Source organism: Typha angustifolia, chromosome 9 (assembly GCF_048772165.1).
Source record: "Typha angustifolia cultivar Huaian chromosome 9, ASM4877216v1, whole genome shotgun sequence".
Lineage (NCBI taxonomy): Eukaryota > Viridiplantae > Streptophyta > Magnoliopsida > Poales > Typhaceae > Typha > Typha angustifolia.
The window spans coordinates 8,594,598-8,666,686 of record NC_133247.1 but is presented as its reverse complement, the minus strand read 5'-3'; the positions used below and the strand labels follow the sequence as shown (position 1 = coordinate 8,666,686).

General features: G+C 40.4%; 2 protein-coding genes across 2 annotated transcripts; one reads left to right on the top strand and one right to left on the bottom strand.

The window, feature by feature from the left end:
* Positions 1-35,952: 35,952 nt before the first annotated feature.
* LOC140766887 (uncharacterized mitochondrial protein AtMg00860-like) lies at positions 35,953-36,453 on the top strand. The gene has a single exon (XM_073106558.1). The coding sequence runs from the start codon at positions 35,953-35,955 to the stop codon at positions 36,451-36,453; it is 501 nt and encodes a 166-aa protein (XP_072962659.1).
* A 23,848-nt stretch (positions 36,454-60,301) lies between these two features.
* On the bottom strand, positions 60,302-61,558 carry LOC140766923 (DNA damage-repair/toleration protein DRT102). The gene has a single exon (XM_073106614.1). The coding sequence runs from the start codon at positions 61,485-61,487 to the stop codon at positions 60,525-60,527; it is 963 nt and encodes a 320-aa protein (XP_072962715.1). The 5' UTR covers positions 61,488-61,558; the 3' UTR covers positions 60,302-60,524.
* Between the last annotated feature and the right edge of the window lie 10,531 nt (positions 61,559-72,089).

The following is a 72,089-nucleotide window of genomic DNA, read 5'->3' as shown; positions in this document are numbered from 1 at the left end:
AGAAACCGGAGTGCTGCCGAAATCGCCGACCCCGTGGATCGAAGGGCCGAAGCTGCCTCACCCTCCTAGTAAGTTAGATATATAATTAATAAATTATTTTGGGGTTTTTCTTCTCCAAAACTTCCTCTCTCGGTCTCACCATGATTCGACCGGTTGGCGGCTTTGTGCCTTGCCGCGCCGGTCAGTTAAGCTCCTCCTCTTCGCGAGGATGCCCCTAGTGGCTCCCTTCGGTGCCCTCATGGCCTGTGCCGTCAGGTGGCCTCTTGCCTTGGCTGGTGGCCAAGGCGAGGTGGGTGCTTGCCATCGGCCACCTCTGGCGGCTCGGCTTCCCCTCGGCTGTCTTCTACTTGCCGAGGGGAGCGTGTTGGTGCATTCTACTGGGTTGCCGGGGGCCAAGTTAGCCGGCAGCTTGCCTTCCTCCCTCTTTTCGGTCGAGGTGAGGAAGGAGGGGCCGTCAGGCTAGGTGCAGCTAGCCTGAGCGCTAGGTCAGGCTGGGTGTAGCCTAGCCCGAGCGTCGGGTTTGGTCGGGCCGAGTGCGGCCTAGCCTGAGTGTTAGGTCTAGCTGGGCTGAGTGTGGCCCAGCCTGGGACCTGCATGTCAGGCCGGGGCCGGGTGCAACCCAGCCTGGGGCCCACATTCCTGGCCAGGCAGGGTGCGGCCTTGCCCGAGGCCCACGTGCCCTAGCTCATGTGTCGGGCTGGGCTGGGTGCAGCCCAACCCGAGCTTGGGGTGGGTTGGGCTGCCTGCAATCCAGCCCAAGTGAGTGGTGGGTTTGGGGCTGCAGGCAGCTAATACACTTAGTTATGATCTTTTCTTATTGTATTAGGTGTTTATTTTTATTAAAATAAAATTCCTGTAGGTCGCGTTCGAACGCAGGTGGAATTGCGTTCGAACGCCCTTGTGAATACTTGTGAACGTCTTATGAATGCTTCTGAATGCCTTGTGAACGCCCGCATTTATGAACACCTTGTGAATGCCCACGTTCGAACGCTTTGTGAACGCCTGTGTCGCGTTCGCAAATCCAGAGAAGGGGCTTTTTGAGTGCGTTCGAATGCGATCGACGGGAATCCTCTAGAATTAGGATTTCATATTGTTTTAGGACTTGTTGGCAACTAACTTCATTATGCTATTGGATTCTTAATTTCTTACCTCCTATCTTCTCTCTAGACTCCTCCCTCCTCCCTCTTCATCATCCTTCCACCTCTACCGTTGGTAAGGTTTCTCCTCGCTTCTAGTCTCCCTCGACTGTCGAGCCACCCCTCTTCTTTGGGATCTCAACGACTTCATTCCCTTTGTCTACTTCCCTTAATCACTTTCATAATCCACCTTCATCTCCGTACCCATCCATAACTCTAACATCCACTCCACCCGTCACCACCACCATCACCCACATTATTCTGTATTTTTTTTCCCTAGTACAGTTATAATATGCGAAGGGAGTATATAAAAAAGTTATAAATTAGGAAGTTATGGATCCAACCCAATTAATTTCGTAATTTTCTAACTATCAAAGAATATCTAATAAATATTTTCCTACAATTGCGCGGACCGCTTTCTACAATAAATTCAGATCTTAAAGAATTGTTCCGTAGCCGATCTTTTGGTTCCAGATTCTATCAATTTGGTATCATTTGGTATGAGAGCCTAACAATTGATATTAGAACCCCTCAATTGGTATTAGAGCCTATCAAATTGGTATCAGAGCCTATCAGTAGCGTAACCCTAAATTGTGGGTGTAGCTTGGCCCATGTGGCTTTAGTGGATAGTGTAGGCTTCGGGTCCATATCTTATGGGTTAAGTTGGTGGTCTTTAGGTTGGTTGCAGCCCAGCCCCTTTCTTTAGGTCTGATCTAAATATGTCAATTGCTTTTCGTTTATTTTAATATAATCTCAAATCCTTAGTCTAATTATCGATGTCAACGGAAAATGTATTTAATTATTTTAGAGGGTCGCTTGCTAGACATATCATGGATGTAAATCAATATTATTGAATTAGACCATGAGATTTAATTAATCAATATTTTTAACTGATAGTAGTGTTCTCTACATTAATTGTTCTATAAAATAATCTTAATGAGCTAGACCATGGCTAAAGAGTGCCGTTACAAATAACACATATTAGGAACTAGCTCCAAGTGGATATTAACTTTTGCTTATTATAATTTTAGGCTTATTCAATCTTATCAAAGGAGTCGGTGGTTTAGGTGTATCTATATTAATTGCTCCTATCAAAGAATTAATACAGATAAATATAGGAAAATAATATCAAGCAAGTTGCATTATTTGACGAAGCTTATTAATTAAATATTGTCTATGCGATCTTCCATAAATTTAATAATAGTGATTTGGGCGATAATTTGAGGAGAATATTTTTATTACGTTTAATAACGCGTCAGGCCTTGGTACAGCTATGCTGGCTCTACCTGATTAATAAATGTAGGAATTACAAGATAGACCTACCCAAGCCTGTAGTGAACGTCAATAAGATTATTTAACTAATTAGTGATAGAATTGTTGTGCTAATGCTTTTTATTTACTTTTCTTATCGAGGTGGACTCCAGACCCTATGAGGATGATCTCATGGTGTAGTTACAGCTAGTATTAGGAAAGCGGTTCAAGCAAGTGAAACTTCTATAATCTAGAGTAGTATAGAGAATGAAATATTGTACTTTATGAAATCATCACATCCATATAATGCATGTGCATATGTTTTTCTTACCGTTATTATTGCATGTCATGCATGGTAATTATATTTTATGGTTTAGTAAGATTTCACATATTATGATGTTTTCGTATACTTATTGGGCATGATCATATGTTTCGCATACAAAATATGATAATGATAGGTGTTATATTATGCTTGCTGTGTTAGATAGTATCATGCCATTTGCACATGTGCACGACCAAAAAGGGGGTGACTGCTACGTCTTGACAATACCTGACACTTCCCCAGCCAAGGCTATAGGTGGGGGATATTCTTATTCTTATATATATTAGGGCCCACGCCTGAAGTCTTAGTTTGTTGATCTCAGACAATCAAGTAGTCGTTTCGTCAGGCAATGGGTGTTTTATTGTCGATCGATAAGAGTCATACTCTTTAAGGTATTTAAGATAGAGAGAGAGAAGGGTAGGATGACGTAGACCTAGCGATACCCAATGACGTAGGATGAGAGCGTCCGTGAGCGACAACTCATGATTTCCATACGGTGGTGCGATGATGTGGAATTGAGGGCTCGAATAGTAGTATTGATGTGCGATACTAACCTTTGTGATGGGCTTACGACTAGGGTCCATAGTCTACGGTGGCGGACAATAGGTCATGCTGTTCGCCGGGTGATGGGCTGGTGATTCTACTATTAGGGTCTACCCTTCCTTGGGGGTATGTGTGTAGTCGTGTTTGAGGATTGATGTGACATTCGGGCGTAGCCCTACGTGAGCCTATGTTGCAGATTTGGTAGTCTGAGATGATGCATATTATATGGTGTGGTGTTGACATGGCCTATAGACAGAGCTCAGTGTGAGCTCGAGTTTGAGAACTTGATAGTCCGGATTGATTGCATGATAGGTTATTGATTACTAATGCATTGATTTGATTATGATACACATATTCATATTTACTTATTGTTGCATCATTCATCGCATTACTTTTAGACTATAAAAGTAGAAACTTGTTGGGCTTTATGCTCACCACCTTCTAATGGAAATATTTTCAGATTAGTAGATGAGCCAGAGTTCATGGCGGATCTAGTGAAGACTGGCTTGAGTCTTCTTTTTCTAATTCTTATTCTTATTCTTAGTTTATTCATGTAAATTAAGCTAAATGGTTTGTAACTCCTATATGGGTTTTATCATATTTTCGGTTATGGATATGTATTTTGAGCTTGTTGTGGTCTTGGTGTTATGAGCTTCTTGTCTGTATTTTTTGTGAAAATATGGGTTTTTTGTTTGTATATTGTGTTAAGCTATCGACCAGCAGATCACGTGGGTTCTACCCACGTGAGGGGCACGTGTTTGGTGGTGGGTGTTACACTAACACCCGAAAGGGTCCAAATAATAGATGCACTAAATAAACAATTGTAAGTCATGCGATAGGACGGACGGGAGCGTCACGCACTAGATACTCCTGTGCTCGCAGAATCCATCTCAAATATAAATCATACTATTAACCAAATAAACATATTAACAGATTAATATCCAAATCCATAAAAGTCATCCTAAACTACTACATAATCCGATCTGTATTACACAAAGCATCGTCTGATACATAAGAGTACAAAAATATCCACTAACTGTATAATTCAATTCTATATAAACTACCATGCCGACTATGACCATACTATAATATCAAATACAACCACATATGATGTATAATGACTACTCAATAATCAGATATATCATATGATAATGAACTCATATGCATTTTTGAATATCTCAGTCATTAATATCGACTTTGAATAATATCATCCTAGACCACTGTGCATAGTCAATATTCGGTACCCGGTCTTATAATTTAGCATGAAGGATCAAAGCATACCCTACCAATTATTTAGGATATCTCAATCATATAATCATACCCTATCAACCGTTAATGATATTATCATTATTCAGACTTGGGTACCCAATTACTAGTAGAAATCATATGAAGATAACTCACCACATATGCCTTGGTAAATGGCATGTGTCCAAATATCTACTGTGCACACAGACTATTGACCTCGGATGTAAAGCCATAGAATCACGAATATATTAAGCGATCAATCAACTCCAAACACGTCCTAACCATTGTGCCTACTTGGGTATCCTTACACTTTCTATCAACTATCCTATCATTCAGATTTCATACTTTTCTTCTAAATGTCAGATCATATGCATATTATTTAGTACAATAACAAGTAATATTAATAAAAAATTTAGGTGGTAAGGAAGTCAAAAGAATATGATGTGATACACTCTCCAATCATACATGCATCTATCACATACATATTCATACTAGTCTATCCCATGCATACTTATGCTAGAGATTATCTCGACATAAAGTCATAATAAATAGTTATCTCTATTCATCTCTATATATCATCAGCATACTCATATCCAAGATCAGTGTAATCAAATAAATGATAACATATGCTCGACGGAAATCATCTATCTCCTCCATTATCAATCTCATCTCTTCTCCTTCGTTGTTGATAAGAAAAATAGGTTCTAGAAAAATATATTAGTTTATAAGTTATTATCACTATGTAGGTCGATAAAAAGCCAAAAGCATGTCTTTCTTACATTTTTGAGGTATAATTCATGTGGATGACTTCTCTGTTTATATGAAAACAATTTTTAGTAATTTACAATGATAATCAATGATAATGGTCAGAATAATTTTTTAAATGTTTTCTTGTATTTGTTCTTTATTATTCTTTTATGGTGATAATTTATGTGAGAATATTTTGTTTTTGTACATAATTAATTCTAAATCTTTTGAACTTGTGGTAAAATAACTACTAATCTATAATGTGGTTGTAAAACTACCTTTTAATATAATGCTTAATAATAATATAACTACTAATTTTTATTTGATATGGATGCACTGCAGCTCATTAAATGGTGTCAAATATAAAAAAGATGCAAAACTTTTGGTACATACTTTCAGCATATATTTAACTTGGGAATTCATATATACTATTTTTATAATCCATAGATATATTGATAGAATTCGTAAATACATATTCATAATTTATAATTACTCACAAATATTTTATAGGCATAATAGGTAAGCTATTGGATGCTAATAATTGTACCAGCAAAAATGATGATGAAAATAATAATTGATGTAGTCAAAAGATGAAGGGAGCATCATAAGAGGTTAGGGGAGAGAATCTAAGTAAATTCATAATTGCGGTAGCTATAGCTAACATGCTAAGATAACCTATGCATCACTTGACATCTCTTCAATAAAAGAAGAGTACTAGAGAAATTTAGCCCACATATTAACTTGTTACAATTAAATTGTATTTAGAATAATAAAATATTTGTTTTGATACATAACACTAAAATATTTGAAATGTAGATCAATATTTTTTTGTGTATAGCAACGAAGTAATTTGACATACGACATATATAATTCTAAAATACTTGTGTATAACAGTAAAATATCTTGATATACAATCTATATAATCCTATAGTTAGTATATTTGGATTCCATATGTTTGCATATGTTTTGATTCTAGATTCCATAGATACTAACTTCGGCCCTAGTTATTAACTATGGATCCCATACTAGAGCAATGGGATGCATACCCTGCCATGAGTTTAATATATAAGCTCGTATGTTAGCAAGTCATGTGTATACCTAAGCGACAGAACAACAAAAGAAAAATAATAAACATTTTCAGACGTGGAGTTTTTTAGTGGATTCTCATAGTACAAAGTAAAAATATTTCTTACTTTTATTTTAACTAGCATTAGAGCGAATCTTGGATTCAAATTTTTTCGGTTAATATTTTCATATTTCATATATGCTGATTATAGATTCTATAGATACTAATTTCAAATTCCATTATTACAACTATGAATTCCATAATTAATAACTATGGATTCCTGATACGATAATTCTAAATACACTCTGTTATAGATAGACTGACTTATTTTATTAAACTCAATTGTATATATATAGTGACAATAACAGATTTCATAAATATTAACTCCTGATCCATAGTTTGTATCTTCAAATTCTATATACTAACTTTGGATTTTATAGTTATTAATTATGAACCGAATAATTTAGTACAAATTTCATAATTACTAACTACGATTTTCTAAAATATATCAATGGAATCCATAAATATATCTATAGAATCAACAAATATATCTATAGAATGCAAATGTTTACATAACCTAAAGATGAATATTTAAAAAGTATATAATTTTATATATAGAATTTACAAATATTACCTTAGTCCATCTCTATGATTATACATTTTACTACCAACTAAATATATAGTTTGTTTGATACATTGGGCATATTTCAAACATCAACAAGAGTTCTTAATCCTTAATAATGCCAATCAAATAATTAACTTATTTTGATCAAAAAAGTACTTAATAGTAATATCATATTCATTTAGATGCTCTTTTATTAATTTATAATTTTTGCCTTCACTTTTACATAGTGAATTATTTTTATGTGCACAAGAAGAGTATTTTCACATTCATAATAGACCAATATTTTATGTTTATCCAATCTTGTAACACTTTCTATTTGGAAAACAACTATAACCGAGTGTACAGAGGTAAAAGTTTTAGCTAAAATTTTCGTTAAAGAGGAGAGAGAGAGAGATTAGTGAAGAAATATTTGTTACAATTGAAAAAAAAAGTATGGTTACATCGTTGCCGGAGAAGAATAGATAATTAATATACATTCTCTAGGCATTCTTGCCTTTGTTCCTTTTAAAAATGATAGTGATTTTGTCCACTAAAATAAGTTTAAGAGTTTTACAATCATTTTACCGAAAAATGAGTGAAACCGTAAAAGTAAGAATAGAATGGATAAGAGGGCAAAAATATAAATATATTAGTTTATGGTGCAAATGGCAAAAAAAATTGAAGATAATATAATTTTTCTTCACTTTCCCAATATTGGCTGGCTAATTAAAAACTAATATATGATGTTAAAAGATAATTAATATGTGGGACCTATAATTATGTTTTGGTGGACACTCAAAATTTTGTAAGAGAAAGAACGTGACCTATAGTTTAAAAGAGAGAGAAAATAATATTAATTAATAATTAATTACCATCAAATACACTCTTAATATAGATACTTAATAAAAAATATAAAAAATTAAAAGCAACCCGCTCCACCTTTGTGTATTATATATACCAAATCAAACAATTTTTTGCATCAAGATCAATGTGGTTATCTTTTTAAATTATTTTAACTTGATTGAGACCCATTAAATTATTAAGTGGAGATTAATTAGTAGGCCAACCACCTCTATATATAATTTTACCGTGGAGTTCAAAATACCATAAAATCAGTTAAATACCACGTTATTATAAGTTTCCAAACAGGCTCTTAACGATAATATCTTATTTATCCATATGCTCTTTTATTAATTTATAACTTTTGCTTTCACTTTTAGCATGGTGAAATTATTTTTAGTATGTATAAGATGAGCATTTTCACATTCATAATAAAAAAATATTTTGTGCTCATCCACTTTTATAACACTTTCTATGGATTAACAACCATAGCATAGTTTATTCAGGTAAAAATTTTTGCAAAGGTTTTCATTACAAAGGTGAAAGAATAAGAGAGTTTGGTGAACAATTTTTTGTTACAACTGAAATAAAGTTAAAAGTATAGTTACATTATTATAAGAGAAGAATAAATAAATAATATATATTATGTTTCTATACTTGCATATAATTCTTCTAAAAGTACATGTTCTCTTTCCCAACGAACGTAAAATTATAAAAAGATAAAAGCAACATTTACAAATATGACTTTGCCCACTACAATATGTTCACGAGTATTCCAACGTTTAACAAAAAAAAAAAGCGAAACTGTAAGTAAAAATAGAATGGATAAGAGTGTAAGAATATAAATATATTGGTTTATGATAAAATTCACAAAAAAAACACTAAAGATAATATAAGTTTTCTTCACTTTTTAAATATCGGCAGGGTAATTAAAACCTAATATACGATGTTAAAGGATAATTAATACGTGGGACCTATAACACTCAAAATTTGAAAAAGAAAGAACGTTGACCTATAGTTTAAAAGAGAGTTAAATTAATATTAATTACCATCAAATACACTCTTAACATAGATACTTATTACAAAATATAAAAACTCAAAAGCGACCCAAATCAAACCGTGTTTTCAGTCTAAATGTTGTATTATAGATGCAGTATTTTTAGATATATAAAACCAGAAAGGCTCCAAAGAATTCTTCCATTTTTTGCATCAAGTGACCTCTCAATATAGGTCAATGTGGTTGTCTTTTTAAATTATTTTAACCTTGATCGAGACCCATTCAATTATTAAGGCAAGACTTAATTATTAGGTCTTCATATATATATATATATACACACACACGCACATGCTAGCCAGGTGGTCAACATAAAACACATCAAGAAAGTTAACGGGTGTCGGAGAGACCGAGAAAAAATGATTGACACTGCCGTTACCTTTGTGGTGAGCAAGCTCAGTGAGCTCGCTTCGAGGGAAGCCGCGGTGCTCCTCTAGGTGGGCAAAAAGGTGGTGCTTCTCCAAGACATGCTTGAGTGGCTCCAAACTTTCCTCAAGGATGCGGACCAGAAGAGGAGGCATTAGGATGACCAGTACTTGGGGGTCTGGGTGAGACAGACCCGCGACGTGGCTTTCGAAGTGGAGGATGCCCTAGACGAGTTCTTCTTCAAGGTTTGAGAATATTAATTTGGAAAATTAATTATAAACACCCTTACTTTTATTTTTTTATTATTTTACCATATTGATAGTTATTTTTCTGACTCCTATATTTTACTTGTATGACTCAAAAATATTCCGTCTAGTTTTAGTTTTTTTAACAGATAGTTATTATAGATGAGTTAAATTAAATATAAATATAAATATACCTTAATAATGAGTTAAATTAACTATAAATATAATTTTACCTTAATACTCTTGAGTAAGATGTGTAATATTAATGTAAAAGTAATGTCAAATAAGGGGTATTTTAGGTACCTTAATTTTTTTTTAAAATTTTAAACTTAATAGAATTTTCTCTATTCTATTAGCGGCTATTATCTAATAATTAACTCAAAGTATTTTTGAGACAATAAAAGAAAAATACAAGGACCCAAACATCAATATGGTAGAGTATATATATGATAATATAACAAATACAAGAATGTTTTTAATAAATTTTTGAGTTAATTATACTTAGACTCCGATGCTATTACTGTTTCTCACATATACCGTCGGAATATTTTTTTTACCACCTAGACTCTGAACTAAGAAAATTCTTAGTTAAGATAATTCATATAGTTACTTTTTTCCTTAGTTAAAAGGTCTATGTTGATATTTTTCTTAATTTAAAAGTTCGTGGATACTAAAGAAGTTTATGTAGTATATATAGAAAATTGTAATAGTTCATGGAACTAAGTGTAATTTATATGAAGATTTTCAAATAAAACCCTATATTTTTATCAATTTTTTATTAGCACTCCATTTTTGATAATTTTATAATCAGTCATCTCCGTTTTCCCTATATTTTATATGACACCTGAATTAACTAAATCCAATCATTTTCAAATGAAAGGATACCAACTAAAGAGTGCAAGGATTCTAGTTCCCCTCTTTCCGAGAGGCCAATTAGAATAGTAAAGAATTTTAAAACACCAACATTGGTAGAGTGATTAGATTTAGGATGATGTTTTTAATTTAATAAAATGGATTAGGGAGGGATATGGCTTAAAAGAAGGTATGTTAAGGATATAAATTTTTCAAAGGGTAGTCGAGTTAGATAAATCAAATCAAAGACAAAAAATAATGATTGTAATTAAAATAATAGCATGTTGTTATATGAAAACTATAGAGAAAAATAGGGTTCGTTCCAATATCCTCAAAAATACTAAAATGTTAAGGTGTTATTTGAAAATTTATCTAATTAATATTAACAATATTATTATCTGTTTAAATTGATCTATTGACTACTTGGTCATACTGGAGGGATTAAACCTGTTGAATAGACCAACCCTTCCATCTCCTATATGCATGAGACAACATGACTTACATACATGAACAAACGCAGAAACACAAACACCATTTAGAATTAAGAGATAAGCATCTTGTTCTTTTTTATAGATAATTAGAAATTCAATAAAGGAAGGTAAGGTGCCCCAAAAATTACAGTCCGCTGCCCCTTCGATGAGGGGAGCCAGCAGCATTGAGACATAAAATAAAGGAGAGCTCAGGCATTCTTGAGCCAATCCACAAAAGGAGAAGTTATCTTAGCCTGCTTTGCTAACCAATTATATGAGGAATAGTATATCTTTAATAAAAAAATTCGTAGAATATCAACATCAGCATCTCGAAAAAGCTAGCTTCCTCCACCTTTATTGATTGTCGGGTCAGAAGAACTGTCGCAATTAAGTTTTACCCAAAGATGCGAGCAGGGGACCATCTGATAAGAGGTGGAGGAGGTTACTTTTCCAGATAATTAAAGTTCATATTGAGGTTAAAATAATCCATCGTCATAATACTAATAAATCACTAACAATTATAAGTGGAGAATTGCTATGCCTTGTAATTGACGGAATTTCTAGACTTCCACAATTGCCATAAGGAATTTGCAACAAGTGTCGGAATGAATCTTTGTTTATCTTTCAGTAAATTTTCTCCTTCATTTAACTGACTAACCAGTCATCATTGAAAGGGAGATGGATACTAAGAATAGTCATGTTAAGGTCCTAAATTTGCTTAGCATTAATACAATCTTTAAATGAAATATGATTCGTAGAAAAATTATTTTCTCTACACCAAATTTTGTTTTTGTTTTCTATTTTTATTTTTTGATACCAGGTGGACCAGCAAAGCTTGGGGTACTAGAGCTACAGTAACGCTCTTTTCAAATGTTGGAAGATAGGGGTGGCAAAAATTGACCCGACCCGATAACCCGGCACGATAACCCGGCTATTAATTGAGTTTGAGTTTAGTCTAATCGGGTTCAGGTCATAAACGGGTCAACCCGCCGAACCCGATTATTAATTGGGTCATGTTCGGGTTTATACCATGGACCCACTTGACCCGTTTAACCCGTTTAAGTAAACGGGTCGGGTCGACCCTCGAATCTGCTAACCCGCCATATATATGTATATATATATATATATACATATTTCTAAGTTTTTAACCCTAACCCTAATATCCAACACTACTTGAGTGAATCCCCAAATCGTCCAAACCCAATCCCGTAGTCGTCGTCCCTTGGCCTTTACCTATGCCCGTAGCCATCGCCCTTTGGCCTTTACCCATGCCCGCAGTCGTTGCCCCTTGGCCCTTACCTATGCTCGCAGCCATCGCCCCTTGGCCTTTACCTATGCTCGCAACCGTCACCCCTTGGCCTTTACCCATGCCCGCAGCCGTCTCCTCGTCGTCTTCTTCCATTAGATCGGCTTAATGGTGCGGCGACCGAGAGGGCAACGATGGCCGCGGTGGTAGTGGAGACAGCGGTAAGCTCTTGCTTCCATTAGATTGGCTTAATGGTCTTCTTCCATTAGATCCTTCATTCTTTGAAATCCCATCATCTCTTCCCCTCCTCCCTCTCGCCTCCACCGCCGCCATTGGTAAGCTCTCGTCGCCACTGTAGCCTTCTCTCCTCATCTCCGACCGGCCTCCCACCCTCTTGCAGCCTTGCCTCTCCTTAGACTTCTGACGAAAATCCCAAGGCTCGATCTTCTCCGGTCCTCCCTCTCGAGGCCTTGTCTCCACCCTCGCCCTTCTCTCGTTAGATCTCCGACGGACACCATCCTTCTTGCACGTCTGCCTGCCCGCCCGCCCCATCATCGTCGCTGTCAATCAATCGATTTACCGCACCATCGCTGTTAGTCTCTGATCTCTGTTGTCGAGGAGTTGGATTTGTTACTGACTTACAGTTGTAATTAAGGATTTGTGTTAGGATTTGCGGGTTAATAGCTTATATAACTGAGAGTTTATTGTATAATAGATTCTATTTGTGTTAGCTCAGTTAGTTGTATAATAGATTCTATTTGTGTTAGGATTGAATGCAGGGTTAATGGCTTAATACTTAGAATTATTATTTTTATGTTGTATAAATTTTGAGTTGAAAAGATATTATTGTATAATGTATTATTTATATAATGTTAATTAGTAAATATTAATTTTTATATGGGGTTAAAGTAGTAAATAATTAAATATTATTGTATTATTCAGGTCGGGTTAATACGACTCGTTTATTAAACGGGTCGTGTTGTTTTAACTCGACCCATTTAATAAACAGGTTCCACGGGTTGTGTCATGTTATCCATTTAATAAACGGGTCGTCTTCGTGTTTACTAAATGCAATCCGTTTAATAATCGGGTGGTGTTCGTGTTAGGGTGATATTGACCTGACCCAAATCTGACCTGACCTGACCCGAACTCGCTTAACCCGACCTAGCTACCCCTGCTCAAAGTGTTGCACCAAGGAGTTATCGGTACGGCACAATCTTTCCAACCAGATAGACAACATCCAGGAAAGGCTTGAGAAAATAGACTCCCACAGGACCAAACACAATCTCGAAAGTATTCCGTCGTCGTGTACTGTTTCTAGCACTAGCGAAATTGCACCATGGTAAGTATATACGTTTGTCCTTTACTGTTTTCGAGAAACATGATGCTATGCTATTACCAAAGAATTGTTGACCACAATAGATTTATTTTTAATTTATTTATCAGAATAGGTCATCTATAAATTTAAATACTAAAATTGATTTATTGTACTATAGCCCTAAATAAAATATTTACTGTTAAATATTTTATTGAAAACGTTGATAAAATCAGTTTTTTTTTCAGTAAAATGCTAATCTTATTAGCATTTTTTATTATAACTCTTTAGATAATACTTCGTATCCCTTAGCCTAGGAAAGCAGAAAAATACTTAACAGTTAAGCATTTTAGTAAAATATTTTATTTATAGCTATAGTAAAATAGACCAATTTTAGTATTTAAATTGAGATGTTAACTATTTTGGTAATTATTCTCCTGCTGGAAGTGTTGCGTCAAGCCCCCGTAGTTGCTCCAAAGAAATCGGCCTCATGGTTAGGGTTATCGTGGATTGAGTCTTCTCTTGTCCGTGTGTTCTCCATTAATCTCCTTGTTGATTCCATCTTCCTTATTTCTACTATTAATGGAGATCTGAGGTTCATCTGGCTCTGATACCAATGATAGGCTACGGAACGATCCCTTCAAGATCTGGATTGATTATAGGAAGCATTCTACGCAACCGAGAAAAACATATTCACTAAATATTCTCCCATAGTCAGAAAATTATGAAACCAAGTTGGATCGATCGGTGACTTCCTGATCTACGTTTTTTATATTTACGCCCTTCACAGATTCGAACTGTAACTGGGACGAAAGTACGATAGAGTGCGGATGATAGTGGTGGTGACGGGTGGAGTGGATGTTAGTGTTATGGATGATAATGGAGATGAGGGTGGATGGGTGATGTTGTTTAAGGGATAAAGACGAAGGGAAAGAAGTGTCGAGATCCCAAAAAGGGGGAGGACTCGACAAACGAGAGAGATGAGATGTTAGGAGAGATCTTGCCAATGGTAGAGGTGGTAGGTTGGTGAAGAGGGAGGAGGGAGATTATGGTAGAGAGAAGATAGAGAGGCAAGAAACAAATATTCCAATAGCATATTGATTTTGGTTGCCATCCACACCTTTATAAAGGCTAGCCAATAAGCCAAAATAACAATAATTAACCCTAAGTCTAGTGGACTATTGCCGATCGCGTTCGAACGCACAAAAGACGTCCTCTGTTAATGCAAACCTAATGCAGATGTTCGGACGCGACATTTGAATGCGCCTAATCGCGTTTGAACACGCATTTCGTGTTCTCTATTTTTGCGAACCTAATGCAGGCGTTCGCAAAAGCATTCGAACGCAACCCTTTCTATGTTCGAACGCGACCTATAGGAAATTTGTTTAAATAAAAATAAATAACTAATGTAATAAGAAAAGACTTTAACAAGATGTATCAGACAACATATCCAAATTTCAGAAAGATCCAATAGCTAGATCATCTACAGCTTCCTTTGAAAGTCACGTCCTCAATCTAGTTCAAAACCGTTACAGATTGGATCAAGCCAGTTCGTAGCAACTGATATCAAAGTTAATGTTCCTCAGACCGTCATGACTACCACAAGACCGAAGGCAGCTAAGAAAATAAGCAACCAAGGCATGGGGACGGACCACATGGCTCCGTCAAGATCGCCATCCCCACAGAGCTCACGAGGACGGATGGAAGGCCTTTCCGATCTCGCGCAAACCCTGACGCTCATGGCACAAACGATATTGAAGATCAAGACAACCCTTGCTGACATGAACCAAAATCCTCCAAGGCGTATAATACACTTAGGATTTTTTTTCTTATTGCATTGGGTGTTTATTTTCATTAAAATAAATTTCTGTAAGTCACGTTCGAAAGTAGGAGGGGACGCATTCGAACGCCTGCATCAGGTTCGCAAATACAGAGAACGCATATTGTGTGTTAAAACGCGGTTGGGCGAGTTCGAACACTCGCATTCGAATGCTTGCATCGCGTTCGCACATCTAGAGATGGAGCTTTTTGAGTGCGTCCGAATGCGATTGACGGGAAAGTTCTAAAATTAGGGTTTCATATTGTTTTATGACTTGTTGGCTAGCCTCTATAAATATATGGATGGCACCCAACTTCATTATGCTATTGGATTATTGATTTCTTGCTTCCTATCTTCTCTAAACTCTTTCTCCCTCCCTCTTCACGATCCTTCCACCTCTACAATTGGCAAGGTTTCTCCTAATTTCTAATCTCCCTCGACTATCGAGCCACCCCTCTTCTTTGGAATCTCGACCACTTCGTTCTCTTCATTTACTTCCCTTAATCACATCCACAATCCACTTTCATCCCCATAACCATCCATAACCCTAACATCCACTCTACCTGTCATCACCACCATCACCCACGTTATTCCGTATTTTCGTCCCTGCTATAGTTCGAATCTTGGAAGAGTGTAAATATGAAAGTTGTAAATCAGGAAGTTATGGATCTAACCTAATTAGTTTCGTAATTTTATGATTATCAGAGAATATCTGACGAATATTTTCCCATGGTTGCGTGGACTGATTCCTGTAATACATTCAGATCTTGAAGGAATCATTGTATAGCCTATCTTGGTTCCAGATCTCATTGGTATCAGAGTTTATCAGCGTACCCTTGAGCATAACAATCATGGGAAGTTAATCAAGACGACATCCTGCCTAGAAACAAAGAGGAAGATCTAGCCAGGGTTGTAGCATTTGTGCCTCCACCATCGGTTGCTGCCCAACCAGATCATTGACCTCTACCTCGTGAGCATTTTGGAAGAAAGATGATCATCCCCTACTATGAGATAGGACTCGGCGAGGACGATCCTAGAGGCACCATGGCACCAACGCGACGAATTGCAAGGGTGCCGCACAGATTTACCACGCTCGCACCTGAGGGCTTCTATGGCCCCAGACCTAGAGGAGGAACCTTGGGAGGAGTGAGAGGAGAGCCCATATCAACCAAGGGTCCAGCAACATGAGCCACTTCACCGAGGACGCGAGAACGGACGTGATCAAATGCTACAACCTCGAATCGTTTGAGTCGATTTTCCTAAATTCAGCGGGGCTGACTCGTTGGATTGGTTTTATAGGGCGAAGCAATTCTTCACGTATCAAGGGACACCTGACCACCAAAAGGTGCTTTTGACCTCATTCCACCTTGAAGACGTAGTGGTGAGGTGGTTTCGAGCAGCACATCGCGCGCGTGTCTTAATCAATTGGGAGGAGTTCGCTGATGCACTTTGTGTGCATTTTAGACCCTTCGACTATGAAGACTTCTAAGCCACCCTAACGAACCTAACTCAAAAGATCTCTGTAAGAGCCAACCAAGAGAAGTTCAAAAGAATTAGCAATCGAGTCCATGGGTGGTCGGACTCAGCTCTTAAAAGCACTTTCGCCTCTTGGCTTCATCGTGATATCCAAGCAGAAGTCAAGGCGACTCATCCTACTACTTTTTTGGAAGCGTTCTCAGCGGCTCAAATGATGGAAGAGAAGATAAGAGAGTTAAAGGCAACAAACCGTCTAACATGGAGGACTAGCAACTCGTGCTCTAACCCTAGATCGTCGGTCTCGGGTGTGACACGTTCGGGGTGGGTTCGGCCAAACCCCAATTGGCCACCCCCACCACGGACAGCCCTTGACCCTAGGGGATAGCCATGGATGATGGGTCGACGCCTCACACCAGCGGAGATTGAAGAGCGGCGCTCGAAGGGCCTATGCTTTTATTGTAATAAGTGCTTGGAATTGGGCCACAAATGCTCCAAACAGCCTGTTGCCATCTTGCTCATGGAGGAGATGATCGAGGATGATTCCATTGAAGATCTTGAGGAGCAGTAAGAGGAGGAAGGTGGCCAGACTGAAGAGGACAACTCGCTTGATGTCCAAGCCGAGCTCTCCCTTCACTCTTTCGCCGACGAGTCAACTCTGAAAACTCTTCGGGTCGAAGGTATGATCAAGAAGAATAAAGTCCTAATTCTTATTGATTCAGGAAGCTGATACAACTAGAGCCAGATCAAGTTGTATCGGAAGAAATAAAGCTTTCTATCGGGGGGCGTTTGAACACCAGGGACTGCGTTCAAACGCACTATGCGAACGCCTACAGGGTAGCCTCTAAGTATTGTGGAGTGCATCCTAGTTGGGTTATGTTATGAAATCATATTTTATTCTTCTATCTCTCTCTATATCTCTCTTTCTCTTCTTCTTCCTTCTTGCCCTAACTTCTTATCGTCCCCTAACCTTCATTGGTTAGATTCTTCTCCTCGTCTGTTGCGGCCCTAATTTTTCTAGGAGCGACCTCTTCCTTCCCTTCATCCTATTCCCCTCTCAATTGAAAATATCCATATCCACATATCATCTTCATTCTCCCTTCAATCCTAATAACCAACCCCATCCCTCATCGGTCCGATTCATAACAGTGGTATCAGAGCCACTGGTTCTCGGACTATGACTAACATCAGATCGACGGTGAAGCATGGGACGACGGATGCCAACTTGGAATCAGACCCAAACGCTCCAGCCATCGTGGGCGGCAATAGCAAAGCTAGCACCAGCGCCATGCCGAGTGCACCTCTTTCCACGCCGTTCAATCCTAATGTAGCAGCATTCATTTAGCAAATGATGGATCAACAACAAAGGATGATGGACCACTAACAACGAATGCAAGAAGCCCTTGTGCAATCCCTACGTGAGGAGATTTGTATGATATCGCGTGGAGGGCTGACATGGGAAGAACCTGTCATAACTACACTAGCAGCCATCAAACTCCGCCAACGATGAGAGTTTTCCTAGGGCAGATGGACACATTACTTCCCAACCCTCCTAGACCAAGGATACCTTATCCGACCCCCCTAGGAGTGAACCATGGCGTAGATGGAGGAAGAAATGAACACCATCATGGCAGGGGCAAATCGGGAGCAGCGTGGCCATATGAAGATGAACTTGTGATTGCTCATGAGGAAGAAGAAAGGAGACGTTGAGAACCAGAGATTCACATCCTTCATCCCCTAGTAGTGAGGATGATCCTCTAATGGACAATGGATGCGATTATGGCCTCTGTGGACGATCCACTTGGCTAGAATTTTCAAAGTTTAACGGAGGTAATCCTATTGATTGGATTTTTTTTATGTTGAACATTACTTTTCATGCCATGGCACGTCGGAAAAGGCTAAGGTACCTATTGCGAGCTTTCATTTGGTAGATGCGGCTTACATTGGTACCAATCAATACATGCCCACCAACCGTCCAACAATTGGATGGCATTCACAATTGCATTAGCTCGACGATTTGGGACTGTTGGATATGAAGATTATGAGGCTACACTCTCCAAACTGACATAAAAGACTACTATGGCAGCATATCAAGATGACTTTGAGTGTCTTAGTAGCCATTGTTTTCCAAGGTGGCCATAAGAAGTATTGAAGAGCACAGTTTTGGCGGGGTTACGCTAAGAGATAAAAGTCGACATCTATTCAATGCAACTGCGAACTTTGATGGAGGCTTTTAAGATTGCCACAAGGATGGAATAGAAGTATAATGCTTTGAAAGGAGTTATGAGGATGAATTGGATGTTGAAGGACAGCCAGTATACGCCACGAATGACGTCCGTAATCGGCAGTTCCAATTCCATGACGAAACCATCGACGTCCCCTTTTGGACAACGAGGTACCCTAAGACCAACGACCGGATTCAGAGGAGGAGACATGCAACCCAAGGGCCGGTCCTTGTCCCAAGCGTGGGTGGATGAAAAACGAGCCAAGGGCTTGTGTTTCTAGTGTCACGAGCGCTACACTCCAGGACATCGATGCGCCAAGGCTATGGGTAGTGTCATGTTGATCTATGGCTATGACGAAGAGGCAGAGGGAGACATCATGAAGGAGATAGTCAGAGAGGAGCTTGAGGAGATAGCGAAAGAGGATATGCCGGCCGAGATCTCGATGCATGTGTACTCTGGTACTAGCACCCCAAAGACCCTACGGGTGGATGGGCTTGTCCAAAAGCAATGTGTACATATCCTCATTGGCACGGGGAGCACACATAACTTTTTGGACGAGAGATTGGTACGAAGTATAGGACTTGAGGCTGAGCCTACTATTGGATTTGATGTGACCATTGGTGATGGCACTTGCCTTAGAGCTGATAACGTCTATCAAGGAGTAGTGGTACGAGTGCATGGACATAGCTTCACCTTGGACTTGTACCCGCTAGCACTTCAAGGAACTGACATTGTGCTAGGCACCTAGTGTCTACAGAGTCTTCGTCCTGTCACATTTGATTTTTCACAGATGAAGCTCACATTTAAGAGAGATGGACGTGTAGTATGCCTCGAGGGAGTTTGCACGCAGACGAGCCCCTCTTTGTGGCCGTTGGTTGGCGCTCCATGGATAGGCAAAGTTACCTACTTCTTATAGCTGGCGCCCACAGAACTCAGAGTTGTCTTTAACTTATGTACTCATCATGATTTGGATTGCTTATTAGCTAACTTTTCTGGACTCTTTGAGGCTCCACGAGGGCTGCAACCTGCTAGGCACGCTGATCACAGGATTAAGATTGTACCAAGGGCCGAACCTGCAAATGTACGACCCTACAGCTATCCACTCATCCAGAAGGAAGAAATATCGAGGCTGGTTGCAGAGATGTTGGAGCAGGACATTATTCAACCAAGCCGAAGTTCCTATTCATCACCAATTCTGTTGGTGAGAAAGAAAGATGGCAGCTGGCGTTTCTGCATGGATTACCCCACGCTGAAAGCCATAACCATCAAGGATAGGTACCCAATACTAGTGATCGAAGAGTTATTGGACAAGCTAACGGGAGCATCATAGTTTAGCAAGCTAGACTTTCGTGCAAGGTACCACCAGATCTGAGTGCGTACTGAGGACATCCACAAAATGATGTTTCGAACTCATGATGGGCACTATAAGTTTCGGGTGATGCCGTTTGGGTTGACGAATGCTCCGATGACCTTCCAAGGGCTGATGAATGACATATTCCGTCCACTCTTACGATGGTATATTTTAGTATTTTTTGATGATATTTTCATGTACAGCAAGACTTGGAAGGAGCACTTGAATAATCTACGGTTTGTGTTGGCACTCTTGAGGGACCATTCCCTCAAGGTGAAGTAAAGTAAATGCCTATGGGGCGAACAGCGAGTGGAGTACTTGGGCACATCATTTCAACCGACGGAGTTGTGCCCGACCAAAGCAAGGTGGTGTGCATGCTCAGCTGGACAGAATCAAGGATGATACGGGAGCTACGCGGTTTCCTTGGTTTAAAAATCTACTATCGCAGGTTCGTGGCCAACTATGAAAAGATTGCACCACCATTGATAGCCTTGCTGAAAAAGGATGCCTTTGAATGGATTGATGCAGCAACAAAAGCATTCGAGAAGCTGAAGATAGCAATGGCATCCGCACCGGTATTGGCACTACCCAACTTCACCATGCAATTTGTGATTGAGTGCGACACGTCGGGCGCAGGTATCGGAGCTGTATTGTTGTAGACTAGGAGGCCCATCGCTTACCTTAGCAAGGCCTTGACCTAGAGGTCATAGTAGATATCCACTTATGAGTGGGAGATGCTTGCTATCTTGCATGCTGTGACGAGGTGGAGACCCTATTTGATTTCGAAACAATTTGTGATCCGAACAGAACAGAGGAGCTTACCTTATTTTATGGGGCAGCGAATTCACATGCCCGCACAGCAGAGGTGGGTCACCAAGCTACTGGGGTATGACTATGAGCTACAATACAAGAAAGGAGCAGAGAACAAGGCGGCAGACGTGCTATCCTGACAACCCAAACCGGCCGAACTGGCGACCCTTTTCATGCCTGTCTTTCCTTTCTTAGATGACATACAAGTAGCAGGAGCTACTGATCCAGATATCTGGAGAATCTTGTAGGAGAAGGAGGACGACCCCACTAGTCATCCTGGGATGGTGGGCCGAGGCGGATTGCTCTTGGACCATGGGCGCATTTGGATACCTACGGACATAGGCCTGCGACAAAGAGTGATTGAACATTTTCATTCCATCCCTGAGGCAGGACACGAGGAACTCCTACGGACTCACAAGAGACTACTACAAAGTTGTACGTGGACTGGAGTATGATAGGAGCTAGTGGCATTCGTATGTTCTTCCGAGCAAAGTCTAACTCACTGAGGCCAGCCAGACTACTTCAGTCATTGCCCGTACTAGAGAGGATTTGGGAGGACATCTCCATGGAGTTTATTGAGGGCTTACCTTCTTTGAGAGGTACTCGGTCATATTCGTGGTGTTAGACAGACTGAGTAAGTATGCTCACTTCTCAGCCCTAGCGCACCCATATTCATCAAGAACGGTAGTAGAGGTGTTCATGCGCAACATTACCAAGCCTCATGGCATGCTGTGTTCGATTGTATCCGATCGAGATCGAGTCTTCGTTAGTGACTTTTGGACTGAGTACTTCGCACTCCAGGGTACTCACTTGAACCTCAGTTCAGCCTATCACTCACAAACAAATGACCAAACTGAGGTGGTGAACCAGGGCATAGAGCAGTATTTGCGATGCTTTGTAGGCAAGAGACTGAGGAGATGGCTCAACTACTTACCGTGGGCAGAGTGGTCCTATAATACTGCATTTCACAGCACCATTGAGTTGATACCATTCGAGGCAGTGTATGGTAGGTTGCCACTTACCTTGAGGACATATGACCCCGAGGCATCAATAGTGAGAACAGAGATAGAGATGAAGCTCGCAAATCGGGATGTGATTCTATGAAGGTTACGGGAGCACATGACAACGGCCTAGAACCGCATGAAGCAAGTGTATGATCGCCGGCATCGGGAGTTGGAGTTTGAGGTTAGGGACCTTGTATTTGTACGAGTCCAACCATATCGGCAAGTTACGCTACGTCTAGTAAGCAATCCCAAGATAGCGCATCAGTATTTTGGACTGTTTCGTATATTGGAGCGAGTGGGACCTATTGCGTATAGATTGGAGTTGCCGGAGGGATTGCGGGTTCATCTCTGTTTCATGTATCGCAATTGTGGGCAAGAGTAGGGGCAAATTAGGCGGTGAGCACATAGTTACCAAATTCAGTGGAGGAGATACAAGCATATGAGCCAGTGCGTGTGTTGGCGAGACGAAGGCATCATCGAGAAGGTTGACTAGAGACTAAGATCTTGGTGGAGTGGCTTGGACGACATTCTGACGAGGCGACATGGGAGTCTAAGGAGGACATCATGGAATGCTTTCCGGACTTCTCACCTTGAGGTCAAGGTGACGGAAGTGTGGTGAATTGATACAACTAGAGCTGAATCAAGTTGTATCGGAAGAAATAAATTTATTTTGGAAGAAAATAAAGCTTTTTGTCGAGGGGCATTCGAACATCGGGGACCGCGTTCGAACGCACTATGCGAACGCTTGCAAGCGTTCACAAATACAAAGAATGGGATTTATGTGTTCAAACAGCCTCAAGCCTATTCGAACGCGTCCGTTCGATCGCCTGCACACATTCGCAAAGACAGAGGACGAAAAATTTGCGTTCAAACACCTCGGGTGCGTTTGAACGAAATGCGACGAGAACACTTTATTTTAGGGCTTTATTTATGTTGTTTGAGTCCAAAGGGTAGCCTCTAAGTATTGTGGAGTGCATCCTAGTTGGGTTATGTTATGAAATCACATTTTATTCTTCTATCTCTCTCTATCTTTCTCTATCTCTCTATCTCATTCTCTTCTTCTTCCTTCTTGCCCTAACTTCTTATCATCCCCTAGCCTTCATTGGTTAGATCCTTCTCCTCGTCTATCACGACCCTACTTCTTCTAAGAGCGACCTCTTCCTTCCCTTCATCCTATTCCCCTCTCAATCGCAAATATCCATATCCACATATCATCTTCATCCTCCCCTTCCATCACCATCAACATCTCCTTTCAATCCAAATAACCAACCCCATCCTTTATTGGTCCAGTTCGTAACAGAAGCACCCACAATTTTGTGGATTCTTGGATGGTGAGGCATTTGGGTTGGAGTCGGAGCCTTTCAACGGCTTCAATGTGACCATCGATGATAGCCATGTTGAGAACAGAGGACATATGTTGCAAGGTCCAACTACAAATTCAGAGCCATGTCTTTCTAATTGATCTATACCCGTTGGCAGTATGAGGAGCCAACTTGGTGCTTGGGGTGCAATGGCTTTGCGATCTTAGGCCGATCACCTTCAACTTGACCACCACGGCAATGGAGTTCAGTCATGAAGGCCAACCAATCCAACTACTAGCCGCATCAACTAAGCAAGCCAAGAGAGCATTACTGTCCCTAGAGGGGCTGCCGAAACCTGTGTGCCGCGGGTTCCTCATGCAACTCATCGAAGGGGCCAAGGATGTGGACGATCCAATGCATTTACCCGCTGACTTAATGGCTATTTTGCAGGAATTTGAAGATGTATTTGATACACTTTGTTAGAGTCTTTTCTTATTGCATTAGTTGTTTATTTTCATTAAAATAAAATTCCTATAGGTCACGTTTGAACATCCTTGCGAAAGCCTGCATCAGGTTTGCAAAAACATCGAACGCGAAATGCGCGTTTGAATGCTTGCATCGTGTTCGCATCGATAGAGAATATTTCTTAAGCGTTCAAACGCGATCGGGCGCATTCGAATGCGATCGGTGGGATTCCACTAGGATTAGGATTAATTATTATCATTAAGGCTTATTGGCTAGTCTCTATAAAGGTGTGGATGGCAGCCAAAATTATTATGTTATTGGAATATTGGTTTATTGCCTCTCTATCTTCTCTTTACCCTAATCTCCCTCCTCCCTCTTCACCAACCTACCACTTCTACCATTGGCAAGGTCTCTCCTAACTACTAATCTCCCTCGTCTATCGAGTCCTCTCTATTCTTTGGGATCTCTATCACTTTTTTCCCTTTGTCTTTATCCCTTAAACAACATCACCCATCCACCCTCATCTCCATTATCATCCATAACCCTAACATCCACTCCATCAGTCACCACCACCATCATCCGCAATATATCATGTTTTCATCATAGTTGCAGTTCGAATAGGTAAAGGTCGTAAATAAAAAAATCATAGATTAGGGAGTTACGGATCGATTCCACTTTGTTTTGTAATTTTCTAACTACAGGAGAATATTTGGTGAATATTCTCTCTTAGTTGTGCGAACTGCTTCATACAATAAATCTAGATCTTGAAGGAATCGTTCTGTAGCCTATCATTGGTATCAGAGCCAAGTGAACCTTAGACCTCCATTAATGGTGAAAATAAGGAAAATGACATCAACAAGGAGACCAATGGAGAGCACACCGATAAGGGAAGACTCAATCCATGATAACCCTAACTGTGAGGCCGATTCCTTTAGAGTGACCACGATAGGACCAAGTCAACCAACGTCTATGGGTGTGAACATGGGCTTGGCGAATGAACTTAGGGGCATGTTCTAAATATTGCTGCATAGAGTTGACACAATACCGAATGATCATAATGCTTTGAAGAAATATGTCATGAATCGATCGGCTTCGTCATCTCCTCGACGAAGATCGGTGCCTTAAGAAGAACAAGCGGTGGAACCACACCGAACTAATACCCCACAGGTCCAAGTGTATATGTGAGTGTCAGTGATCCTCTTTTACCTATGCCTACACATCATCCCTCACCTCCGATACAAAACCCAAGACCAGCAGTGGTAGAACCCAAGAGGCATGCGGCACCATTGTGCTCTGTCGATGAGGAGGATTGGCACTTTGAGGATGATGTTGATCCCTTCGGAGATAGTGATGGGCGAGCTCGAGGATTTAAAGAGGGAGATCAACATGCACAAAGGTTCAGACCTGAACCAAGGATTTTTCGTGAACTCGACAATACTATGCAAGGGAGAACCGCATGCTTGGACTTTCCAAAATTCCAAGGCGGTGATCCCATAGATTATGTGTTTCAAGTGGAGCAATACTTTGATTGCCAAGGGACAGTGGAGGACAGTAAGGTTTAGATGGCAAGCTTTCACCTCCAAGGAATGACATTGCATTGGTATCGATCGATTATTCATGGTGAAGGATTTACCGATTAGGCTGATTTTTGTAGGAGGATTACACGCAGATTTAGGATAGCAGCATATAAAGATTTTTCTGCCACATTAGGCAAGATGGTTTAGAGGACGACCGTATTGGAGTACCAAGTAGAATTTGAAAGAGTTAGTAGTCGTTGTGAGCCACCTCGGCCCAAACCGACATTGATGAGCACATTCATTTCAGGACTGCGAGAGGAGATACAAGTGGATGTTCATGCTCTTTGTCCTACCACTCTTGAGGAGGCCTTTGAGAAGACCGTGGGGATGGAGCAAAAGCATAAGGCTCTCAAGATGATAGCGACAACATGTTGGGGCAATCGAGATGGGCGGTTTGCGCCTAGAACACCGGCTGGAAATTCTACGAGTTCAAAGACAGTGGCTTCTAGTACTAGACCACAACCACCTTTGAGACCTTCTGATGTTAAAGGAGGCATAAGACCATCCGTACGAACTCTCACACCGACCTAGGTGGAGGAGCGAAGAGCGAAGGGCCTTTGCTTTCGATGTGATGAACGTTTCACCCTCGGTCATCGGTGTTCCAAACCGATTAGGAGTGTGACGCTCATCGACAGTCTCAAGGAAGATGATGAGGTTGTTGGTGATGGAGAGTGTTCAGATGAGGTCTATGAGTAGGCCATGGAGGAGAGCGCAGAAGAAGATATTCAAGCTAAAATATCGATGCATGCATATTCGGGTACTTCCGCGCCGAGGACATTGCGGGTAGATAGACTTGTTAGAAAGCATTGTGTGCACATCCTCATCAATTCCGGGAGTACATACAACTTTCTAGACGAGATGTTAGTGAGAAAATTGGTCTTGGACGCTGAACCGACTACGGGGTTTGATGTTGCCATTGGAGACGGCATGAAGCTTCGGGTGGAGAGCTTGTGTCGCCGAGTAGGTAGCAAGGATACGACATCATTGTGGACTTGTATCTGTTGGCGCTGTAAGGAGTAAACATTATCCTTGGCACTCAGTGGTTACAGAGTTTGGGTGCCGTTATATTTGATTTTCAGAACATGTGGATGAAATTTAAATAAGGAAACAAAGATGTGCGGCTTGATGGCGTTCGTTCTTTGTCGATTCTTACGATGTAGCCGATGGTGGGGCTGCCTTATGCCAGTGATTTAGCCTATCTTCTTTAGTTAGGACTAGTTAGAGATGAGCCTCAAATGAGTCCAGATATTACCATCGAGTTGTCTAATTTATTTGAGAAACCAAAGGAGTTGCCACCAAGGTAAACGGCGCACCATCGCATAGAGATTCTGCTCGGGGCTGCACCGACGAACGTGAGGCATATCGATATCCACATGTGCGAAAGGAAGTTAATTTCAAGATGATAGTTGAGATGTTGGAGCAAGACCTCATACAACAAAGTCATAGCTCTTACTCACCGTCCGTGGTATTGGTACGAAAGAAGGATGGGACATGGCATTTTTGTGTCAACTACTGGGCATTATACGCTATCACCGTCAAGGACCGGTATCCCATTCGGGTCATAAAGGAGCTATTGGATGAGCTTGTAGGGGTGACCATATTTAGCAAGCTTGACTTGAGGGCCGGGTACCATCAAATTAGAGTTTACTCGGTAGATGTGTATCAAACTATATTTCAGACTCCGGACGGGAACTACGAGTTCAAAATGGTACCTTTTGGTCTTACCAATGCTCTAGCTACTTTTCAAGGCCTCATAAATGATATTTCTTAGTATTCTTGGACGATATTTTGGTGTATAGCAGGACTGAATTGGAGCATTGGCAGCATTTCGAGGATGTGCTAAATTTGTTGAATTAAAATCAAGTGAAGATTAAGAAGTCCAAGTGCCTATGGGGAGTACCACAAGTGGAGTATTTTGGTCACATTATCTCAACGGAAAGTGTAGCGGCGGATCCTCAAAAGGTAGCATGCATGACCGTTTGGCCGATACCTAGTACTACCAAAGGATTGCGAGGATTCTTGGGGCTGACCGGGTATTATCGCCGCTTCATCACTAGGTATGGCAAGATCGCTACTCCTCTCACTTCTTTGTTGAAGGACTCTTTTAGATGAACGGATGAAGCCACTACAGTTTTTGAAAAAAAAAAACAGCAATGGCAATGGCGCCCGTTCTAGCTCTACCGGACTTCACCAAAGAGTTTCTTGTAAAATATGATGCGTTGGGAGTTAGCATAGAAGTTGTACTAATGCAAGGAGGGCGTCACATAGTCTTTCTTAGCAAGGCTTTATCATAAAAATCCCAGCAATTATCGATCTATGAGAGAGAGATGTTGGCAATTTTGCATGCGATGACAAAGTGGACTTATTTGATCGGTGGGCGATTTATTATCCGAACCGATCAAAGGAGCCTTTCATACTTTATGGGATAGTGTATTCACACTCCAGCACAGCAGAGATGGGTTACAAAATTGCTGGGGTATGATTATGAAAATTAATACAAGAAAAGAACGAAAAATAGAGCGACGGATGCACTATCGTGCCAACCCGATACCGCTGAGCTCACAGCCTATTTTTCTCCTACTTTTCCCTTCCTTAACTTGTTAAGGTATGCATGTACATCTGACCCAGATGTTTTAAGATTGTTATAGGAGGTATTGGATGATCCAGAGTGCCATCCAAAGTTGGAGAATTGAGATGGTTTGCTGCTAGACTGCGGATGCATTCGGGTGCCCGCAAATGATGAATTACGGCAGAAATTGAAAAAACCCCTAGACACACGTATGTATCTAAACACTAGGCAATGATATCGCTCGTTCGCTTAAGTAAAAGTCCGAAGAAATATTAAGAACGAAAGCAGAGATGAATGCCAAGATTTTAACGTGGAAAAACCCAAAACGGGAAAAAAAAACTACGGATCTAAACTCGGATCAAAACCAATCACTATGATAGTAGCAGTTACAAGACTAACTCACAAAACAACCCATCGATCCAAACGACTTTGTTCCTCTCACTCTTGATCGCTAGAACCCACAATTCACTACTTCTAGTGATTGAAGTCCAATCTCAGTAGCCCTCGAGATTGATCTTTTGTCTAGATAGCCCTTAAGACGAAAGATTAAATTCTTGTAGATGAGTAGAACTTTGTTCGTTGAAGAGCCGATGTAGCCTCAAGAAGTCTCCTTCAATAATCTTCTTCCCCCCCTAGAGATAGGGTTTCATAATCCTTATATATGATATTCAAGATAGAGCCAAATCCGAGTCTTATTCGTACTCACGAAAGTCCAAGATTTTCAAACTTCGTTAGTATGACTTGAACTCATCAACTTTGCTTCAATAATTTTGCAATTCTTCAAACCAAAGATTTTCTAGACTTGTGTAAAGCTCATATAAATGTAAAAAATACACTTAGAATATTTTATACAAAATTGCCAATAATTAAAAACCTAACAATCTCCCCCTTTGGCAATTTGTGACAAAACAACTAGATTACAAGATATTATAAAGAATTCAAAATAAGCATTCAACAAGTCTAGAAGATCTCGCACTTCAATCCCTGCAAATAATAAAAGTATACCAATCCAAGATCAAGTGAAAATAACTTGAAATGAATAATAATTCAAATACAAGTTATCAAGCAAGCAAAAGTTCAAAAGTATTTAAGCAAAGTTATTATGCAGTAAATATAAACAAGTAAACTCTAATAAACTCCCCCTATGCTAACACTCCCCCTATACCAGTAAACTCCTAAACTTTAAACTCGCGTCTAAACTCACCATACACCACACACTATACACTCCCCCCCTTTTTGACACAAATGCCAAAGACTAGGAACTCGGAGGGAACTAACGATGAAGAATCGTCAACGCGGAGTCGAGGTAGGTGACGAAGGCAGCCTTGGTTTCTTGGTAACTGTAGCTTTTTTAGGCATTCTAGGAAAAAATTGCAAGATTCAACATATGCCCAAAGCATACAAAAAATTCTAGAAACCATGAAGACCCTAAATGAAATCTATCTTATCACGTTCAATCGCACAAGAAACATCAAGGTATTAATTTTAACATGATCAAAATTCGAAAACGCACGAAATCAATCAAAAATAAGAAAATTGATGAATGATCATACCTCGCAAAAAGTGAAGAAAATCTTGAAGTTTCGACCAAAAGACTTTAGATCCGGAGGAGAACTACCCACTAAAAGGGTTTAAAGTGAAAAATTTGATGAAAAAGATGAAGATCTTGAAGATTTGATTTTTTTTAAATCAGTAAAAAACATAATAAATCTTTTTGGAGATGCACTTCTAAAAAATTCAAAATAGATTCAAGACATAGAATATGACAATCAAATGAAATAAGTCATACACAGATCAATCAAATCATCAAGAGCATATTATACTCAATTCTAATGCATCACTCAAAATTAAATTAATCTTGATTGATCATAACAATAAGTATATGCAAGTTGAGCATAGATAACATTAAACTATCTTCTTAAACAGACTTTCATATTTAACCAATGATGCAATACAGTAGTCAAACCGACTTAGTATAGAAAATTTTGCACTTTTCGACTTATTCTCCATAACATGATAGGAATTTTTCCTGTAATTTTTTTTTACTGAAACATATAGGTGCAATGATGGCTTTCACACATGAGTAGGTAGCCCTTTTCTTGTAGTACAAATCAAACAATGTGCAAGAAGAAATTCATATATATCATTTTTTTAAAATTTGTAAATAATGTATTGAGTCAAACTGGACTCTAAACAAGACGGCTTTCACACTAACTCATTGTAGCCCTTTTCATTGATCTTTTATGAACAAATTTTTGATGATTAAGCATGAGGTCAAATTGTGCAAATCAAAGTTAATAGTGAGCTATTTAAAAAAATAATTCATGATATCATGCTCACTCAAGAATACACATATGTTATGAGTGCATTAAATTTGGTTTCATTATTATAGAAGTTGAGGGAGTGACAAAATCAAAATTGATACAATATAGTTCAAGATGACAAAATTGACTATAATAATTCATAATCAAGTAAAAAATCATACTTATATGTCAAAAATATATGTTTGAATCTAGAAGTGCATCAAATTTTTTTTATGACAAAAACTCTCGACAAATCTGAAACTAAAACCAAAGAAAATTTCAGAGTAAAAGAAAACCTAAAAAAATGAAACGAAATAGAAAGAAACTCGCAAACTAAAAAGAACACAAATCCCAATAAAATCAGTCCAAAGTACAAATCCCTAAAGAAGTACGAAAATACTCAAATCTCTGTAAATCCAAAGGTTTTGTAAACAAATCACCCAATTGTTTCTCCGTCTCAACATGTTCTAGTGTTATTGTTTTGTCTTCAACTAACTTGCGTATAAAATAATGTCGAATATCAATATGTTCTGTACGCGAGTGTTGAACAGGATTTTTTGATATATTAATAGCACTTATGTTGTTACAATAAAGCACCATAATATCTTGTTCAATACCATAATCCTTGACTATCTGTTTCATCCATAGTAACTGAGAATAATAACTCCCTACTGCAATGTACTCGGCCTCTGCAGTAGATAAAGATATCGAGTTTTGTTTCTTACTGTGCCAAGCAACTAGATTGTTTCCAACATAAAAACATCCACCTGAAGTACTTTTTCTATCATCACATGAACTTGCCCAATCAGAATCCGTGTATCCCGATATGATAGCACCCAAGTCATAATTAAACCAGATACATAAATCAACTGTGCCACTGACATATTTTATGATATGTTTCACAACAAACAAATATATCTCCTTAGTTTTAGACTGAAACCTAGCACACACACCGACACTAAATGCAATGTCAGGTCTACTAGCAGTTAAGTACAAAAGACTACCAATCATGCTCCTATATAGTGTCTGATCAACACTTTTTCCTAAAGTGTCTTTTCCTAGTTTGGTAGTTGTACTCATAGGAGTTCTAGCATATTTTGTATTGTTACATTTCAGATTATGTGAAGTTCTAACAACATAGTAATTATCAGATGTTCTAGATCCAAAACATATAACATTACCATCATGATCTAGAATAGTACAATCATTTTTGGAGAATGTTGCCTCATAACCTTCATCACAAAAGTGACTGATGCTTAGTAGATTTGCTTTCAAGCCCTTAACAGAAAAAACATTTTCAAGAATAGGAACACCTGGAGTACTTACCTTTCCTTTACCTATTATCTTGGATGAGTTACCATCTCCAAATGTCACAACTCCCCCTTTATGTTTTTCGAGATTAGAAAATAAGGATTTGTCGTCTGACATATGTCTTGAACAGCCACTGTCTAAATACCACAAGTCAGAATTTAAAGCTTTCAAGGCAGTATGTACAACATAACATTTCAAGTCACTTTTCTTGACCTATATGGCCTTTGTTTTCATCCCATAAATGAAAGCACTTCTAGGTTTTTGCAAAAAATTGCAATGGGGTCGAATATGCCCTAGAATGCTGTAATGATAGCATGTCGGAACAAACCCTTTTCTATTCACGTTTTGTCGAGGAGTATGACTAATGTTTACCTTTGGTGCCATTGAAGAGTTACCAGTTTGTAAATTCAACTTCAGTTTAGAAGCATTCATCCAGGATTGCTTTGTAAATGCGGTTGATGACTTCAGGTATTCTTCCTTTTGTATACCTACAGAAACGAAGACAGTTTTGTTATTATTTGAATTACCAGTGTATCCAACACCATACCTGTCTTTTCCAGAGATCTGAGCTTTTAGAATCTCGTCAGGTTTGTTCTTCCCTTTAAGAAATGTCACTTCCTTCTGCAATCGCTCTAGCTCAATTTCATCAACCTTCATCTTATTTTTTGTATTGTCAAGTTGTTCAGAAAGGTCTTTGACACGTTCAAGTTCCAATTTGTACTTTTCCTCAAATTGATTTCTTTCTGGTTCGATTACCTTGAGTCGTTGAAGTAGTCTAAGATTGCTTTTCTTGAGTTTAAATGACTCTAGGTACAAGTCATTATATGCCTTTTGAATTTCAAATTCATCTTCCACAGCTGATAACATATCCTGATCATCTGTACTATCAGTATCAACAACAGAGTCAGTATTAAATAGAGAAGAGGCAAAGGCTACAAAGTTTTCTTCGTGAGTAGTTTCTAAGATCGTTCAGGCTTCTTTTGCTATTTCACAAGTAGAAATTCTTCTAAATTCTTCCGAAGAAACACAACTAAAAATTGTATTTATTGTTTTGCTATTCCAGCCAACTTTTTCATAATCTGTCTTATCCAATGACTCAATCGGTTTCTCAATAAACTCATCATTCACCATGTACATTGGTGGACTCCAATCGTTCACAATGGCCATCCATACTCACTCATCTATAGACTTCAAATAAGCTCTCATCCTAGCTTTCCAATATCCATAATTTGATCCATCTAGAATAGGAGGTCTAATAGATGAGGGTCCATCTCTATGAAAATCCATGCCTATCTGATCTCTCTCAAAGGGTGAGAGAATCTGCTCTGATACCAATTGAAAAAACCCCTAGACACACGTATGTATCTAAACACTAGGCAATAATATCGCTCGTTCGCTTAACTAAAAGTCCGAAGAAATATTAAGAATGAAAGCAGAGATGAACGCCAAGATTTTAACGTGGAAAAATCCAAAACGGGAAAAAAACCACGGATTCAAACTCGGATCAAAACCAATCACTATGATAGTAGTAGTTACAAGACTGACTTACAAAACAACCCGTCGATCCAAACGACTTTGTTCCTCTCAGTCTTGCTCGCTAGAACCTCCGTACTCATGATCTTCAAGATAGAGCCAAATCCGAGTCTTATCCGTACTCATGAAAGTCCAAGATTTTCAAACTTCGTTGGTATGACTTGAACTCATCAACTTTGCTTCAATAATTTTGCAATTCTTCAAACCAAAAATTTTCTAGACTTGTGTAAAGCTCATATACATGTAAAAAATACACTTAGAATATTTTATACACAATTGCCAATAATTAAAAACCTAACAGAAATTATTGGGGCACTTCCACCAAACTCTAGAGGCTAGTCATGAGGGTGTCTTGAAGACTTATAGGAAGATATCTCAGAGTTGCACGTGGCCAGGATTGAGGCGAGATGTGAGGAGTTTTGTTCGTGATTGCGAAATCTATCAAACGGCTAAGGCAACCACATTGAAACCGGCCGGATTACTACAGCATGTATCGATACCGAACCATGTTTAGGAAGACATTTCTATGGATTTCATCAAAGGTCTTCCGCTGGTACGTGGTTATTCTGTTATTTTTGTGGTGGTTGACAGATTGAGTAAGTATGCACACTTTTCTACATTGGCAGATCTATTTTTAGCCAAGTCAGTGGCTAAAATTTTGTTAGAGATATTGCTCGGTTACATGGCATGCCTTATCTTAGATTGTAATTGTGTATTTATGAGCGACTTTTGGATGGAGTTTTTTAGATTACATGGGACTCGATTGAACTTCAGTTTGGCCTACCATCCACAGATGGACGGCCAAATCGAGGTGATCAATTGAGGCATTGAGTAGTACTTGAGGTGCTTGGTTGGGGAGATGCTGAGATGATGGTTGGAGTTTGTACCATGGGCGGAGTGGTCTTACAACACCGCCTATCACAATAGTATTGGCATGACTCCATTTGAGGTGGTGTATGGGCGCACGGCTCCGACATTACGTGCTTATGATCCAGTGGCATCTACAGATCGTACGAAGGTGGACTTAGCATTGATGGATACAGATGCCAAATTGAGGAGGTTATATGTTCATCTTAAACTTGCTCAAAACTGCATGAAACAAGTTTATGATCGTAGCCAACGGGAGGAGTTCGACATCAGCAGTTAGGTGTTTGTGAGAGTACAACCATATCGATAGGTGACATCAGCACCTAACCAAAAGTTAGCACATTGCTACTTTGGTCCGTTTCGAGTGTTAGAGCGTATCAGTCTGGTTGCATATTGTTTGGAGCTATCGGAGGGGTCGATAGTGCATCCTGTCTTCCATGTTTCATTACTGAGGGAGCGGATTGGTAATCATGAGGTCGTTGGATTAGCTCTACCGGAGCCATTGGAGGAGACAGATATCGTAGAGCCAGTTCATGTACTTGCTAGGCGCCAATGACATCATGGTACCAGATTAGAGATAGAGATTCTAGTTGAGTGGCTTGGCAAGTCATCCGATGAGGCGACATGGGAGTTGGAGACGAACATCTTAGAGCATTTGCCCGACTTTACACCTTGAGGGCAAGGTGGGGGAAGCGTGGTGGGCTGATACACCTTGTTAGAGTCTTTTCTTATTGCATTAGTTGTTTATTTTTATTAAAATAAAATTTTTGGAGGTCACGTTCGAACGCAGAAGGGGTCGCGTTCGAACGCCCTTGCGAACGCCTGCATCAGGATCACAAAAACAGAGAATGCGAAATGCGCGTTCGAGCCGATAGAGAAAGCTTTTTGTGCGTTCGAATGCGATCGAACGCGTTTGAACACGATCGGCGGGATTCCACTAGGATTAGGATTAATTATTATTGTTAGGGCTTGTTGGCTAGTCTCTATAAAGGTGTGGATGGCAGCCAAAATCATTATGTTATTGGAATATTAGTTTTTGCCTCTCTATCTTCTCTCTACCCTAATCTCCCTCCTCCATCTTCACCAACCTTCCACCTCTACCGTTGGCAAGGTCTCTCCTAACTTCTAATCTCCCTCGTTTGTCGAGTCCTTCCTCTTCTTTGGTATCTCAATCATTTCTTCTCTTCGTCTTTATCCCTTAAACAACATCACCCATCCACGCTCATCTCTATTATCATCCATAACCCTAACATCCACTCCACTCGTCACCACCACCATCATCCGCAATATATCGTGTTTTCATCCTAGTTTCAGTTTGAATCTGCGAAGGGTGTAAATATAAAAATCGTAGATCAAGGATTTACGGATCAATTCCACTTGCTTTCGTAATTTCCTGACTATGGGAGAATATTTGGTGAATATTTTCCCTTAGTTGCGTGGACTACTTCCTACAATAAATTTAGCTTTTGAAGGAATCGTTCCGTAGCCTATCAGTATTTCAGCAGCCTCATGGATTACTTTAACCTAGGAAGCAAGACCATCGCATCGAGATCATGCCTAGGGCGGATCCAACAAATGTGAGGCCATTCCATTATCCTTCATCCAAAAGGAAGCTATAACGAAGATGGTCTAAGAGATGTTGTCTAGCGGGGTGATAAGACAAAGTTGTAGCGCCTATTTTTCACTAGTCTTGCTCATGCGGAAGAAGGATGGATTGTGGCAGTTTTGCGTGGACTATTGAGCTCTCAATTCCATCAATGTCAAAGACCGGTAATCAAAGAATTGCTGGATGAATTGGCGGGTGCATGCTACTTTTGAAAGCTAGATTTGAGGGTGGGGTAGCATCAAATCAGAGTAGAATTGTCCGATGTGCACAAGACGGCATTTAAAACTTATGATGGGCACTACAAATTCCTCATTATGCCTTTTGGTCTTACAAATGCTCCCGCCAGCTTTCAGAACTTAATGAATGATAACTTTTAGACTCATTTGAGGCAATATGTGCTGATATTTTTTTATGACATATTGGTATACAACCGTACATGGAGGAGCACTTGCAACATATTCGAACGGTACCTAGCCTATTGCGGCAATACAAATTAAAGGCTAAGGGCTCCAAGTGTTCATGGGGGCAACAAAGGGTCGACTACCTGGGCCACATCATATCTAAAGATGGTGTGGAAGCTGACCCTAAGAAGATCCAAAGCATGGTGGAATGGCCGCTGCCCAAGACTACCAAGGAGCTACGTGGCTTCCTCGACTTAACCGGTTACTATCGTCGGTTTGTGGCGAACTATGGCAAGGTTGCGGCTCCCCTCACGGCCTTACTGCAGGAGGGTGCATTCATATGGATGGACAAAGCAAAGGAAACATTTGAAGCCATGAAGAAGGCGATGATCTTAGCCCCGGTCTTTGCTTTAGCAGATTTCACCAAACCGTTCACCATTGAGTGCAACGTGTCCGGAGTCGGCATTGGGGCTGTTTTGATGCAAGAGGGCAGACTCGTGGCTTACATGAGCAAGGCTCTTTCTGAGCATTCATAGCTGCTATCCACTTATGAAAGGGTGATGCTCACCATCATCCATGCTATCACCAAGTGGAGGCCTTATCTCATCGAGCAATGCTTCACGATCTGCACCTATCAAAGGAGTTTGCCATATTTCCTTGGGCAGCGCTTACACAAACTAGCCCAACAAAGGTGGGTGTCCAAGCTACTTAGATACAACTACGAGTTGGTGTACAAGAAGGGGACCAAAAATAGCGCTGCCGAGACGCCCGAATCCAGCCGAGTTGGCAGCGATTTCGGTGTCGGTTTTCCCTTTTTTCCAATAGCTACAGGAGGCCTACAAGAAGGATTCGAACACCATGAGGATGTTGGACGACCTTGCTACAGATCCTAGCTGAATGCAAGGAGTTGTGATGAAGGACGGACTCTTAGTGGACCAAGGCAAGATAATTGTTCCAGTTGATTGCCACTTGCGTATGGATTTGGTGCGCCACTTCCATGACACCCCTATGGCTAGACAAGAAGGGGTGTTGCGCACGTATAAACGGCTGAGCCAGAGTTGCACATGGGCTGGAATAAAGAAGGATGTACAAGTCTATGTCAAGGCTTGCGAGGTGTGTCAAAGAACAAAGAAGGAATCGGCCAAACTTGCCGGCTTGCTACAACCGTTTTCGATTCCAATGAAGATTTGCGAAGATGTAGCCATAGACTTAATCGATGGTCTACCCAAGGCCAGAGGTCACTTGGTGATCATGGTGGTGGTGGATCGCCTCAGCAAGTATGCATATTTTTCAGCCTTGGCGCACCCCTACACGGCAAGGAAGGTTGCGAAGGTTTATGTGCGTGATGTGGCCAAGATGCATGGTATGCTAAAGTCAATTGTTTCAGATCATGATCCTATATTTGTGAGTCAATTTTAGCATGAATTCTTTGCTCTCCAAGGGACTACCTTTCATATGAGTTCAACCTATCATCCTCAAACGGATGGCCAATCCGACGCTTAGAGCAATACTTGCGGTGCTTTGTCGGCGAGCGACCACGGTAGTGGCTATCTTATTTGCCATGGGCAGAATGGTCATACAACACGATCTTCCACTCTGCCATTGGTATGACCCCATTCGAGGCCCTCTATGGTCAACCGACTTTAACCTTGCATACATACTTGCCATCGACCCGAGCCGAGCAAACCGAGGTGGATGCGGTTTTGCGAGATCGTGATGAAGTATTGAGAACACTGAAGATGCACCTAGCGGTTGTCCAAAATCGAATAAAGCAAGTCTATGACCAGCGGCACCTAGAGAGGTCCTTCTCGATTGGGGATTGGGTCTACATCAAGCTCCAACCATATCAACAAAGCTCAGTTAGACCCATTTCTAATCAAAAGTTGGCTCCAAAATTTTATGGACCTTATCAGGTGATCGAGAGGATTGGACATGTGGCGTACCGTCTAGACTTACCTGAGGAGGTGTGGATACATCTAGTCTTTCATGTCTCAAGCCTTAAGGCTCGAGTTTTCCCTGCCGAACCAATTGGAGCTATTCCACCCGAGACAATAAGGGCTGATCCCGATGAGTCAGAAGCCATTGAAGGGCTATTAAGCTAGAGTTTACCCGACCTTTGACCACTGTTCAGATGATATCTCAAGATCTAGCCATCTAAACCCTGCGATCTTGGGTTCATTGGAAAGATCTTTTCAAGGGCGACAATATATCCAAATTTCAGGAAGATCCCACAGTTGGATCATTCGAAGCTTTCTTCGAAAGTCATATCCTCTACTCCAGAACCATTACGGATCAGATCAAGCCAGTTCATAATATAATTTCTTGCACATAAATCATGTTGCGGTGAACATGATAGGATTGGTTCAAATCAATTTTGTAGAAATATTGAATTTTTCTTTGTTTTGATTCTGATCTTTGATTTTTTTACACATATAGGTAGGGGTGAAAACGAATAGGATACGGATCGGATAGTGCTCAGCCCATATCCGGATCCGTATTTTTAGTTCGGATACGGATATTGGACGGATAGCAAAATTTAAAACCATATCCTAACTAAACGGATATGGATAATTTTCGGATAAAGGATCGGATCTTAAACGGATATTGATTAAATTTAAAATAATTATAATATTTTATTTAAATATAATTAACACAAAATTATTAAGAGTTTTACTTCAAAAATTCTATCCGTATCCGAATCCGAATCCGAATCCGAATCGGATAGAAATTTTTTATCCGAATCCGATCCGAGTCAGGTCGGATAGCGGGTCGGGTCGGAGTTAATCCGACCATAACTCCGACCCGTTTTCACCCCTACATATAGGTCTTTGATAAGTAGTGTTACTTAATTATATATAAAACCCTAGACAGTATGTTCTTCCAACTCCCCCTTTGTTGTTTTGGCATAAGAAGGTTTAATGACTACCTATTTGATTTCTATTCTTCTCTTTTTCGAGAAGTTGATAACCATTGTTTATGGCTTAGGCACTTCTCAGCAAGTGTGGAGTGCACAGGTAGGAAACTTATCTTTTCAGTCACCTTCATGGCTTACTCACATTTGGTGAGACAACTACGAACTTCTACACAAGGCAATAGGAATTAAATTGATTACCTCGATTGAGTGCGGTAAGCTCAGGTTGATGTACTACTACTGTGCGAAAACCAATTGATGATCATGATTTAATTTCTTTCACGTTAAGTGGCATGCATTTATTATAATCCATTTATCACCCCCTTCAACTTCGCCTCTAAGGAGCAAGATCATACTCTGGAGGTTTTTTTGGGTCAAAGTATTGAGTTATGAACCACACTTAACGAAACAATGGACCTTAGCTTGATTAAAATCCTAACAATGCTAGTGATCGTGCAGCATTTGCTTTAAAAGTAATCACACTGCTCTTGCTCTTGATTGTTATCATACACTTATGCATCTGAAGGCCGCTTTCCTCCTTAAGATTTAGATGTGATGGTGGCTGAATCAAATGCAGCTTATGTGCACTTGGTTTGGTATGCCGGCAGTTGGGCCAATTGTCCACATCCGTTTGAACAAATTTGGGATCTGTATCCTTGAATATCTCTACAATAAGGCCTAGCCCGAGTTTCATCGGGCTGGGTGTTGCCCAGCCCGAGGCCCGTGTGCCCGGCTGGGCTAGGTGCACCTTAACTTGAGGCCTGTGTGCTGGGCTAGGCTGGGCTAGGTGCAGCCCAACTCGAGTTTTAGGTGTGGTTGGGCTGCATGCAGCCCAGCCCAAGTTTTTTTTGTGGGTTTGGGCTACAAGCAGCCCAGCCCAGGTTCGTTGGTGGGTTAGGCTGCGGCCTAGCCCATGAGTCCTTTAGGCCTAGTTCCCTTGGAGTTTTGGGCCCAATTTTAGTGGGTTTGTGCTTGGCCTTGAGCTAGCCGGTCAAGCCGATTAGTTGCATTATAATCATTTTAATTATGCTAGTTATCTTATTCTTTTATTCTTATCAACTTGAGCCTTAATATTAATTATCGATAAATAGTGGTTTGGTTAATTTTAATAATTATTCTTAATAGAGATTTAGTTCTAGGTAGCATTTATCATTATTGATCTTAACTTTGGTTAAATTAATTTTAGCAAATGAGTCGGTAATCTTGTTGTATCTGTATTAATTGCTCTTGCTGGGGAATTAATACAAATTACTATAGGAAAATTATGCCAAGCAGTTTGTCTTATTCAACAAGGTAGATTAATTCAGTGTTGCACATGTGATTTACCTAAACGATAATAATTAGTGGAACAAAAATTTGAGATAAATTATTTTAAATTTCTTTTAATAACATGTTAGGCGCTAGTATAGCTATGCTAGCTTAACCTAATTAATAAATATAGGAATTTGTAAATAGACTTACCGAAGCCTATAGTGAACGTTAGTAGAGTTATTTAATTAATCAATAAGAGGTATTTGTGCTTATGCTTTTTTTTACTTTCCTAATTGAGGTGGACTCCGTACCCTATGAGGATGATCTTGTGGCGCAGTGGTAACTAGTATCAGGAAAGTAGTTCAAGCAAGTGAAACTTCTTTAATCAAGGAGTAGTCTAGGTGTAACAACCCAACCTAAAAAGAACAATAATAAGAAATAAAATTTTTTATAGGCACAACGTGGCCACCCTCGTGCTTATGGAACTGCATGAGCAGCTTGCGTGGAGGGTGCCACATGCCCTAGCTAGCGCGACAGGCATCGTCGCAGCCTCCTCCCGACCGCCTTTCTCTCTTTTTCTTCTCTTCCCCCCTCTCTCTCTTTCGGTCTCTCTCACTCTCCTCTTTCCCTCAAACTCTCTCTCTCTCTCTCTCTCTCACTACTACCGTCGTCGACTCGCCTCTGCTACCGTCGTTGTCGCTGAACTCCTTATTTGAGACTTTCTGGACCTTGCTAGCAATGAGTTAACTCTCGGTTGACGAATATGAGGGATATGTAGTTCATGTGGTTCATGTCTTCTCATCAAACTATGAGTAGTCTTATCCCCTAGACATCTTTCTTAAATTAAGTTATATTATATATTATAATTTCTGATATGCATGACTTGTTATAGTACTGGATAAAATGCATACGATTTATCATTTAGAAAGAAATCATAAAATCTAATTGATAGGATAGTTGATAGAAAACATGAGGATACCTGAGTGGGCGCGAGGGTTAGGGTGTGCCTGGAGATGATTGATCGTTTGACGTAGTTGCAATCCTGTGGCCTTACATCGGAGGTCAGTAGTCTGTGTGCGCAATAGACATTCGGACATATGTTATTCGCTAGGGCATATGTGGCGAGTTATCCTCATGTGGTTTCTATTAACTAGTTGAGTACCCAGGTCTGGATGATGATGATGATAACCTGAACAGTTGGTAGGGTATAATTATATGATTAAGGTACCCTTAACGGTTGGTAGGGTATGCTCTGAGCTTTCATGCTGGACTATGAGACTGGGTACTAAGTGTTGACTGTGCATAATGGTCTAGTATGATGATGTTATACCGAGATGTCGATGATGATACTGAGAATTGCATATGATTGTCGAGTAGTTATCATGCTTCAGATACCATTGCATTTGACGTCATGACATGGTCATAGTTGGCATGCATCATATGTATTATATTTGATAGTATGACATGGAGGTTTATTTTATATTGTCAAGAGTTGTGTTCTTGATCAATCATAACATGATATCTATTATAAAGATGAGATTATCGAGGACTTGCTTATATGCTTATTCATAGCATGATTTTTTTTGAGTCATATTATCTAGTACTTGATTTACTCTCTATTTGGTATCACTAATTCGAGGTAAGATCTATTCAGTGAGCTTTTTGCTCATTACTCTATTTCTTTTCTAACCCCTTAGATATGTGGTACGTGATAGTGACTTAGATATCTCAAGAAGATATTTAGAGAGATGATGAGGTGAGCTATAGATACAAGACAGTATAGATGTTAGTTGATATAGAAATTGAGTTGTACTATTATTTAATATTTGTACTCTATTAAATTAGATGATGATTTGTATAATACAGTTTAGTGTACTCATGTATCAATTATTTTATTGATGATTTGTCATGGCCTGTGTGGGCCTTGCCAAATTTTGTAACTGTTTAGTATGGTTGTTTTGAACTTGGATATTCATATATTAACAAATTTATTTGGTTAATAGTATGATTTATTTGGAGATGGATTATGTGAGTATAGATATGTTAGTAGGTTTTTTTCGATGATGTCATGATTATATGAGCTCAAAAGTGTATCTATGCGTGACGGGTCCCGCCCAACCTATCGCGTGCATCGTGCATGTTTTGTGGGCGTGTGGGCATGCACGTGCCCATGCTGGGCGAGGGGCGTTACAGTAGGGAATGAAACAACTTATATTATGACATCACCATATTCATAGCATACATGTGCATATATTTTCCTTACCGTTATTATTGCATGTCATGCATGGTAATTTTATTTTGTAATTAAGTAAGATTTCGCATATCATAATTTTTACGCATATTTATTGGGCATGAACATGTGTGTTAGCACGCAAAACATGATAATGATGTGTGTTATATTGTGCTTGTTATGCTGTATAATATTATATCACTTGCATACGTACACAACCATAAAATGGGTGACTGTTGTGTCTCGACAGTACCTGACACCTCTCCAACTAGGGTTATGGGGGTTACTATTATACTTATATATAAAAATATTAGGGCTCACGCCTGAGATCTTAGTCTGTTGATCATAGATAATCAGGTAACTGTTTTACCGAGCAATGGGCGATTTATTATCTAACGTCGAGAGTCATACCCTTTAAGGTGTTTAAGATAGGGAGAGAATGGTATGATGACGTAGACCTACCGGTACTCGATGATGTAGGTTGAGGGTATCCATGAGCGATGGTTCATGATTTTTGCACGGTGGTGCGATGATATGGAGCCGAAGGCTCGGATGGTAGTATCGATGTACAATATTGACCTATATAATGGGCTTACGATTAAGATCCTTAGTCAACGGTGGTGGACAATTGGTCATGCTGTTTGCTGGGTGATGGGCTGGCAATTCTACCGCTAAGATCTACTCTCGCTTGGGGGTATGCGTGTGGTCGGGTGTGAGTGATGTTGTGGCATACGGGCGTAGCTATACAAGAGCCTAAATTATAGGTTTGGTAGTCTGAGAGGATGCATATTATGTGGTGTAGCATTAACATGGCCCGTGGGCGTAGCTCGGTGTGAGCTCAAGTTTGAGGACTGGATAGTCCAAATTAATGCATAGTAGGTTATCGATTACTAATGCATGTGCGCATTGGATGAGTATGACGAGTATGTGATACTAATGCATTATATTTGTTCATGATGTGTATATTTATATTTACTTATTGTTGCGTCTTTAATTGCACTACTTTTAGACTATAGCAGTAGATACTTGTTAGGCTTTATGCTCACCCCTCTAGTGGAATTATTTTTAGATTAGTGGATGACTCCGGGCTCGTGGAGGATATGGTGAAGATCAGCTTTTAGTCTTATAATTCTTATCTTTGTTCTATTCATATAAATTAAGCAAGACAGCTTGTAGCTCCTACGTGGGCTTTGGCGTATATTTTTATGGATATGTATTTTGGGCTTATTGTAGCCTTGGTGTTATGGGCTTCTTTGTCTTTTTATTTATGAAATTGTAGGTTTTTCGTTTGTATATTGTGTTGAAACATTGAATAGAAAGTCACATGGGTTCTACCCACGTGAGGAGCACGTGTTTGGTGGCAGGTGTTCCAAAGGGCGAGATTACCTTTGATGAGAGGTTTTAACCCAAGACCCGAACAATTTTATCAGAAAGGTGCTAATGTCCCACTCCATTCAGCTGGCCCTCCACTACCACCATGTGTTGAGCATGAAGATGAACATGGTCGCTATATGGATGCTCAACCCAGAAGTCTATTGCTGCCCATGCACACCATAGCAGTCAAATCTATGCGCACTGAACTAGTTATAGATGGAAACATTCTTAAATTTGGGGTGAACCCATCACTTGGGTGCACACCCCAAGGCTCAGCCCTACCACAAGATGATGTGCCACTAGCGAAAAACCCACCTTATCTAACGGCTAGGCCTTGGACAGATCTAGCTACAGCTAGGGTTTGAACCAAATAAGAACAAGCTAGACCATGCCCTAAACTACATGCACTAAGACCCTAGCTCGAACCACCTGTGGCGAGGATTTAGCTCGAGCCACCTACAACTAGGGTAGACTATGGCTCAAACTAGTGGGCCCTAGAGCAAAACCCATTGTGGGGCCCCCTCCACGTGGTAGACAGGACCCACACGGAGATCTTGGTTGATTGATTCGAACCAGGTCGATCGGATCACATCATGGGAACATTGGGCTCGACAGATTAAGTCTATTTATCTTATCAGCTTATATTATTTAGTGAGAGTCCTAGTAGGTTAGAATTTGTTTAATTAGCTAAATCTAGCTCTACATAATTTTGGAAAAATATTCATAAGATATTCATGGGGCATCCAAATATTACGAAACTAGTTCAAGAAGATTGGTGACATCATGATCTAGAACTTTTGTATTCAAAATTTCTTCTAGTTCACACTCTATCAATAGCGAAATGGAGAATTAATCCGAGGAAGATAAGGAAATTGGTTTAGTTAAGTTACGTAAGTTTTTAAGGTAAATCCTAGTTTGAGTCACTTTAGAATTAGCCTCTATATATATGTGGAGTGCAGTCTTAATTTTATTGATTAAGGAATAACTATTAGCTTAAGCCCTTATCACCCCCATCTCCTCCTTGTCATCTTAACCGACAGCTACAACTCCTCCCTTCTTCACCAATCAATGCCACCTCTTTTGTTGATGAGGTTTCGTCCAGCTCCTAATGTCCCTTGTCCGCCACACCACCCTTGTTCCTAAGGGTCGACCTTCTCCCCATCATCTTCTCTTCCTCTCAATTAGCAAAGAATATATCTTGACATTCGACCACTATTTAGTTGATATCGTAAGATCTAACTAGCCAAACCCTAAGATTTTAGGTTTGTTGGAAAGCGCTCTTCAAAAGTGTTATACTATCTCCCCTTTTAGGCCAAGTCTTGATCTATTCCGATTTTCAGATCTGGACAAGATCTGATACGGAACTTTAAAAATAGAACCCGAAAGGTACTACTGTCGAATCGATGTGAGAGTTTGATATGTTGTAGCCCCAAAAAAGAGCTTTCCAACAAATCAAGTTGCAGGCGAATTCGATGTAAGGATCTCGAGATATCGTTAGATTAGTGGACGAAAGTCAGAGGGTCTGTCTTAGGATCCGTGGATTGAGGCACGGGATCCTAGATGATGGTGGATGGTGGTGGATCGGCGTTAATGGGGTAGGGTTATGGGTTAGGGCAAGTGTTGGTGGAAGGGTTATGGGTTAGGGTAAGTGTTGAATGGATTGAAAGAATAGGGAGGAGTGGGTCGACCCTAAGGGACTAGGGTGATTGGCCGGTCGAGAGAAGTTAGAAGCGACATTGCCGGGGATCGAGAGAATGAGAGTAAGAAGATGAAGGAGACAAGGCAAAAACTCAATTCATCAATAATGACTCTATGGTTGCCATCTACACCTTTAGAGGCTAACCAAACAATTCAAAAATAACCCTAAATAGTATATTTTCGCCAATCGCATTTGAATGCGCCCAATCACGTTCGAACGCACATTTTTCGCACTTCTCTGGATTTGCGAACGCGATGTAGACGTTCGTAGGCACGTTCGAATGCGGCGTTCGAACGCACAATTCGCACTCTCTGGATGTGTGAACCTGATGCAGGCATTCACAACCGCGTTGGAACGCACTCCACCCGCGTTCAAACGTGACATACAGAAAACTTATTTTTTTAATAATTAAACACTAAAACAAGAAACAAAGACATCCCTAAAGTGTATCTATGCTCGAGACGACATCAGTGAAGTCTGAATCGTATCAATCTACCACGCTTCTGCAACCTTGTCCTCAAGATTTGAAATTAGGGAAGCGATCTTTGAACTCTGACTCAAGCTCCTCCATGATTTAATCCTCTGCATTAGTTCCCCACATATCTAAAAATGAAGGAAATGTTGGTGCTGAAAAAAAGGCGAACTCACTTGTGTTCGGTTGGCGCGAAAGGGCATCGGCTGCTCGGTTCTCGATCCCCTTTTTGTAGACTAGTTCGTAGTCATACCTAAGGAATTTCGTGACTTGCACATGTTGCTCCATGAAGTAGGGTAAGCTATGCTGGTCCGTGTGGATAGTAAACCGTTGGCCAATCTAGTAAGGTCGTCATTTGGTGACAATGTGTAGAATTCCTAGCATTTCGCGCTCGTAGGTGGATAGCTGTTATGACCAGTTTGATAATGCCTTGCTCATATATGCCATAGGACTACCCTCTTGCATCAAAAATGCTCCAATGCCCATACCCGAAGCGTCGCATTACCACAAAGGACTTGCTGATATCCGGTAGTGCTAGAACCAGTGCGATAGACATGGCTGTCTTCAATGCTTCGAAGGCCTCCATCGCCTTGTCTGTCCATTGAAACCCTCATTTTTTGAGTAAGGAGGTCAACGTGGCAGCAATCTTGTCGTAGTTGGCAATGAATCGCCAGTAATACCTAGTCAAACCAAGGAATCCCCTTAATTCCTGCTGATTAGTGGGAATCGGCCCGTCCACCATATTCTTGATCTTGCTTGGATCGGCTTCCATTCCTCTCGCTGAGATTATATGTCTCAAATACTCCACTCGTGGCTCTCCCCAAAGGCACTTGATCATCTTTACTTTGAACTAGTTTTGTCACAAGATATTCAACACCTCACGCACATGCCGCAAGTGCTCGCTCTAATTCCTACTATACACTAAAATATCGTCAAAGAAGACGTGCACATACCGACGCAAGAGCGAGTGAAAAAGGTCATTCATCAGCCCTTGGAAGGTGGCCGGTGCATTGGTGAGCCCAAACGGTATGACTCGGAACTCATAGTGGCCATCGTGAGTTCGGAACGCCATTTTGTGCACATCTTCCGGGTCGACGCGGATTTGACAGTACTTCGCTCTTAAGTCAAGTTTGCTGAAGTAAGCCGACCCTGTGAGTTCATCCAGCAACTCCTCGATCACTGGTATTGGATACCGATCCTTGACGGTGATCGCATTCAAAGCTCGGTAGTCGATGCAAAATTGCCAACTCCCATCTTTCTTTCGCACCAGCAACACCGGTGATGAGTAGGCATTTCTACTCAGTTGAATAATCTCTTGCTTGAGCATTTCCATCATAAATTTGCTGATCTCTTCCTTTTGGACATGCGGGTACCGATAGGGCCGGACATTTGCTGGTTCAGCCCCTGGAATGATTTGGATGCGATGGTCGTGCCGATGGGTCAGTGGCAGTCCTCGGGGTTCCTCGAAGAGATCCTTGAATTCCTACAGCAGCTCTTGCATGTCAGCGACTATTTCCCTTGGTGGTGGATGTTCTGGTTTAGCAACAACCATTTGCAATAGTAGAGCTCGGTCCCATTCACAAGGAAGGCCCAAAATTGGTTGCAAGGTCGGCCCTTGTCGCGGTTGATTTCCATCCAGCAGCACCCTTCGACCATTCCTCCAAAATGTCGATGTGAAGTTTGAAAACTCAAATGTTATGAGCCCCAAGATTTGAAGCCATTGGGTCCCCAAGACAATGTCGGCACCTCGCAAGGCCAACGGATAAAGATCCAATGTGAAAGTTTGGCCTTGCACCTTCAATTCCACACCTCCACAAATAAAATCTGTTCACAATGTGGTGCCATCTCCAATCGTCACATCGAACCCTTCCGTGGGTTCCAACTCAAGCCCAATCTTCCTAAGGAGTCTCTTGTCAATGAAGTTGTGGGTGGACGGTATCGATCAAGATTCTCACTATTGTTTTCTTGACTACACCGTTCACCCGCAAAATCTTTAGCGTGGCTGTCCCTAAATAGGCGTGGAGGGAGATTTCGGCTATCATGTCCTCCACGGGTTTCTCCGATAGTAACCCAGAAAAATAACTAAATAACTAAATAATAATAATAATAATGTATCAATTAAATAAATAAATAAGAGACAAAAAGAAAGAAATCAAAAATATATATAAATTGTGGGCGGGCCGGGCCAACTGGCTGCGGCGAGCTCGGCGCCACCGCGGCTGCAACCTTACCTCCTCCACCGCCTCTCTCTCTATAGCTCTCTCTCTTTAACTCACGCGTTCTCTCTCTCTTCCTCTTACCCTCCTCTCTTTCTCTCTCTCTAGCACCTCTCTCTTTCTCTCCTCGCCAATGGCTTCTTGTCGTCACCGTCGTTGCCGCCGCACCCTTCACTGCCTTTCTCTCTCTCTAACTCGCTCGTTCTCTCTCTCTCACTCTCTCTTACCCTCCTCTCTCTCTCTATCACCTCTCTCTTTCTCTCCTTCTCACCGCAGCTTCTTGCCGTCGTCGTTGTCGCCACCGCACCCTTTCACCGTCTCTCTCTCTAAGACTCTCGTGCTCTCTCTAAGACTCTCTCGTACTCTCTCTCACTCTCTCTACCCTTCTCTATCAATCACCTACCTCTCTCTCTCTCTCGCTCCTCTTACCGACGCCGGCCTATCGCCATCGCCGTCATCGTCACCACCACCACTGTCGCAGCCTAGGTCGCCGTCGTTGCCACCACCGCCGCAGCCTAAGTAAGCCTCCCTCCCTTCCCTTCCCTTCCCTTCTCTAGCAATAAAACACATGTCTAAATTACTTATGTTATCTAGTTAATCTAAATTAGATCTTTAGTTTAATTTTTCAAGAATATATATTTAGTAGCATGGTTATTAGATAAGTGTAATTAGTGTAATTTCAATTGATAAATTATAGATATTTGTACATAAATATACTTATAACTTCATGTATTTTTATTAGATTAATACATGTCTTTATAATTAGGTGTATATATATATATATAGATGTACAACCTATTATACATTATTATGCATGTAATAAAATAGTAGGCTTACTTAATATTTATATTACATGATTAAGTAAAGATTATTTTATATGCACTCTTAATTTGTTTAGTAAGAGTAGTTGTGACAAAATAATTAAAGTATAATTATATAATATATGTACATGTATTTTAAATTATATTATGGTACATGTAGCTCTTTTACGTTTTATTTATCAAAAGAGATTGACTATTATATACTTAATATATAATTAGCAAACTATGGTTTTATAAATAAATCTACAATTAGAATAATAACATATTAATATTATTATAATTAAATATATGATGTAAATCAAATTATATAATAAAAATAAAAGAAGAAATTCTAAACCTAATAAATCATCATATGTCACACAAAGGGATCCTAATTAGATAAATAACTAACTTTATATTACTTAAACATTTTCAAATCCTAACCCCCTTATTTGAGACCACGGGGACCTTGCTAGTGATTTGTGACGACTGATCGATGTACGTGAGGTATACGCGATATACAAAAAACTTATTTTTTTTAAGAATTAAACACTAAAATAAGAAACAAAGACATCCCTAAAGTGTATCCATGCTCGAGACAATATCGGTGAAGTCCGAATCATATCAAAGTGACAAGATATCTGATTTTAGGAGGATCCAATAGGTAGATCTGAAGGAATCACCCTTGAAAGTTCTATCCTTAAATCTGTCCAGAAATTGTTATGAATCGAATCAAGCTGGTTCATATTATAAGGGATCAACAATCGAAAAAGGGAGGAAGGTGACGACCTTGGTAGGCAACGGCCTTGGCTTGAGAGGATGAGAGGAAAGAGATCAAGATTGAGAGATAAGAGGTAGAAGAAGACTCAAAGCCCCTGTTTGTTTTGGGTTTAGGGAAGATCCCTAAACTGGTTTAGGGACCCCTAAACCAGTTTAGTAACCAAAAACTAAAATAACTTTATTTTTATTAATCAAATTCAGTTCTCAATAAATAATTAAATAACAATATATAGATTTTATTATTCTTTTAATTTGATTCTAATTTTATCCTTGACATGACTTACATCTATCTGTATAATGTCTTGTCAATCTTATCTCTTCTCTCTTTTCTCCTTTCTCCTCTCTCTTTCAAAATACTCAAATATTTATATTGTAAATATTATCTCCTCATGTAATAAGAACCCCAGAAATAAATACATGAAAATAGTGTAAATAATTTGAGCAGATAAAATATAATTATTTTTACTAAAAATATCGTTTAATGTAGGTTTAATAAAAAATTATATAAAATAAAATTAAATCGATTATTAAAAAAACATTGTTTTACAGGCTTAAAAAAAATTTACGGGATTAAGGTTAACTAAATTGGCCGTTTTGCAAGCTTAGAAGGCAGTAAATGCTAGTTAGCTAAAGCCACCAAATGTTGCTTTGCGAGCTTAAAAATAAAATTACAGGCGTATGGAAGAAAATTACTATTATAAATTAATTGTACACACCTAACGATTGTGTAATAAATATCATGTGAGGTTTATTTAAAAAAAATTAAAAAAATCATGATGAGTCAATACTCGAACATTTACAGGCTTATATGATATATATTTGCGAGCTGAGTCAGATTTTTTGCTGGCTTAGAATATAAAGTCTTCAAATAAGAAGAATAAGTCCATTGAGACTTGTCAAATCATGTTTAATCTCATCATCACTGTCCTGTCTCCTCTCCTCTCTCCTCTCTCCTCTCTTCTCTCTCTTAGCAAGGAAAATGGAGAGAGAACAATTCCATTTGCAGGCTTAATCACAAGCATTGTGTTCTGTTTGTGGGGTTAATCACAGGACATGTTCAGTTTGCAAACTAGATTTGCGGGCTTAATCGCTCCTAGTATGTTCAATTTGCGAACTTGTTTTGCGGGCTTATATAAAAGACGCAAGGCGGCAAATATATCTTCCAAATTCATTTAAGCCAGCAAATTGCTATCATAGACGCCATATAAGCCTGCAAATAATTTAAAATTATACTTAAGCCCACAAATGACTATTATAAACACAACATATTCATTGTAAGCTTGCAAATTACACTTAAGCCTGCAAATGACTATTATAGACACCACATATTATTTATAAATTATAATAATGACTACCATCATTACATGAGAAGGATAATTTTGTCCATTAAATTTACATCTCATCCATTTCCCTCCAAAACCAATATTTTTTTACTTTTTCACATCACATTATAAATAATAAATAAACTCTTAAACTAGTTCAGAACCAAACACTAAATTACCTTAAACTGGTTTAAGGTACCCAAATCAAGGCTAAGACTAATCGAGTTTGAGGCTTAGTCTCAAACCAAACGGGGCCAAATATGATATTAATCAATCATCCCTAGACTAGGCTGCTCTCCACATATATATTTAGAGGCTAACCCTAATGACTTGAAATTAATTAAGCTCTAAGGCAACAAATAATTGAAAAAACATTAGTCAAACACAATCGGCGTCCAGGTGTTCGAACACCGTTGGCTGGGCATTTGAATGCCTCAATGAAGGCTGCTCTCCAACGAGCGTTTGAACACCGAACGCCTCGACGAAAGCTGCTCTCGGATTAGGGCGTTCGAACGCAATTGGTCAGTCGTTTGAACGCTTTGACAAAGGCTGCTCATCGATTCGGGCATTCAACCACTTTGACGAAGGCTGCTTCAGAAGTTCAAGCATTTGAACACTATGGGTAGGGCATTCGAATGTCGTCGGTCAGTTCGAACACTTCGACGAAGGCTGCTCTTAGCTTCAGACATTTGTACGATGTTGGTTGGGCATTCGACCGCATCAACGAAGGCTACTCTCACATTCGAGTGTTCGAATGATGTTAGCTGAGCTCGAGCTTGAAACTAAAAGTCCTCCAAAAATAGCAACAACTAATCCTAGATAAGTGAATTCGATCCAACAAACCTAATATCCCCCTATGAGGTAACCTGATTAGGCCTCGATCATATCATTCCACCACACTTCCACTCATTTTGTTTTCAAAGTAAGAAGTCGGGGAAGTAGTCCTCGGGTCAAGCTGCTGGTGACATCCGTGTATCCATCAGAATCCAAGATGGCTTAGGCAGCCCCATAATCGAATGCAAGTCGCCGCTATTTTGGTGTCGAATCCCATCTTTTGCTACCCCCTCATCTTCGTCTTTGTCCACATCTTCTGACAACGTGATCACTACTACAATCTGCGCACACTTATGTCTTGGCACATATCGTTCGTCACAGTAGAACCACAACCCTTTAGAATGTCGCTCCTCCACTTGGGTAGGGGCAAGCCTTCGAAAATGTTTGTAAGAAATACTGTAGGCTATTTGACAGAAATCCAGATTCTCAGATACAGGCGTTAGGTAGCCGAGATCCCCTTGGTTCAATATGAACTTCTATTGATCTCGAGTGAAAACGAGACTTGATAGTGCCCAACGTACTAAAATCGCCATCGGTGGCCGAGAGTGGAATTTTCATCGTACTCAATGGAAATTTCACTATTAAGCCATCTTGATCTAATATTATCGACATTAGTTAATTTTGAATGACAAATTGATAGGCTACGGAACGATCCCTTCAAGATCTGGATTGATTGCAGGAAGTCCGCAACCAAGAGAAAATATTCACCAAATATTCTCCCATAGTCAGCAAATTATAAAACCAAGTTGGATCGATCCGTAACTTCCTGATCTACGATTTTCATACTTACGCCCTTTGCAAATTCAAACTACAGCTAGGACGAAAACACGATAGAGTGGGGTGAAGGTGGTGGTGACGGGTGGAGTGGATGTTAGGGTTATGGATAATAATGGAGATGAAGGTGTGATACATTTAGTTAAGATCTTTTCGTATTGCATTAGTTGTTTATTTTCATTAAAATAAAATTCCTGTAGATCGCGTTCGAACGTAAGAGGGGTCGCGTTTGAACGCTCTTGTGAACGCCTACATCAAGTTCGCAAATACAGAGAACGCGTAATGCACGTTCTAACGTGGTCAGACGAGTTCGAATGCCTGCATCACGTGCGCATATACAGAGTACGCCTTTTATACGTTCGATCGTGATTGGCGGGAATCTTCTAGAATTAGGGTTACTTATTGTTTTAGGACTTGTTGGCTAGCCTCTATATATATGTGGATGGTAGCCAAATTCATTATGGAATTGGATTATTGATTTCTTGCCTCTCTATCATCTATCTACCATAATCTCCCTCCTCCCTCTTTACCATCCTTCTACCTCTACCGTTGGCAAGTTTTTCCCTAACTTCTAATCTCTCTCGACTATTGATTTCCCCCTCTTTTTTGGGATCTCGACCACTTCTTCCCCTTCGTCTATATCCCTTAACCATATCCACCATCCACCTTTATCTCCATATCATCCATAACCCTAACATCTACTCCACCCATCACCACCACCATCACCCGCGTTCTTTTGTGTTTTCGTCCAAGTTGTAGTTCGAATATGTGAAGAGCGTAAATACAAAAATTGTAGATCAGGGGGTTACAGACCTAATCCACTTAGTGTCGTAATTTTTGGACTATAGGATAATATTTGACGAATATTTTCCCATGGTTGCGCGGACTGATTCCAGTAATAAATCTAGATCTTGAAAGAATCGTTCCATAACCTATCTTTTGGTATAAGAACCCATCAAAGTGGTATTAGAGCCTATTGGTTTGGTACCGTACAACGTATCAAGGTGGATGGTTAATGTTGTTTAACGGATAAGGACGAAAGGGAAGAAGTGGTTGAGATTCCAAGGAAGAGGGAGGACTCGACAGACAAGAGAGATTAGAAATTAGGAGAGACCTTGCCAATAGTAGAGGTGGCTGGTTGGTGAAAAGAGAGGAAGGAGATTAGGGAAGAGAGACTAGAGAGAGGATAGAGGAGGCAAGAAACCAATATTAATTAAGCATAATGATTTTGGCTGCCATCCACACCTTTATAGATGCTAGCTAATAAACCAAAATAACAATTATTAACCCAAGTTCTAGTGGACTCCCACCGATCGCGTTCGAACGCACAAAAAACATTCTCTATTTTTGTGAACTTGATATAGACGTTCGAACGCGCCAGATCGCGTTTGAACACGATATACAGAAAATTTATTTTAATGAAAATAAATAACTAATGCAATAAGAAAAGACTCTAACAAGGTGTATCAGCCAACCATGCTTCCCCCATGTTGTCCTCAAGGTGTAAAGTCGGGGAAACGCTCTAAGATGTCTATCTCTAACTCCCATGTTGCCTCATCGGATGGCTTGCCAAGCCACTTAACTAGAACCTCCCTCTCTAATCTGGTACCATGACGTTGTCGGTGCCTAGAAAGTACACAAACTGGCTCTACGATCTCTGTCTCCTCCAATGGCTTCGGTAGAACTGATCCAACGACCTGAAGATCACCAATCCGCTCCCTTAGTAATAAAACATGGAAGACAGGATGCACTCTCGACCCCTCAGGTAGCTCTAAATGATACGCAACCGGACCGATACGCTCTGACACCCGAAACGAACCGAAGTAGTGATATACTAACTTCTGGTATCGCATCAAATACAAGGTCACCTATCGATACGGTTGCACCATCACGAACACCCAACTGCTAATGTCGAACTCCTGCTCCCTATGGCTGCGATCATAAACTTACGTCATGCGGTTTTGAGCAAGTTTAAGATGGGCACGCAACCTCCTCAATGCGACGTCTCTATCCATCAAAGCTAAGTCCACCTCCATCTGATCTGCATATGCCACTGGGTCATAAGTGTGTAATGTCGGAGCCGTGCGCTCATACACCACCTCGAACGGAGTCATGCTAATGCTACTATGGTGGGCGGTGTTGTAAGACCACTCCACCCATGGTAAGAACTCCAACCATCGTCTCGGCATCTCTCCAACAGAGCATCTCAAGTACTACTCAATGCCTTGATTGACCATCTCGGTTTGGCCATCCGTTTGTGGATGGTAGGCCAAACTTAAGTTCAATCGAGCCTCCTATAATTTAAAAATTTTCATCCAAAAGTCGCTCATAAATACATGATCACGATCTGAGTCAATCGTGCATGGCATGCCATACAATTGAGCAACATCTCTAACAAAAATTTTAGCCACTGACTTAGCTAAAAATGGATGTGACAATGCAGAAAAGTGTGCATACTTACTTAATCTGTCAACCACCATAAAAATAATGGAATAACCACGTACCAGCGAAAGACCTTCTACAGAATCTATGGAAATGTCTTCCCAACAGTCCGATATCGGTAAAGGCTGAAGTAATCCGACCGGTTTTAATGTTGTTGCCTTAGCCCTTTGAGAGACTTCGCAAGCACGAACAAAACTTCTCACATCTCGCCTCAGTCCTAGCCATGTGCAGCTCTGTGATATCCTCCTATAAGTCCTCAAGACACCCTCATAACTAGCCTCTAGAGTTTGGTGGAAGTACTCCAGAAATTTCTGCTGCAATCCATCATTTGTGGGCACCCGAATGCACCCACGGTCCAACAGCAAATCGCTTCAGTTCTCCAACTCTAGATGGCGCTCCGAATCATCCAGTACCTCTTGTAACAATCTCAAAACATCTGGGTCAGATGTACATGCATACCTTAGCTCGTCAAGGAAGAGAAAAGTAAGAGAAGAAAAGGTTGCGAGCTCGGCGGTACCGGGTTGGCGCGATAGTGCATCCGCCGCTCTATTTTTCGTTCCCTTCTTGTATTGAATTTCATAATCATACCCCAGCAATTTTGTGACCCATCTCTGCTGTGCCGGAGTGTGAATACGCTGTACCATAAAGTATGGAAGGATCCTTTGATCAGTTCGGATAATGAATCGCCTACCGATCAAATAAGGCCTCCACTTTATCACCGCATGTAGAATTGCCAATATCTCTCTCGTAGGTTAATAATTGCTGGGATTTTCGTAATAAAGCCTTGCTAAAAAAAGCTATGGGATGTCCTCCTTGCATTAGTACAGCTCCCATGCCAACTCCAGACATATCACATTCCACAATGAACTCTTTGGTGAAGTCCAATAGAGTTAGAACGGGCGCCGTTGTCATTGCCGTTTTTAATTTTTCAAAGGCTGTAGTGGCTTCCTCAGCAAAGAAGTGAGAGGAGCAGCGATCTTGCCATAGTCGGCGATGAAACGGCGATAATACCCGGTCAGCCCCAAGAATCCTCGCAATCATGTGGTGGAAATAGTGATCGACCAAGCGGTCATGCACGCCACCTTTTGAGGATCCGCCGCCACTCCTTCCGCTATGATGATATGGCATAAATACTCCACTTGTGGTACTCCTCATAGGCACTTGGACTTCTTAATCTTCAGCTGATTTTGCTTCAACAAATTCAACACATCCTCCAAATGCTGCCAATGCTCTATTTCAGTCCAGCTGTACACCAAAACGTCGTCAAAGAATACCAAGACATACCTTCACAGTAGAGGTCGAAAAATATCATTCATGAGGCCTTGAAAAGTAGCTGGTGCATTGGTAAGACGAAAAAGCATCACCCGAAATTCGTAGTGCCCGTTCGGAGTCCGAAATACAGTTTTGTGCATATCCGTCGGGTGAATTCTAATTTGATGATACACGGCCCTCAAGTCAAGCTTGCTGAATATGGTTGCCCCTGCAAGCTCGTCTATGATCGAAATAGGATACCAGTCCTTAACGGTGATAGTGTCTAGTGCTCGATAGTCGACACAAAAACGTCATGTCCCGTCCTTCTTTCTCACCAATAGCATGGACGATGAGTAAGAGCTGTGACTTGGTTGTATGAGGCCTTATTCCAGCATCTCGACTACCATCTTAGAGATAACTTCCTTTTGCACATGTGGATACCGATATGGCCTCATGTTCGCCGGTGCAGCCCCGGGCACAATCTCTATGCGATGGTCCCCCGTTCGCCTTAGTGGCAACTCCTTTGGCTCCTCAAACAGTCCAGCAAATTTATCTAATAAATTAGACAAATCAATTGTAGTACTTGGATTCATTAGAGGCTCATCTCCGGCTGGTACTAACTAAAGAAGGTAGGTCAAATCACTCGCACAAGGCAGCCCACCATTGGCTGCATTGCTGAAATCGGCGAGGATCGAACGCCATCAAGCCGCACATCTTTGTTTCTTTGCTTAAATTTCATCCACATGCTTCGGAAATTATATGTGACAGGTCCCAAGCTCTGTAACCACTAAGTGCCAAGGACAATGTCCACTCCTCATAGCACCAACGGATGCAAGTCCACAATGATATCGTGTCCTTGCACCCGTATACCAACCCAACAACACAAGCTCTCCACCTGAAGCTTCGTGCTACCTCCAATAGCAACGTCAAATCCCGTAGTCAGTTTAGCATCCAAGCCCAACTTCCTCACTAACCTCTCGTCTAGAAAGTTATGTGTACTCCCGGAATCGACGAGGATGTACACACAATGCTTTATAACGAGTCCATCTACCCGCAATGTCCTCAGCGTGGAAGTACCCAAATATGCATGCATCGATATTTTAGCTTAGATATCTTTCTCCAAACCCTCCTCCACGACCTCCTCATAGACCACCTCTGAACACTCTCCATCACCAACAACCTCATCGTCCTTCTCGAGACCATCAATGAGCATCACACTTTCGATTGGTTTAAAACACCGATGACCGAGGGTGAAACGTTCATTTCATCGAAAGTAAAGGCCCTTTGCTCTTCACTCCTCCACTAGGTAGGTACGAGAGTTTGAACGGAGGGTCTTGTGCCTCCTCTAACATCAAAAGAGAGTCTCAAGGGTGGTCGTGCTCTAGTACTAACAGCCGTTGTCTTTGACCCCATAGAATTTCCGGCCGGCATTCTAGGAGCAAACCGCCCATCTCGATTGCCCTAATTTGCATTCGCTGCCATCTTGAGAGCCTTGTGCTTTTGCTCCATCCTCACAGCTTTCTCAAAGGCCTCCTCAAGAGTGGTAGGACAGAGGGCACAAACATCCTCCTGAATCTCCTCCCATAGCCCTAAAATGAATATGTTCATCAATGTCAGTTCGGGCCAAGGTGGCTCGCAACGACTACTAACTCTTTCAAATTTTGCTTGGTACTCCAATACGATTGTCCTCTAAACCATCTTGCTTAATGTGGCAGGAAAATCTTCATATGCCGCTGGCCCAAATCTGCGTGTAATCCTCCTATAAAAGTTTGCCCAACCGGTAAATCTTTCACCATGAATAGCCGATCAATACTAATGTAATGCCGTTCCTTAGAGGCGAAAGCTTACCATCTGTATCTTTGTATCCTTCGCTATCCCTTGACAATCAAAGTATTGCTTCACTTGAAACACCTAATCCATCGAATCACCGCCTTCGAATTTTGGGAAGTCCAAGCATGCGGTTCTCCTCCGAATAGCATTGTCGGGTTCACGAAAGATCCTTGGTTCAGTTCTGAACCTTTGTGCTTGTTGATCTCCTTCTTTGAATTCTCGAGCACGACCATCACCATCTCTGAAGGGATCAACTTCATCCTCTAAGTGCCAATCCTCTTCATCGACGAAGCGCACCGGTGCCGCACGCCTCTTGGGTTCCATCATCGCCGGTCTCGGGTTGTGTAGCAGAGGTAGGGGATGATGTGTAGGCATAGGTAAAAAAAATCATTGACATTAACATGTCATACCTGGACTGTGGGGTATCAATTTGGTGTGGTCCCACCGCTAGTCCTTCTTGAGGCACCGATCTTTGTCGAGAAGATAACGAAGCCAATCGGTTCATGACATATTCCTTTAAAACATTATGATCATTCTACATTGCGTCTACCCTATATAGTAATGTTTGGAACATGCCCCTAAATTTATCTGTCAAACCCATGTTCACACCCATGGACATTGGTTAACTTGGTCCCACTATGGCCGCCCCAAAGGAATCGGCCTAACGGTTAGGGTTATCGTAGATTGAGTCGTCCCTTGTTGGTGTGTTCTCCATTGATCTCCTTGTTGATGCCATCTTCCTTGTCTCCACCATTAATGGAGGTTCGAGGTTCACCGAGCTCAAATACTAATGATTGGCTACGGAACAATCCCTTCAAAATCTAGATTGATTGTAGAAAACAGTCCGCGCAATCGAGGGAAAATATTCACCAAATATTCTCCCATAATCAAAAAATTACGAAACTAAGTTGGATCGATCCGTAACTTCCTGATCTACGATTTTTGTATTTACGTCCTTCGTAGATTCAAATTGCAACTGGGACGAAAACACGATAGAGTGGGATGAAGGTGGTGGTGACGGGTGGAGTGGATGTTAGGGTTATGAATGATAATGGAGATGAGATTGGATGGTTGATGTTGTTTAAGGGATAAGGACGAAGGGGAAGAAATGGTCGAGATCCCAAGGAAGAGGGAGAACTCGACAAACGAGGGAGATTAGAAATTAGGAGAGACCTTTCCAATAGTAGAGGTGGCTAGTTGGTAAAAAGGGAGGATTGAGGAGAAAGATTAGGGTAGAAAGACTAGAGAAAGGATAAAGGAGGCAAGAAACCAATATTCATTAAGCATAATGATTTTGGCTGCCATCCAAACCTTTATAGAGGCTAGTCAATAAGCCGAAATAACAATTATTAACCCTACTTCTAGTGAACTCCCATCGATCGCATTCGAACGCGCCCAATCGCGTTCAAGCGTACAAAAGACGTTTTCTGTTTTTGCGAACCTAATGCAGGCGTTCGAACGCGACCTATAGAAAATTTATTTTAATAAAAGTAAATAACTAATACAGTAAGAAAAGACTCTAACAAGGTATATCACAAATTCAATTTAATCCCAAGAAACTTAGATTAACACTATCTATGCATTTGTAGTCTTTATGTAATCCCGCATTAGCGACTATGCTACCTTCAAGTTTCTCATCAACATCTTTTATTTCTTTTCAGCTCCTACTTCCTTTGCATATATTTACAAATTTAAGCATTATTAAAAATTATATGTGCATATAATGTATCCATGTATGCGTCTTATATATAGTACAAAGTACAAACACTGAAAGATAACAAAAGAATACATAAAACTGGATCAAGACGTTCACATAAGCATGTACAGCTGAATTTTCTCTTCGTAGATAAAACTTAGCCATCTAAAGAGCTAATCGTAGGACTGAAAATAATGGGATGTGTTTAAATCCAATCATGATAAAGGATCAAAAGATTAACATAGAGAATTCACAATTCAACTCTAGGAAAGCCAAAGTGAATCATCAATAAGAGAATAAAGCCACATTAAAACTTGATACTCCCTGACAGTTAGATCTAGTCCAGAAATCTTTGTTTTAAAACCCCAATTCTCAGGGTGAACTGTTTATATCTCCTACAAAGCTAATTGTTTAAGTCCTAGACTTTTATCCCACATATGGTTGCCAATCTTTGTCTTACTTTAGCGCTAGTCCTAATAGAATGATCCTTAAAACTCAACACTTGTATAAGGTAAAATGGCTAAGCATCCTTTATTTCTTTATCAAGGTATTCAGCACTAGGAAAACCATTATTAGCACATCAATTTATTCCAACACACATAGTCTACACACAAGTAGTACACGCACGAACAACAACAAGAACAACAAGGACACGAAAAAAAAGAAGAGCAGCGCAGCAGCAGAGGATGTGGGAAGTTTAAGTACCCGGAGAGGAGAGAACGATCTTAATAGCCATCCCCCAAGTCCTTAGTGACAGCAAGATTGGCAGCATCAAGATCCTCATCAAGGAAGATATCCCACCTCCCATCCCACCGGATAAAAAACTCGGTATCCTCAAAGTACTTCACCCGATGCACGTCCCCGGCCGGCGTGAATAAGAAATCTCCATCCGTCAACTCGTAGCTCTCCTTCTTGCTCAGGTTCCAGACCTTCTTCTTTCCCTTGATCACCGCGAGGTCATGCCCGAAGGTGTGGTGGTGCGCCGGCTCGACGCTTCCGGCCTTGAACCGGACGTAGGCCGAGGTCGGGCTCTCGCGCACGATCCTCATCTCCCCGCCCGGCATGATCCCTACCGGCTCGAACTCCATCCCCTTTCTCAGGCAACAAATCGCGCAATTGGAGTCGGCGCCGATTGGCTCGGGAATCGCGGCCATCTCGGCGGGGGCGGCATCAAGGAAGGCGTCGAGGTCGTCGGGCCAAGGGGCGCCGCTCGAGGCGGGACAGGGCGATTTGAAGGGAGTGCTTAGCCAGGCATCGAGGATCTCGACGGCGGCGGAGGGGGGAGTAGAAAGGCCGGACACGGAGAGGACGTTACAGGAGTTGATGGAGCGGGCGTTGACGGCGTCGGCAACGGAGAGGCAGGTGGCCGCGTAGACCCGGGGGAATTTGTTGGCGAAGATGGAGACGCCGGCGCCGGTGCCACAGGCGACTAGGCCGCGTGTTTCTATAAGGGAGGAGGAGGAGGAGGAGGAGCTGACGTGGCGACCGATCTGGGCGGCGATGGAGTAGTACTTGTCGGTGCCGAGGTCGACGACGTCGATGTTGGGGAGGGAGCGGAGGTGGGCGACAAGGGCGTCCTTTAGATGGGAACCGAAGGGGTCAGCACCGGCGTAGATCTTGACAGAGGAGGGCGTAGTGGTGGCGGCGGCGGCGGCGGCGGTGGCAGTGGGATTACCGTCCGAAGACATTTGGGCCGATTTGTGCGAGGATAATTGAGCGTGAAGACGCCCCTTTAACTATAAAAGCAAACAAATAAAGCCCTAGACTTTTAAAATGCACATTTAAAACTATCTATTAGCATTCCGTGCCAAACATGTGAACACTGTATTATTTCCGGATAGACTAAATTATCCTCATGAATACCAAAAAAATAATTTCAAATAATTTTATTCTCATCTTCTTTCTTATGTTTTCCCTCTTCTTTTCTTCCCAAGAGTGACAAATTAAGGAGGAAGAAAAAGAGAAGAAGAGAAGAAGATGGGATGAGAAGGGAAGAAGATGGTTTCTCTTGTTGTCTCTTCTCTCAACTTGCCATGTGGATTGATAGTAGGTAAGGATAGACAAGTAAATTTATATTTTCAGCTGATAAATCCTAATATTTTTCTCCAATTATAAAGGGATAGAAAAATAATTTTAGAATTTGAGTCTATGGGATTGTAGCATTTTAAAAGTCTATAGAAATATTTGTACGCTTTTATAATACAAGATGACAAAGTGATACGGGATTAAAATATAAAGGGGCAAAGTATAATTAAGCCATGATTTAATATCATCCCTAATCTTTATCGTTTTATGCTATGGCTGAAATTATATAATATTTTAGAAAATTAACTAAGGGGAAGCGGTTTTGAGAATGTACTTAGTACGGTTTTGAGAATATTCTGGAACTCTTCACAAAAATTCTCATCAGGTTTGTCATTAGTGTCGTATGTATCAATGACATTTATTGCAACAATATTATGAGAGTCGTGTACTGGGGAATTATAACATCTTGAAAAAAGAAATGCTTGTGCGGTATAGTGTCTTCCTCTCCATCTCTGTTTCTATAAGATTTGATTCGAAATCTCTGATGAGATTTTGAATTTTGCCGTTACTTAATCCCTAAAATTTATATAGAAATATAATCCTCTCTTCTCTCTATTGCCGCATATTGAAATTCTCTTCCCTCTCTATTTTCATCTCTCATATTCCCTATCTCGGTTAGAACGAAAGCATTCGCCGCTAAACTCCTCCGACCACTCCATACTCTTCTCTGGTTAGTGATATTGGCCTCCTTATGTTTAATTTGGTTTTTATCTAGTATAGAGGGATATAGCATTGATTTCGCTATTTCTTATTTTCTAGTTAAATTTGGCAACCAGCGATGGCCTTCCGACCTAGCTTTGACTTGGGAAGTTTTCTCCTGGTGTTGCATTGTAGGTGGTACCTTCTATCGACCGGCTCAATCTCTGATTGAGGCTAAGCCAGGTGGACTTTTTTGGTTGGCCTCATGTCTTGGCTCCGGCTGCCGCCATCGCCGTCCATGCTTCTTTATCAGCTAGTATAACTCCCATTTCTATCATCTATCTTCTTGTGGGGTTTTCAGGCCACATTTACCTAGCCTTGGGTGGATTGGCATATCCTTTAATGGAAGTTTTCTCTTTTTTTTCTCCATGGCTCTATCGAGTAAGATATGGGAAGAAGGTGATGGTGAAGGAGGTGGGGTTTGGGATGGGCCAAACTAGCCAAACCCCTTCTTTTGTGTTTCGACAGCAAGCAAACTCGGGTTAGGCCCATAACCCAACCCGAGAGTCGGGTTTTTCTTGATATATGAATTTGTATTCGTATCTAGATAGTTTATGCAAATACGGATATGACTTGAAGAATAATATCTAAATCAAGACTCGCATATTATTTAATTTAAACTATTAAAATCCTTTGTGCATAGCCTATCCACACAATTTACATAGGCGATCGATCTTTACCATATTTTAATACGTTTCGATGAATAAATTGATAAAATCTAATGCGTACATTTCACATAACCTTTGCATATAATTTATATAGGTAATGCATGTCGTTTCTTACTAGGTCTTGAAGCGTACATTGTCAAAAATTACAGCGTACATTTTGCATAATCTTTGTGTATAATTCACATAAATCATGCGTGCCATTTTTTACTAGGTTTTAATACATACCCTGTTAGAAACTAAAGTGTACATTTTGCATTGTCTTTGCATATAGTTTACATATGTAATGCATGTCGTTTCCTACTAGCTCTTAATGTGTAACTTGCCAAAAAAACTAAAGAATATATTTTCCATAATCTTTGCGTATAACTTACATAGTTAATGCATGTTGTTATTTACTAGGTTTCGATGTGTATCTTGTTAAAAATTAAAGTGTACATTTTGTATTATATTTGTATATAATTTATATAAGTAATGCGTGTTATTTCAAACTAGGTCTTGATTGCGTACGTTGCCAAAATTAAAGCATACATTTTGCATAATCTTTGCATATAATTTACATAGGTAATGCATGTCATTTTTTACTAGGTTTTGATATGTACCTTATTAAAAATTAAAGCATAAATTTTGCATTGTTCTACGTATAATTTATATAAGTAATGCATACTATTTTTTACTAGGCCTTAATGCGTACCTTATGAAAACTAAAGTGTACATTTTGTATAATCTTTGTGTATAATTTACATAATTAATGCGTGTCATGTTTGCCTTAATGCGTACCTTGTAAAAACTAGGTTTTGGTGCGTACTTTATTAAAAAATAAAACACATATTTTGTATAGCCTTTGTGCATAATTTATATAGATGATGCACACAACTTTTTTATTATTTTCAATGCATACTTTGGTTAATATGAAAGCACACATTTTGTATAGCCTCTGCGCATAATTTATATCGGTGATACACACAACTTTTTTACTACTCTCAATACATATCTTGGCTAATATGAAAGTGCACATTTTGTGTAGCATTTGTGCATAATATATATATATATAGCTAATGCACACCTTTGCAAAATTAAAGTACGTATTTTCTAGATTCACTACATCAGTCTTTCAATGTAAAAGCAAAAGCTGCAACCCAAAATTTGTGTGCTTATATTGCATATGACCTATAGATTGTCTTTAAGAATATTTCAATTGAAGAAGAACAAAATGGAGAAGATGAATAGTGAACAAGATGGGAGAGATGTTGAATCAAGAAGCTATGTTCTAATATCATCAAATAAGACCATTTTAGAGGAGAAAGAGCATTTGAATTGTTATTAATAAACAATAGAATAAGATAGTGATAAAACTAGAGCTGGATCAAGTTGTATTGGACATTTTTTTTGGAAAAAACTAAAGCTTTTTGTCGAGGGGTGGGGCGTTCAAACACCGGGGACCGGTTCGAATGCACTATGCGGACGCATGTAGGCCTTTAGAAATACAAAGAACGGGATTTGTACGTTCGAACTGCTTTGAGCTCATTCAAATGCGTCCATTCAAATGACTGCATGCGTTCGCAAAGACAAAGAATGAGAAATACACATTTGCACGGCCTCGGGCGCATTCGAAAACACTGTGGCGAGAACACTTTGTTTTTTAGGGTTTTATTTTTGTTGTTTGTGTCTAAAGGGTAGCCTCTAAGTATTGTAGAGTGCACCCTAGTTAGGTTATGTTATGAAATCATATCTTCTTCTCCTATATCTCTCTCTATCTCTCTCTCTTTCTCTTCTTCCTTCTTGCCCTAACTTCTTATCATCCCTTATCATTCATTGGTTAGATCCTTCTCCTCGTTTGTCGTGCCCTACTTCTCGTAAGAGGGACCTCTTCCTTCCCTTCATCCTATTCCCTTCTCAATCGCAAATATCCATATCCACATATCATCTTCATCCTCTCGTTCCATCACTATCAAGATCTCCCTTCAATCAAATAACCAACCCCATCCCTCATCGGTTCGGTTCATTACAGTGGTATCAGAGCCACCGGTTCTCGGTCTATGACTAATATAAGATCGATGGCGAATCATGGGACGACAGATGCCAACTTGGAACCAGACCCAAACGCTCCAGCCACCATGGGCGGCAATAGTGAAGCCAGCACCAACGCCATCCCGAGTGCACCTCTTTCCACACTGCTCGATCCTAATGTGGCAGCGGTCATTTAGCAAATGATGGATCAACAACAAAGGATGATGGACCACCAACAACAAATGCAAGAAGCCCTTGCATAATCCCTACGCGAGGAGATTTGTATGATATCGCGTGGAGGGCTGACATCGGAAGAACTCGTCGTAACTACACCGATGGCCAATCAAACTCCGCCAACGATGAGAGTTTTCTTAAGGTAGACTGACGCATTACTGCCCAACCCTCCTAGACCAAGGATACCTTACTCGACCCACCAGGAGTGAACCATGGCATAGATGGAGGAAGAAATGAACACCATCAGGGCAGGGGCAAACTGGGAGCAACGTGACCATATGAAGATGAACTTGTGATTGCTCGTGAGGAAGAAGAAATGAGACGTCGAGGACCAGAGATTCACACCCTTCATCCGCCAGCAGTGAGGATGGATCCTCTAATAGACAATGGACGTGATTATGGCCTCAGTGGACGATCTGTTTGGCTGGAATTTCCAAAATTTAATGGAGGTAATCCTATTGATTGGATTTTTCATGGCGAATAGTACTTTTCATGTCATGGCACGTCGAAAGAGGCTAAGGTACCTATTGTGAGCTTTCATTTGGAAGATGCGGCTTTACATTGGTACCAATCAATGCATGTCCACCAATCGTTCGACAATTGGATGGCATTCACAATTGCATTAGCTCGATGGTTTGGAATTATTGGATAGAAAGATTTTGGGGCTACACTCTCCAAACTGATATAAAAGACTACTGTGGCAGCATATCAAGAAGATTTTGAGCATCTCAGCAGCTGTTGTTTTCCAAGGTGGCCATAAGAAGCATTGAAGAACACATTTTTGGCGAGGGTACACAAAGAGATAAAAGCCGACGTCTATTCAATGCAATCGCGAACTTTGATGGAAACTTTTGAGCTTACCATAAGGATGGAACAGAAGTATACTGCTTTGAAAGGAGTTATAAGGACGAATTGGACGTCGAAGGATAGCCGATATACGTCACGAACGACGTCTATAACTAGTGTTCTAGTTCCAAGATGAAACCATTGGCACTCTCTTTTGGACAGTGGGGTACCTCCAGACCAGATTCAGAGGATGAGGCATGCAACCCAAGGGTCGGTCCTTGTCCCAAGCGCAGGTGGATGAAAAATAAGTCAAGGGCTTGTGTTTCTAGTGTGACGAGCGCTACACTCTGGGACATCGATATGCTAAGGCTACCAGCAATGTCATGTTGATCGATGGCTATGACGAAGAGGTGGATGGAGACATCATAGAGGAGATAGTCGGAGAGGAGCTTGAGGAGATAGTGGAGGAGGATATGCAAGCTGAGATCTCGATGCATGCGTACTCCGGTACTAGTGCCCAAAAGACCCTACGGGTAGATGGGCTAGTCCGAAAGCAATGTGTACACATCCTTATTGACACCGGGAGCACACATAACTTTTTGGACGAGAGATTGGTATGGAGTATAGGACTTTAGGCCGAGCCTACTATTGGATTTGATCTGATCATTGGTGATGGTACTAGCCTTGGAGCCGACAACATCTGTCGAGGAGTAGTGGTACAAGTGCAGGGACATAGCTTCACCTTGGACTTGTACTCGCTAGCACATCGAGAATCTGGTATTGTGCTAGGCACCTCGTGGCTACAAAGTCTCGGTCCCTTCACATTTGATTTTTCACAAATGAGGCTCACATTTCGGAGAGATGGATATGTGGTATGACTCAAGGGAGTTCACACACAAACGAGCCCCCTTTTGTGGCTGTTGATTGGTGCTCCACGGATAGGCGAGGTTACCTACTTCTTATAGCTGGTGCCCACGGAACCTAGAGTCGTCTCTGACTTAGGTAATGAAGGTGGTGGTGGAAGAACTATAGATGGTGGAAAGGGTTAGGGCAAAGGTAGAGAGATTTGAAGAAGGAGGAGGAGTGGGCCACTCCTAAGGGACTAAGGTGAGTGACCTGTCGAGGGAGGCTAGAGGCGGTGGAGCCGTGGGATGAGGGAACAAGAGAGAAGGAGAAGAAGAAGATTAAGGCAAAATCTCAATTCTTTGATATTTTCTTTTTGGTTGTCATCCACACCTTAAGAGGCTAACCAAATAATTTAAAATTGACAATTATTAACCCTAGAAATAGTGGATTTTCGTCGACCACGTTTGAACGGGGTCGAACACGTTCGAATGCACCAAATATGTTCTCTGTATTTGTGAACTCCTACAGGCATTCGCAAGCGCGTTCAAATACACCCACCCACATTCGAATGCAACCTACATAAATCTTATTTTTCTCTAAATAAAATACTAAAATAATAAAAAAAGACACCCATAAGGTGTATCCATGCTCGAGACGACATCCGTGAAGTCTGAATCGTATCAACTAATCATAATATTAATTACCTAAAATCATGGAAGGATTTTGATGCGATTCAAACTAGATTGGATCATCTCGAAAGACATTGGGCTCAATGGATTGAGTCTAGTTATTTTATTTGCTTAGTTAGAGCCTTAGTAAGTTGAAATTTTATTTAACTAGCTAAATTCAGCTTTGTGCAGTTTCGGAAAAATATTCATAGAATATTCCACAGATATCCGAATAATATCAAACTAGTTGGATAAGATCACTAATCTCCAGATCTACAACTTTGGTATTAACAACTTCTCTAGATTTAGAATATATCTACAACTTTGATAAGGAAGACTAGTTTAGTTGGTTTATTAGGATTTTAACTTAGTTGTTTGGGTCTTAGGGTGAGCCTTGATAAATATATGAAGAAAACTCTAATTGGAGTGGAATTTGATAATTGAATTCGGCATTATACCTTTATCTTCTTCCCAATGTCTCTAGTCATTGGTGCCCCCTCCCACCTCCTTTCTTCCACTGTCCAAGTCTTTGGTCAGCCTCCTCTAACTTCTTATCCCCTTCTTCTATAACAATTTCTCTCCGTTCACTTCGAAGGAATTAACCTAGCACCTATCTAACCATTGAAGGGCTAACAAGCTAGGGTTTATTTGACCTTCGGCCACTGTTTGATCAATATCTCAAGATCAAACTGTCCAAACCCTATGATCTTAGATTCGTTGGGAAGCTCTTTTCAAGTGCGACAATATATTCAAAATTAAGAAAGATCTAACGGTTAGATTATCCCCAACTTTCTTCAAAAGTCACGTCCTCAATCTAATCTAGAACAGTTACGGATTAGATCAAGCTAGTTCGTAACAGATTTGTATTGCGCCATTGTTGAGGAGCCATAGGATAAAGCAAAAATGGTGGAAAATGGTGAAGAAGAGGAGAAGAGAAGAAGAGAACAATGATTAAATAAGAAAGAGTTGAATGTATATGTTAGGGTTTGATGTGTGAGAATGGAAGAACAATGCAAAGGAAGAAGAGAAAGAGAGTAAGAAGAGGAAGAAGGGCTTGATGCGTGAGAGAGAAAGTTGGGTTGATGGTGATTGAAAGGAAAAAAAAAAGAAGAAGGGGGTTTTGAGTAGGTAGAGATTTAATTAAATTATTGGATTGAGTTAGAAAAGAGTAAATTAGGTATTATGAGTAAAAAAAGACCCAAAAATATAATTCAACATAAAGAGCCCATATTTGCTAATATGAAAACTAAGGGGTTTTTTTAATGAAATCAACCGTGATATAATTAGATAATTCAGGGGTGTATATACCCTTTTTTTCTTGGGGAGGTGAAAACATATAGAGTGATAGTTGAGAGGATCAAAATATAACTTAACCCTAAAATTATCTAGTTTTGGGATACTCTATATATTTAGAGCATCCAATCTTGCCTTACAAGAAATATGATAGTTTTAATTTTACAGTGTGCTTATTTCAAGAGGTGCAAGTAATACTATTTTTTTAAATACTAAAATATTGTGCGATGGTCATTTAGTGAAATTTAGCCTTAAAAGTTATAATATATATTTGTAATTGAGAAAGACTATCACATTGTAGTACCGGTTCAAATTGAACAAATCAATCTAAATCCATATTAGACAAAATAAGGTCCGACCCATTAGTCACCTAACAACCAGGGCTGTCAAAAAAGCCCATCGACTTGTGAGGCTCGGGAGCTCAGCTTGAGGTCTAAATAAGCCGAGCTGAGCTAGGATTTTAGGCCAAAAGTGTTATCAAGCTGAGCCGAGCCAGCATTGGCTCGCTTAGGCTTGGCTCAAATATATATATATATTGGTATGATCTCTATAAATAAAAGAAAAAAATTCTAATCCAACTCCATCTCCCCAAACCCATCAGCACTATCTCCTCACACACCAAACCCTCTCCACCGAAACCCCAAAACCCTAAAAACTCTTCACGGCCTCACTGGTCACCACTTACCGCCAAAACCTATCTCCACCACTCAAGCGTCCTCATCGGAGCCATACCGAGCATCACCATCGAAGCCACGGCGGGGCATGATCGGTGCGGTCTAGGATGGCCATGTGAGAGCTCTAGTTTGGCCAAGGTGAAAGCCTTTGTGAGGCCACGGTGTAATCTCTCCCAGCCACTGGTGAGGGCTTCTTCCCATAAGGCCACAGTGACGGTGCTGAGGCCCTCTTCCTACTCTATCACCTAATCGATGCCCGGCCTCAAATTCTCCCTGGTGAGTCGGGTTGTCGAGCCGAGCTCGAGCTGAGCTGAGATTTTCCACCTCTCGAGCAAAGCTAAGATGGACCTAGCTCACTAAAGCTTGGCTTGTTTACACCCCTACTAACAACACAACTCGGATGTTCTAGCCGACCCTCTTATTCTTTCTCCAATCATTGTAAGCAATCTAATCGAATAGAACCAACGATAATCGTTGGGTGACCTTTGGTGGTACACTTGCAAGGATTCGAGGAAGCGGACCAAGTCATATGGCTCTAAATGACGCCCTCTCCGTTGCCGGCGATGGCAAAGTCATCACTGGAGAACCTATCTGAGTCCATGTAGTGGAGGTGATAGAGCAAGAGGTTGTCGCCTCCTCCGTCATCGACGAGATCTCTCCTTTCCTAGTGAAGGCCCGTGTGAGCAAATCCTGTGAGATGAATATATTCTCTGTTCCTATCCCAAAAAGGAACCTTATTCCAAGGTTTTATCCATCTCTTAATCATTTCTATTCTCCAATATCTGAACTGGAAAGACTAAAGGTACTAGTAGTAGTCTGATTACTAGTAAAACCAAGTTAAAGCGCTTGCTTAGCTAAAACTAAGATTTCTTACTTTAGTTTTGTTTGATCATGAATTCGTTAGAAATGTGGTTAGATTGTAATAGATGCCTGGATGTAGAATGGTCTACTCATCCAGTTAGGTCCATGCACTATTGTCGTATTATCCATTCCAATTGAAACCTTTTGATCCTTGGATCTAGACTAGTATTAAATTGCTGAATTCTTGGGAAGAAAATCTAGCTGTTACTTCAAGATACTTATTTTGTGTGTAAAATCCACCTCTAGAGTTTTTCGATATATAGGACATACAAAATCTAAAAGAAAAGGAAAATAAGAAGAACCCTATGTGGGATCTAGTCATCTCCGAGGCAAAGTAAGCCATGTAGAGAAATAATATCGGAGTTCTTTAAGCGGGAACATTTTCTTGTGTAGACTGAGTGGCTTCTGTGAAATAACTGTTATTATTTATATTGTGAGTGCTTATTACAGAAGCTTATGCAATTATAGATCTAAGTACCATTTTATGAAAATCAATAATCCAATAACCAAAAGATGCGCCTGTATTCAGGACATGACATCAAGGGCAACTGAAACAGAAGTTGCATTTCTCAATCATATTATTTTGTGGGCATGGAACGACTCTAAGTACTTCGGTTTTATATGCATGGCTTCCTTTTGGGTATCTTAAGCATGTCATAGAAATCAATAATTAAGAAAACAGTTTTGATATGCTAGGTTCTATTTTGTTTTTGGCTTGGGCTTGGGCCTTGGCCTAACCCGACTGCTTGTAGTCTTGGGTTGGGCCTTGGCCCAACCAATTTCTGTGGGTTGGGCTGCGGGCACCCAACCTAAATTAGATTTGAGTTGGACTGTGAGCCCAATCTTATAAGGTGGTGTTAATTGAGGCTGCAACCAAAGGCCCAACTTAGTGGGTGGTATTAGTGAGTTTGGCTGAGTTTGGCTTGGTTACAGCTCAGTCCATTATTTTGAGTTTTGGGCTAGCCTAATGGGTTAATTGTTCTCTAACTTATTTTATTTTAGTCCTTTTGTTAATTGATCTTTTTTATTTTAAGCCATTAAATATTAATCATAAGAAAATAACCATTTTTTTACAATAATTGTTTGTAAGTCAACATTTATTAGTATAGCCATGGATCAAAGAGTACCTCATATAATTACCCCTAATAGTAAATTAGTTCTACTTGGAGATTATTAATTATCTTTAACATGGTTTAATATTTATTCAAGTAAGATAAATAAATGTTATTTATTAAGGTTATTATAGATTGATAATAATTAGCACAATTGTAATCATGAGAGTTCTTGTATTAATCACTCATAATACTGCATTAGATCGTTATTATTATTATTCTCTCTTTGTTATTAATTTGAGCAATATGTAAGAATTCTCGAGTTGTCCTACCTAAACCTATAGCAGCAGTTCATGGCTTATTTAATTAATTAGTTTCAAGTAAGTTTTATGCTTATGCTTCGATTATTTTTGTTAT

What these genes read in the sequence shown, in the direction of transcription:
- LOC140766887 (XM_073106558.1), top strand. Translation starts at nt 35,953, where the DNA reads ATGGAGGAGCACTTGCAACATATTCGAACGGTACCTAGCCTATTGCGG.
- LOC140766923 (XM_073106614.1), bottom strand. Translation starts at nt 61,487, where the DNA reads ATGTCTTCGGACGGTAATCCCACTGCCACCGCCGCCGCCGCCGCCGCC.